This window comes from Patella vulgata, chromosome 1, assembly GCF_932274485.2.
Source record: "Patella vulgata chromosome 1, xgPatVulg1.2, whole genome shotgun sequence".
Lineage (NCBI taxonomy): Eukaryota > Metazoa > Mollusca > Gastropoda > Patellidae > Patella > Patella vulgata.
The window spans coordinates 32,722,187-32,794,275 of record NC_065879.2 but is presented as its reverse complement, the minus strand read 5'-3'; the positions used below and the strand labels follow the sequence as shown (position 1 = coordinate 32,794,275).

At 35.5% G+C, this 72,089-nt stretch overlaps 2 protein-coding genes and 1 long non-coding RNA gene across 4 annotated transcripts; 1 reads left to right on the top strand and 2 right to left on the bottom strand.

Moving 5' to 3' along the window:
* The first annotated feature begins 18,384 nt into the window (after nt 1-18,384).
* LOC130014011 (uncharacterized) lies at nt 18,385-22,242 on the top strand. Its single transcript, XR_008788992.1, has 5 exons — nt 18,385-18,543; nt 18,857-18,923; nt 20,881-21,031; nt 21,398-21,492; nt 21,906-22,242. It is a non-coding gene; the product is annotated as an uncharacterized LOC130014011 (long non-coding RNA).
* Nucleotides 22,243-26,949: 4,707 nt separating this feature from the next.
* LOC126815660 (protein DDB_G0287365) lies at nt 26,950-53,973 on the bottom strand. Of its 2 annotated transcripts, XM_050541466.1 has the most exons (23): nt 53,874-53,971; nt 51,552-51,905; nt 49,412-49,631; nt 48,413-48,597; nt 47,505-47,667; nt 46,598-46,774; nt 45,334-45,558; nt 45,069-45,173; nt 44,487-44,659; nt 44,032-44,104; nt 42,768-42,898; nt 42,070-42,200; nt 41,774-41,843; nt 41,057-41,194; nt 39,412-39,541; nt 38,683-38,746; nt 38,315-38,350; nt 35,853-35,987; nt 33,603-33,780; nt 29,504-29,701; nt 28,913-28,954; nt 28,186-28,288; nt 26,950-27,871 (listed from the first exon to the last, which is right to left on the bottom strand). In XM_050541466.1, the coding sequence occupies exons 2-23, from the start codon at nt 51,693-51,695 to the stop codon at nt 27,759-27,761; spliced, it is 2,934 nt and encodes a 977-aa protein (XP_050397423.1). In that variant the 5' UTR covers nt 51,696-51,905; nt 53,874-53,971; the 3' UTR covers nt 26,950-27,758. The 2 variants fall into 2 exon arrangements, with proteins under 2 accessions (XP_050397423.1, XP_050397432.1); XM_050541475.1 differs by lacking the exons at nt 26,950-27,871; nt 28,186-28,288; nt 28,913-28,954; ... (1 more) ...; nt 33,603-33,780; nt 35,853-35,987 and adding an exon at nt 36,926-36,959 and having other exon boundaries at nt 53,874-53,973.
* Nucleotides 53,974-54,849: 876 nt separating this feature from the next.
* LOC126827269 (protein DDB_G0287365) lies at nt 54,850-71,267 on the bottom strand. Its single transcript, XM_050556551.2, has 18 exons — nt 71,200-71,267; nt 70,380-70,519; nt 69,447-69,577; nt 68,981-69,050; nt 68,155-68,289; nt 67,414-67,543; nt 65,870-65,933; nt 65,591-65,626; nt 63,686-63,826; nt 62,493-62,673; nt 61,567-61,782; nt 60,904-61,030; nt 60,420-60,590; nt 59,559-59,730; nt 58,572-58,628; nt 58,195-58,297; nt 57,170-57,277; nt 54,850-55,028 (listed from the first exon to the last, which is right to left on the bottom strand). Exons 1-13 carry the CDS (start codon nt 71,219-71,221, stop codon nt 60,502-60,504), a joined length of 1,482 nt encoding a protein of 493 aa, XP_050412508.1. The 5' UTR covers nt 71,222-71,267; the 3' UTR covers nt 54,850-55,028; nt 57,170-57,277; nt 58,195-58,297; nt 58,572-58,628; nt 59,559-59,730; nt 60,420-60,501.
* Nucleotides 71,268-72,089: the final 822 nt, after the last annotated feature.

The following is a 72,089-nucleotide window of genomic DNA, read 5'->3' as shown; positions in this document are numbered from 1 at the left end:
GTTACCATGAAAGTAGCAAATGGCTTCTACGAGGTCAATCCTAGAGGTCAAGCATATAAGATACATCTAATATCAAATTCATCTACTCTTGTACGAGAAGACATCTTGTTCACAACAGTGTTGAGTCGACCACTGACCTCTACATCCCAGAAAGAATTCCTCAGTTTCATTAAAACTGTGCTAGAAGTAAACATGACAGGTTTGATATACCTTAGATTGTCTACATTCCTTTTATTTACAGACCTACTCCGTTTCTTTTTATTGCCCAGTGGAGAGGTCACCATCCAGATTCAGTATTACTGATAGAAGACATGCATCTTCTGTAGAAACAAGGCCAAAACCAATCAAATTGGCACATTATCTTGAGATATAATTATTTTTTCCGATACGCGGTGGACTAGTTTAGTGATTTAGAATGGAAAATATACAGGGTGACACAAAAAAAAAACCGTTCATCAATAAAAATCGAATAACTTCCAAAATTTTATTTAGATTAACACAAAAATTCAGCTACATTAGGTTAAGTCTATGTAGCAGACATCTCCAATGTTTCAAGTCTGTACCACAAAAACTCTGTGTTTAATTGGCGCTCAAAAAATGTGCTCTAAATGAGCTCCCCGGTGCTGCAAGCACATTTGGATCCGGCGGGCAAAGTTCTCGATGACCCTCCCACATTCTTCCCTTGGGATCGCTTTTATTGCTGCTGTGATTGCTGCCTTCAGATCAGGGATAGTCTGGGGGTTGTTGCCATACACCCTGTCCTTAAGGTATCCCCACAGATAAAAATCTGGGGCGTTCAAGTCCGGTGAATGCGGCGACCACTCCGGGTCACACCTGCAGCTGACCAGTCGGTCAGGGAAACGCTGCTGTAGCCATGCCAATGATTCGTTTGAGGTGTGGGGGATGGCACCATCCTGCTGGAACCACTGGAGGTCCCTGACGACCCCTCTTCGTTATTCAAGTTTAGGTGATGAACGCTTTTTTTGTGTCACCCGGTATCAGAAGTACTGGGTAAATTGCCAATAACTCATTCATTCTTGTAATAGATGTAAGCCAACCATTATTTTAACCAGTTCCAGGACTCTCTCGTTTTGAGAGGTTCCCTTAGTACCCGCACAATGTTGTACATGCACCCTCCTACACAATGCCACAGATATGTTCCTTAAATATAGTTAAGGTTCTTGTTTACTGTTTCAATAATTATCTTATGGGAATGTATATTAAATTTGTTATATGCCGTGTTCTGGTAGGGGGGTTGGATGGCTGAATGGTTAGCGTGCGCGCGCTGTATCATAAAGTCTGTCATTGAGTGGACTGGCGCGGTTTCGAATCCCCGGTTGTACGTGACAAGGAGTAGGGTCGCCTGTCCAACCTCGTGGGTTTTCTCCGGGTCCTCCGGTTTCCTCCCACTGCTAAAGAACCCTATGCGCAAGCGAATTATTGAAATAAAACAAAACCGTGTGTTAGTCCCGAAATGACCTAGTTTGTGTCGAGTGGACGTTAAACCCCATTTCTCTCTCTCTCTCTCTCCGTGTTCTGGTATCATTTGTTATGCCTGTGTTGCGTAGTGCAGTTCTCTTGTATTGTCTTTAACATATATTATAAATTATAACGTTATATTTTACAGATGTAAATATATCAGTAGGTGTTCTACAGCAAGAAGAATTGATAACAGAGACACAGTAAGTATAATATACTAATATATTCGTGGTATATATCGAGTATGATCTAGAACGAATCCTTAACATAGGATAAGGCCATCATTTTTATGTTATTATGTTCGTATGTTGTCAGCTCCCTTGTCTTAAAATTGCAACAGCTTTTTGTACACCATCGTTTCCATCTTGAGGTATTTTTTTTTTTGTTCTATTTTTCAAAGTAATTCTAATATTTTTGATCCTACATCTCACATACACGTTAATTTACACTTTACCAGGACCTCGGTTTGGAAGGCCAAGTTTTACATCAAAATTAACGGTGAATATATGATGCCAATAGCCGTTGGTGGATTAACAACTAATGAATTATACACAACTATCCGAGAAAGCAACACGACTGCTGATTTTAATATAGCCGAGATATCTGTTGACAAGACGTACTACAGCTACCATGATCGCTTTGTTATATTCTTTAAACGAAATGTTACTGTATTTTATTGGCCTGTTATACAGCAAGAACTCTACAATACGTGGATTAACACAACAGGTAGGATGTTATATATGTTAGATTTAATGCAAACAAAAATAACGATTTGTGCAGTTCTCAAATTGTCTCACTCAGAAGTATTACTGTATTTTATTGGCCGATCATACACCAAGAACTCTACAATACGTGGGTTAACGCAACAGGTAGGGTGTTATATATGTTAGATGTAACTAATGTAAGCAAAACACAATTTGTGAAGTTCTGAAATTATGTTCTTTGAATTCGGTTATACTCGGTGTTACTGGACAACTTATTTTGTCTGTGGATGTTGATTGGGAAGAACATGCTTTGTGTTGAACAAATTATCGTAGCTGATCAAAAGATGAGGTTTTGATGGGCATAATCTTGCATGCATGACGGATATAGTCATGACTACCGATGACAGTTTTCCATTTGTCAACATATTATATTGATGTTAAACTTATGATTATGTAAAAGCTGTGGTTTTGGTTGATTCTAAATCGTTGATTAGGATTTTTCATTCCCATTTTTCAGAATATTCAATGTGTGGTTGTTTAGAGGTTGTAGTTAGAGGAATTGAGGAAGTCGTTGATACATTTGGGTAAACTGTCTTCATATTCTTCTTTTATAATAATTCTTATAAAATGCAGATCGTATTTTGTTTCATTTCAATATATTGGATGCAATTGGAAGATAACGGAACGAAATTTAAAGTTGTATATTAATCAGATTGTTTACATGTTTCAACCGATAAAATGAATTAATGTGTTTTAAAACTTGACTTATCCGAAGACATATATTAGGTAGCATTCTACTATTAGTACAGATATCTGTAGAGATGCTTAAATGTTTAAAAGTTCTCAAAAGTATTTTAGAAGCAGTATTTCTTTAGAATTGTATTTTCAATTTCTTAATCTCTGACAACAATTATTAATATTGAAATATGCAATCCTAATAATTGTGGTATGGTGTTCTCATATTTTCCAGTATCACCCATTTTAAACTCATTTACTTCCTGAAGCGGAACGAGACCATTGTTAATTCTCAGACTTCTGTTGACGTTAACCACGCCCTTCTGTTGGAAAATTTAAAAGAAAAAGTTGATCTTGATCAAAGGTCGTTTGAATTGGTTACAATTAATGAGACCGAAACAACACGTGTTGAATCCATGTTGACTGTGTATCTGGATCGCGCCATTAGGATAGATCACACCACCAACGTCACTCATGTCATCTTAACAAATTTGAATATCTCAAATAACGGTACGTAACAGTTAGATATTTATTTTCATATGTTTGTTGCCCTGTCGGTCCGTCCGTCCACCCTTGTTTGTCCACTCTGAAAAATATTTTTCACTCTTAAGGATAATGGTTCTTATGCGCAGACGACGGTTGGGAATCGCTATTTTTGTTCTGGGGTTATGGTCCTTTAATTAGTGTCCGCTCTCTAGAGGCCATAATATTTTACTAATCTTTTTTCAAAACATAGCATAATGATTCTTATTAGTAGACGACAATTGCGATTGGATTTGAGCACAATCATTATGTTTGTTCTGGAGTTTTGTGCCGACCCTTCTCCTTATTAGTTTTAAATAATGTATTTGTAATTTTAGACTGCTGTGCTCATATAGAAATATTCAGACAAATGGAATTCATTACCATTCACGGGTAAGCAGTATTTGAATTTTATACTTTGTTTACGGCAAACCATTTAAGTGGAATGATTTCTATTAAATCTATCAATATTCATCCAGTTGAATTGTTCGTCCCTTTATCTTTTATAGACAAAGTGTCTGGAGAGTGGACCTTAAAGTATGGCGCGAGGTTTCTGGTAGGATGCTGGATGGACGAGAATTAGAATCTTTAAACAGTTCATTATTACAAGAAGATTTGAAGGCTACATCAACAGAAATTTTCTATCAGCTGTTAACATATTCTACTAATATGATCCTGGACTACAGACAATCCTATAGTCTTTATCTTCAAACTCCGGTTAGGCAATCGGATCTGGTACATTTTGAAACCGCAGTCTATAATTATGCAACGAGCTCGGGTAGGTCTATTTATTATGTAGTATACAGGGCTCGGATACTGGATGCAGCGGCAGTTATGTCATGAAACAAACAATAAACAAGATATAATTTGAAACATTTAATATAAATTAAACAACAATGGATTCTGTAAATGTGACGTGTGCCCGAAATTCTAAATATAAAACATGAAATTTATACACCAAAGTCTCAAACAACGGAATGAATTAACCCATTGTGGTGAATCGATTGATCGATCATGTACAGCACGTTAACCTACAATTAAAAACACGAATCAAGTGAAACTGACGCAATGCCTATGTCTCCAGTGTCTGACAGGAGAACGCAATGCCTCAACTACTAGAACACCATTAAAAACAAAATCACCTAATTCTTCTTCACAAATCAAGTGACCAAATTCTGATATGGTTATGTACGTGGATCGTTTCAGCCCTCCCCACATCGAAACGACAAGTAGATATATATTATACTATTTTCCCCAAAGCCAGATCAGAACTATTATCTAAGAAATGCACTCAAACAATCTAGCCCAAATATGAAAGAAAATGAAAATCAGCACAATCTAGTGGGTATGAGGTGGTTATCGACTCTGACAACTAGCCTGTGTCTTACATAATGCTAAGGTTACCTTATCTATGGAGGTGCTAACTGAAACTCCCCCGATGAATGTTGTTGTTCTGAGTGTTTAACGTCCGCTTCCACCGATAGTTATATCGCAGACAAGTCTTATTTTTCAATTTTATCATCTTAGCGCACGCGCAGGGGTCTTTTCTGTGGGAGGAAACCGGAGTATCCGGAGAAAGCCCACGAGATTGAGAAGGCACCCGTATATCCAAGCCACATACGCTCACACCAGGGATCGTAAACACACTGTAAATAGCATAGTCTGAATCGTGTCGGTGCTTTGTTTAATTAATTGACTTTTTGTTTTCCTTATTCAGTATCCAGCAGTATTAATGTAACAGTTAACATTCCCATGGTTACAAGAGTTGTTGATATGCAGGGGTTAGTATATACCTGTAAAACTAATATTTTAAGTTATGTCTTCAAAAGTAAGCAAGAAAAACTTTGCATTTTTCCCACTGATCTATGTTTCTACTATCGAGAGTTTTCATTCATGGCTTACTTCTGTCTATCGTTTCTACTATTGAGAGTTTTCTTAAATCGAAATGAAATACCCAATTTTATTTTATGATCAGTAGTGGAATACCGCGTTTTATCAGTGAAATAAAAGTGTTATTCCATTGGCTAGTTGTTTTTACCTAAAATGATTGTAAAATCATAAAATAAATAGAACATTTGTCGTTTTGTCGTGAAAAACATATTTTATTTCATCTCTAAGCAAGAAAACGTTTATATTTTCACTCATGCTACGCATTCGTGAAAATATAGGTTTTCTTGCTTCTCAATGAAATAAAATATGTTATTCACTCTAAAACGACAAATATCCTCTATTTACAACTCTCCTTTTAAAGAGAGATACGCCATCTGAACTGAATTATTTTTGATATCTCACTTTGGTTATTTTAAGGTTTACCTACCAAAAACTTTCAGTATTTATTACTTTTAATGGTAATCCACTTTATCCTGGACATGGCGGTGTTATTGATATTAAACAAGTACAGGTAGAAATTGATAGGTTAAAGTTCAAAGGTGCCAAAGGTGAATACAAGTTGATTGACAGATCAAGTGTAATAGAAGAAGACAGAAGGAATACCTATAGTGTTGGGCATTATTTACATCAACCAATCCGACATAGAGACTTTGATTTATTTCAAGTAGCTTTGAATTATGTTTGGTCAAGGATTTTTACAGGTAGACATTTTATAATGCTATAACTGATCATTGCAGTTAATGCGTATTTTTAATTGTACAGACTGACATATCTGCCAAAGTAGATACAAAGCGGGAGCCCAGGGGGAGGGGGGGGGGTCAACCTAGCTGAAAAGTGTACCAATTTTCTCCTATATGGTATCAATGCATGCATATCTAGTATCATCAGAATGTACGTTAGGGTGTGATATTCCACACCCAAAATGCCATGCCCCCCAACTAGGCTAAATTAGCTCAAAAGTGTACCACATGAAAATCGTACAGGTATTTCAAAAACACTCTTGACAGACACCTATAATGGAGGGGTACCCCTGACAGAGCTATGTAATTGCCAGACATTTGTAGTGGTGGAGTATCTCTGACAAAGAGTTATCTAATTTCCACCAGATACCCGGCAGACTTACATTCTGATGATACCAGATATGCATGCATTGACACCATATAGGAGAAATTTGGTACACTTTTCAGCTAGGTTGCCCCCCCCCCCCGGGCTCTTGGTCTAATAATATTGTAATACAAGGATGTGCGGTTTTGTTGAGGGTTTTTTTATGCTGCCATTTATTTAAAGCGATTTGTTTCTTGTAGGGTTCATTTTGATTAAAGTCAATCAGGCTTTTCTTGGAATTCATTAATGTCAATACCCCCCCCCCCCCCTCTGTACCAAAATATTTAGGCGTTAACACTGTATACATGTAGACAACATATGTATTTTGTTGAAAGATCGTTAGTAAATAACACTAGTTTTTTTTCAGAGCTGATGAATGAAATCAACATTATTGTAAAGATAGCCAAGCAAGACGAATATACAGATATTTATGGGTGTGTATCACATACAAATATTATATATACCTTCTACACACGTGATATATACATACATGTAACATATATCGATATACGTAGATCTATATACCTTCATTCCATATTCATATGATATAACCCACTTGATTTACTCTATACCATACCCATCCTCGGTATCCCCAGTGGCATCCCCAAAGGTATCGTTCCGTTCACCTCCACTAACCCCTGTGTCCATTACAACCAGTCTTGGCGTCATTGTTTATATCACCACAATAGAGCAGCTTTTACGTTCGATTATAAGAAACTTTCCAAGAAATTTAATGTCAGAGAAGTGGCATGCACGACACAAAAAGATGTCGTACAGTATTTGACAAAGAGTAACCACACCCTGGCTCGTGTGCAAATCATTATTTATAATTCGAGCTTTGTTTTGCATCTGGATTTCAGAAGCAAAACATATCTAGTTTTCCTGCCTTTTTGGGATATTATGACCTCTAATTAGGGTATTAAAATCTGGAACCGCAAGTCAAAGGGAAGATATCTTTTATTTTTCCATAAATTCTTTTTACAGGGCATCAGTGTATAAATTCGTATACTATGTTTCTAACAACAATAAGATAATTCCATCAGATCAGTTACCGCAATTGGCGGAAGAAGATTTAGATTTTGTCTTGACGTTGGTGAATAATAATAATATGCACGTACAACCGAAATATAAAATGGTATCAGCTATAAATGTTGTTGAGTACTCATCTTTGTTTACATTCTACATGAAGAAGCCCGTGCTATTACCCGATATTAAAGCTGTACAGGATAAACTGGCAATACAATGGAATACTAATCTTCGTAAGTATACATTTGGTTTTTTTTAAAAAGTTAACCTCAAATATGTATTAAAGGAGATAAAATCATATGCCATACAGTGTGCAATTTTGAATTGCAGCTGTCAAGGGTTCCTTTAGCAAAACATATAAGTATGCCAGATATAGATTTTGAAATTAATTGGAATTAATAAATACAACGTGTATGAAAATGATTTTACTAGTTGATGATGTCAGACTGTCAGTTAATAAACACACAACATATCGGTCATTTTGAGACTGACACGTGGTATTTCTTTTTGTTACTTTGGTCACGTAGGCAGTACTAGTGATGGAATTAACAGAAGACAGATACATTCCTCGTATTTCTATTTTCTGATGAATGGATTATAATATGTTGCCTATATTGTTAATTTATATTTTTTTTGTAGAAATTAATACCAGTTATGTAGTGGTAACGTCACAAGAAGAGGTCGTTGATATCAGTTTTAGCAGGTAAGACATAATGCCTACATTACAAAATATTTACCCAAATCAAATCATCTGCATTTGAATAAAGTGTAGCAAATCAAAATATGACAAATATCGCAAAACAAAGTCTCTTAAGCATCATAACCAGTGCAAGCAACACGTGTCTGTAAAGTTCCTGTGTCATAGCAAATGTGCACAATGTTCTTTGCCAGATAAATTGATACATTTTTGATTGTGTGTTAACTTGAGCATTATTGCATATTTATTGTCATATTTCCTATATTCGTGTAAATCCAAGGCGACAACTCGTATAATATGCCTAGAAATGCTGTATGGGATTGGGAAAGTATCATAACTAAAACGTTATGTTCTACCTAGAGAACAAAGTCACCATAGTTTCTGAGACCCATTCTTAGCTGTTGATAAATACTGGCGCATGTCGTACACTAAACCCTAGAACATCTGACGCTTGGGAAAGTCCACATAACTGGTAATTGATGTTCTACAATTTATTTTACAGTCGTACTTCAGTATGGCAGGTGAGCTACATATTATATACTGAAGATCAAAAGATACAAATTGATTCAAATTATCAAGAAGAACTGAACTCCACAGAATACCACCAAGCACTGGCCATAGAGGGAGAATATTATAATGATTTGTATGTTAATCGTCCTTTAGTATTGACAGATATAGTTAGATTTAAAGATATCTTCAGCATTCATTTTACACAGCGAGTTCTAGAAACACAATACACAGAGTTCCAGGAATCGTTGGAATCCAGTTGGACCATGTATAGAAACGGTAAGTAAATTAATTTGTATATCTTGGTACTGTGTCGTGATTGTTGAATGATGTATACTTTAATGTATTTCTGTCGTTATCAGATGGATTAGTATAATATATAAACTGTTATCTCTCATTATTATATTTATTGTCGTTGGGTTTTTTTTTTAAATTTAATCTTATGTTTTCAGAATCTGTAAATGTGACAATCAGTGGACAGCAAGAAGTTATTACACAATCCGGGTAAATCATATTTAATCAAAATAATATAAAATCAGATACTTAGGGAATATGAAATTGCTACCGTGAAAGTATTTACTTTGGTATTTGTGAATTAGAGTTAAATATCTTAAGATTAAAAGAACATTATATTTATGAAGCGAAATGAAATAAGATGAGGTTTAACGTCCTACTCTTCTGCTCCGACTGGGCTAATGAAGATGGGCATACGCCATACAGTGTGCTCTGAGGAAAAACTTGCCCAGACAGCGGCACTATGTCCTACTATGTCTGACAAGGGGAAACCACATGGGAATATCCCGATGAACATTATATTTATGACGATTTGTCTTTTATCTGAAATTTCCATGCAATTATTACAGATAATTATTATTACAAATAATTATTATTACAAATAATTATTATTACAAATAATTATTAAGACCGACAATTATTATTATACCTACAATTATTTACTTGGTTACGTATTTATTCGTTAGCGTTATATATCTTGGAACTAAAATATACTATTCAAAAAAAGTAGGGGATATTTGATTTTGGGGGCATAATACTAAAATATGCAAATGACTACGAAAAAAGTCACTATAGAACCTAACAGAAGAAACATTTCCAGTTACATGTGACGCCCAAACGCACCAATAGCTACCGCATGGAATGCAGGTGATGCTTGGGATCATCATGGGGGTCCAACCCAAGATTTGCACGACTCTGACTTTGAATGTTACAGTCATTGTGGCATTGAATTCCAGAGTGGAAACATCAGTTTAATTGTTTTAGTGACCAGAAAACAAATTTTGATATGCGTCGGCTTACCCAAAATGAAAGGTTACGTGCCCTTGGCATGCTACAGATCGGCACAACACAGGCGGTTGTGGCGCGGACGATGAATGTTTCTCAGTCTGTCATAAGCAGGCTATGGTCCAGATACCGTGATACACAATCTGTACAGGACAGACCACGCTCAGGTCGACCAAGGGCGACAACTCAAGCCCAGGATCGATTTATCCGTACCTTGGCCTTGAGAAATCGTGTCATCACAGCAAATCAGATCAGCGCTCGTCTTCAAACAGACACTGGTGTGAGAGTGAGTGGCCAGACGATTCGGAATCGACTGCATAGGGGTCACCTTCGCGCCCGACGTCCTCGCGTGATCCCTTGTTTGAGAGATCATCACATTCAGGCAAGACGTCGTTGGTGTAGGGATCGTCAACACTGGGATAATCGACGCCGGAGCAATGTGATGTTTTCAGATGAGTCAAGGTCCACTGTTGATTTTTTGGACAGACTTAGGAGGGTATGGCGTCGTCGAAACGAGCGCTTCCAAGACGTTAACGTCATCAGACATGATCGATTTTGTGGTGGTTCTGTTATGGTGTGGGGAGGCATCACTGTTGCTGGAAGAACGGCTTTACATGTTGTTGCAGGGCGTGTTACAGGCCAGTACTACCGGGACAACATCTTGGCAGTCCATGTTGTGCCGTTCGCACGACGTCATGGCCGCCGTTTCATCTTCCAGGATGACAACGCAAGATGTCACAGGGCCAGGATCGTTACAGGTTACCTCCAACAACAGAACATCACCACATTACCTTGGCCAGCACTGAGTCCCGACCTCTCCCCCATCGAGCATGTCTGGGACATGCTTGGACAGAGGTTACGTCAACGTCAACAACGTCCTGCCAATGTCCAAGAACTTGCTGCTGCGTTGCAACAGGAATGGGACAATCTGGACCAAAATGACCTTAGACGTCTCATTAGGAGTATGCCACGTCGGATCAATGCTTGTTTGGCAAACAGAGGAGGATTTACCCGTTACTGACTTGGTTGTGATGCTGTGGTAACTTTGCTGTTTGACCCCGGGTATCATTTTACCCTTATAATGGTCAGTCTGTGCCTTACTTAGTCTAACGATCATTTGGAGTAAATCGATGAATGTGAACTTCATTTCATTTTGTCATTTGTTTCTTCGTCAGTTTCATTAGGTGACTTTAATAACACTTAAAAATCAAATATCCCCTACTTTTTTTGAATAGTATATCATAATATTTATGCGATGTAATTCTCGAAATGTGAAATGTTTATAAATTTCTTATTACAGAAAGTCAGCATGGAAAATATTTTATTACGTTACGAAAAGCGGATTACGATTGACATCACTATTCTTTGATAATTTGTCGTATAAACAACTTAGCGAGAGTGTGAATGTAACGACATCTATTGGTAAACAATATGAAGTAATGGAGGTTGAATCATCATTTAAACTGGAAGAAGCGTTCCAGGTGTATGTATCTCAAGCTGTTTATCGTGTAGATAGAATCAGATTTAAGGAAGCAGTTAAAGAAGAACTTCAAGTTATTATGCCAGGTACGTTGAAGATTCCGATGAAATATTTGGTTTAAGTAGGACATTTATTAGTTATCGCCCTTGAATTTATCTGCGATGCTTGTTGCCAGTTGATATATTAAAGCATTTAGGTGCGATTTTTGTGTAACATTCACGTAGTATTACTCTAGCGTTATCGTGTTACCATGGCATTTTTCTAATAGTGAATTTCTTTTTAATGGAAAGATATGTTGGGTTTTTTTCTGTGATTTTCTGAAATATGTTGATATAAATATTATTTGAATATAGATGTAGACTTGAATACAACGGAAGTAGAATGGAGGAGTCAGGCCAGCTTCCTTGATGTCAAAAATGCAACGTTAGTTTACTTTTTCATATTCTTCAATTTAAATGTGGGTGTCAATTTCTGTAATACGTAATTTGGGACAGAGTTTATCTTTTTTTTAATTTCTTAAACTGAGAGTTGAAAAAGAACTTAAACGGAATATTTATCATGTCTAGGATTTTTCATGATAGAAATATCACATTTAAAACCCATGTACACTAGCTTAACTATTTATGATTGAGCTTTCCTTCCATACAATGGTTGCAGAGCAAAGTTGAACGGTTTAAAATCAGAGCTGTCCTATGTCACGATTAGTTGGAGCAATTCTTCATAGTTATGGACTATATTCAAAATGTTGACATTTTATGCGTTGGTACTTTTTTTCAGACAAAAGATTTGGAGACAATTATTTGTAGTAAGAAGAAATGGTGTTATTGTCAGTGCCGAGAAACAACGGAAACTCACGAACCTCACCGTGAATGTTACGTCACACGATGGTCAAGTGTACACTGTGATAGGAACTGAGTTATTACCAGGTTTCATAAAAGAAGAAAACCTTTTCTCTGTATCGGTGGTAGGAAGAATAGGTGTTACCATGACAACGTTAACCACCATTATTCAAAGTTCTTGGACTACTTCCGGTACGTTTGATGAGATTTGTCCCATTCGAATCCCTTTGCAGCTGATGGTCCCCGGAGACTACCGGGATTTCATCACATTGTGTAGTTACAAATATGTAATGTAAACTACCATGATCAGTTTCAGAATAACTAAGGTCATGTGCTATTTATTAAAACAATGGCCAGTGAGATAAAACGAATTGCAGTAACATTTTTACCATAATGGATTATACTCCGAAATGTCTGATTCTTTCTCTGACCTGAGAAATGGTAAATGGTATCTGTTATTACTGAGAGACAGGGAACTGGAATGCTTAAAAATAGGTGACCCGTTTGCATCTTATTATAGGCCATAGTATCAAATCTGTGATAATCTTTTAATGATATTTATTTCATTCACAGATTCTAATTGGACGATTTCATTAAGACAGCCAGAAGAATATATAGGAAGCAACGGGTATATATTTTTAAATGTTTATGGTTTAGTAACCGTGTAACAAAATTGGTTCTAGAATTACATAACAACATGATATATAGAAAATGTATTAAAAGGTTCTGTCGGTTCTTAGAACATAAGTTCTTTCATATGGAGCCATGGTGGGTTGGTGAGTATGAATCTCATGCACTAACTAGGTTGCGGTTTATATCCCTGTGTTATCCGAGAAAGTTCCTCAGGGTTTTCTAGTCGGGTTGCCTCTTGTCAGTGAGTCCAAGATAGAAACCTGACAATGAAAAGTGTCTAGTCGTTCGGGTGGGACAAAATCCCGAGTTATCGTGTATACCAATAGTAGCACGTTAAAGATATCTCTATTGTCGGGGCAAAATGTTGCGCTTAACACTCTACATGGCTTAAGCCCGTCTTCGTTAGCCCAAATGTTGCAGAAAAATATGACCTTAAACACTATTTCATTCTTTCAGTCGTTCATATTCAATTCCAATGTAAATGTTTCAGATATTCATTGAAAGTGAATGAAAGGTTTTTTTTATTTATCAATTTACAACTGTATTTGTCATATTTATTTTTCAGCGCTGTTATTACCAGGATTCTATATTTTGTCACCAAAGATTCCATCGTTGCTTATCCAGATGCAACACGTGCTCCAGATTCAGCTGTGATAGCAAAGACCATGTCGGAAACACTGAAAACTGAATATTCCGCATACTCTGGAGATAAATTGGTGAAATATGAATCATGTTTTAGTCTTAGTATAAAGAAAGAAGCCAGCATGAAATTAAACTATTCACAAATAAAGAGTGTCATACATGAAGCTTGGTGGTATAATACAGGAGGTAACCAAATTTAATCAATTTAAATGGGAAAAAACAGTTGAGTCCATAAATAGTTTAAGAAATGTTTGTCTGTTGTTAAATTCGATTCGGTTTATTGAATAAAATATTGATTAAACTAAGAAAAACATTTTTTTTTGGTTTGACCCGTAAACAGATCCAACCACAAAAGCACTTATTATAACTGGGCTGTCTTGTATATAAATTGTTTTCGATGGTTTTTGTGCACTCCGACACAAAAATATGCTGTTGTGAAATCCATAATTATGCTGAATGGTTCGAATTGAAACAAAAGTATATTAGATATATTGTACTGTTGTATGCGCTACAGAAAACTATATGAATCAACCATTTGGGGTGGACTGTACAATAATTAACTAGCCGCTATTGTTTTTTTCTCTTCAGAAAAACCAGAAGTATCAATCGAGAAAGTTGAGAACTTTGTTGGTGATTATGGGTAAGAAAAGTTACAATCCTTAAAGTATATTTTTTTTTATAATTAAAACTCATTTAAATCTGATTAAAATCAGATAAATTTCAGTTCCTTTTCATTTTAGATTCTGTATTTTGCAATTCGGTTTTCGCGGTTTCTTTCATTTACATTCCATTTTTTTGGGGGGGAGACTCAATTTCTATAATATCTGACACATTCTGTCGTTTTCTTATTTGTTTACTGTAAAACCTTGATGTTACAGTCTAGAAAAGTCTTGGGCGGTATAATGCAGTCAACGCCGGCCGCACGCCCTAACAGCAGCCGCTCTGGATATATGGCGGATCTTATAAAGTGTAGAAAATTAGAACCATAAGACGAAACGAAACAAAAGACATTTTGTTTTATAACAAAATCTAGCGAAATTGTATTTTATTCATCTTCATTACAGAGTTGAAATTGACCAATACCTTTATACAGTCACCTTAAATAACTTTTTAACAGAACCTACATTTGATGTTAAACCAGCCGATAATATCATCAATCAGTTTATAACTAATTCATCTTATAGATGGTCTCTATATACCGGTGTCAATACATATAGATTAAGTGTTGTCTATAGTATAAATTTAGCCTATTCTACGAATATGGAGTTTACAAGTCAAACTAGAACACAAGTTGAAACGACCCTACAGAAGGTTTGGTCCACAAGAAACGAAGGTAAAGATTTGTTTATCTATAGACTGTTTAGATTTTCGTGACATTTTTACATTGCATACCAAAGTACAACTCATTTGTATTAACTTTTTGATGTACTATTTTTTTTAAGTTGTATGTATGTATACCATGCTTTGGTTATAATTTATGGAGCAAGAGTTTGAACCGAGATATTGGGAAAGCTTCTAGGAAAGCGTGAAAGAAAATTTATGTTGTGAATAGCAGAAAAGATTGTGTGGAGTTTTAATAATATTTTAATAATAATATTTTATCTAGAATTATGGTCATTTATTAAATTTTATTATTATTTTATTTTAGTTAAATGTGAACAATGTAGTGTATCTATTATCGACAGGCAAACCAGAATAGCTTATTCTAATTCGTAAGTAATTCTTTGTTACCGATGATGTGTTACAACCCAATAGTACAATATGGCCCGGGAACCATACATGACGTAATCGCCGCCATTTTGAAATTGTGACATCATGTCAAAAATAGATGCTCAATTATCCAAGTTTCATGCGGAGTGTTGGGCTTTTTTCTAAGAGCGTCGCCGCCAAGAAGACAAACAACAAGATGAATATTGTTAAATATATTTGTAGCGATATTATCACTTGGTTAGAGATCATATCAATCAATTGTACCAGTATGCACTTTGTAAAAAAAATTGCTTTAAATATATTTGATATTGATATTATAACGTGGCCCTAATATAGCCGTTTTGATAGTATGATACCGTCACAAAATGAAAGACAACTCTGATCAAATTGTATTGAAATGAAAAAAATATATATATTGATCACCTTTTGACAGTTAAGCAATATTACTTAGTGTATATTTTGTATTCTTTCTAACAGATCTGAGACTAGAGTTGTTCAGTTACATTATGCCGTGAAGTCTGCAGGTAAATACGTACAATCTTACATGGAATCACCACCAACGACAACATCAATAGAGATGGCTTTAAATCAATCTGGTTTAAGTGTATGGAACCAGGAATCGTTTGTTACCCGGTCTATATACTTTGAAGGATATTCAAGGACTGAAAGTAGTGAAACTCTGGTACAAGGTTTAGAAGTTGCCTGGTCACAAGGTAAAATTATAAAATATCGTAGATTAACATGATACTAATACAATCTGATTAAAATATAGATCTATATTTCGTTTCGTTTTTTATACTTTCGATGGCCTACACTACATGAAGATCTGACAAGTTATAGAGATAGGTCACGTCAGGAGTCAAAAGACCGACTTATGACCTATGACGTCAGACATTTGATTAACCAATCAGCATTGATGTTACTAGTGGATTACCAACAGTTCCGTGAAAAACACGCCTAAAGCTCGCCATAACAGACCGTTTCATTGACTTATCCCTGACACCATTCAGAACACGAGTTAAATAACAACTCTTCCAGATCCAAGTGTAGTAAAGACAAGTAAAACGGAATTTTGAACTATAAAAACGAAACGAAATTATATCTGTGTTTTAATCAGATTGGTACTAATATGGACAAATATTTGTTTCGGGTGATATATATATAATATCTTCCAGTACAAAAAAAGGTAGAAACTGCATCGCCTGTCGAAAATAATAATCTATAACCGACAAATTCAGGAAAATACTCCCAGTTGGCTATATTTAGTGACTTATCCCCATGATATTCTGTAACCTTTACTCTCTAGATACGTTGTCTATAACTCTGGTTGTTGCCGTTCCGGAATACTTCGTGGAGAATGTTTAGTTACCTATCTCTACCATTTACAGTCTGGATACGTCGTCCATAACTGTGATTGTTGTAGTTTGTGGGAATTCGTTTGATTCATTGTGAATTGACACTAACAGACGCTGGCATATCTGATCAGCTGGAGACGTAAGCTATAACGTCACTTGATTATACCGTTATTTTTATTATTTAACAGATAATGAAACAGATTTAAAAGTTACTGTTACTGATGTACAAAAATTTGTGGATGAACAATGGTAAGTATATTGTACTGTATTTAAAGTGACATGCTGTAGAGCGGGTGTTGCATGCCCAATTTGAATTACCCGTTACATGCATATGTGCATTACTATTTAAAACATATGTGTTGTATTTTAACATCAGATTCTACTAGAAAAGTAACAAACAAATTGTTAATGGGTGAATTTCCAACATTAATAGATGGTGGCTTAATGGCTAGATAGCAAATGAAGGACAAATGACCAACAATATAGTCGTGTTTCGACAAAACATAAACATCCCATATAAATAATAAAAATAATGGGTATCAACAACCTCTGTTTCCATACAATTGACACATGGACACGTAACACATATAATTATTAATATCTGCTTAAAGGAATCAGATATCGAGAGTAGAGTATACAGTATCTGTAAATGGTTCAGATGCAACACAAACGGAACCTGATTCAACAGAAATAAGTCAAGCTTTTAAGAAAACTAACGGTAAAGAAAGAAAAGTGTGCACGTGCAAGCCGCTAAAACATCATAAAGTATATGTTAAAGGTTCAGCTACAGAAGTCAAGTTTAATCAAGTTGAATCTTCTATCAAGGCGGCCTGGATGAATAAAAACAATAGTAAGTGTTGTCTTTAATCCTGGACATATTTTTTTAAAGGGATGTTTTCATTTTACGAAATTCACCACAAATGCAAATGTTTTCCAAGAGGTTATAGATAATTATACTTGAGTTCTAAATGAATATCTTTATTCTACAAGTTTATCATCAAATTATGCACAAAATTATACAGCTTAAAACATCGGTTGAGACGTGTTCGGTTATATTATCTCATTATCTCGAGCGCTCGACTTAGTATCTCGAGCGCACGACTTAACTATCTCGAGGGCTCGACTTAGTATCTCAAGCGCTCGACTTAGTATCTCGAGCGCTCGAGATATACTTTTTTCTTTGCGTGTCCTAAATCAGCCACCGTAAGTTGAAGTGTTTGTGGTTTTTTTTATATTATCATCATTAGATATATTAGATGCATATTATTCTGTAAATTTTAGATTCTGCCGCCTTAGATAAATTACTGAATGTTAACGTGAAACAAACACCATCTCGTAAACGTAGAGCAGCAGATAATACAACAACCCCAACTAAATATATAGGAAAAGACGGGTAGGTATTTCTAATCTATACAGTTCCTATAAAAGATAATATAAAGTTTCTCTATTAACTGTGGCAAGAATTTCCAAAATACGTTTTTAAGCAATAATACATTTTGCTAAAATATGGAATGGATTAAAATGGGTATTCTTAAAACAAATACAAATCCTGTGAAGGGTTTAGTAAAATCATTTAAATGTTAATTAAATGAAGTACAGACCGTGGTACCATGGTTCTAGGGAACAATGAAGTGTGATTTGTCAAGGTATCGCACAAGAAAATATATCAAAATAGTTTGTATTACTTATTGTAGTGAAGAAATCACTCCAGTAGAATACACCCTTTCCTTAGACGGACAAGAACCGGATCCCATCTTTCTTGATAGTCCTAGTCCAGCTGATCTGGATTCCTCTGGACTGAATGGTTGTAATTGTGTAGCAAGAAAAGCCGGAAGTTTGAAACTAGCTGGTAATATAGAGGATAGCTCTAAGAATGACGTACAGAAAGCTGTATATGAAGCTGTTGTAAGAGCTAACCCAGGTTAGTGGAAATGTCATTAGCCTTATGTATAATATACCCACCGGAAAATCCATGATAGAAGATCTCCGCGTTATTGGGAAATGATCATAGCCACAAATGTGTTGATAACGAATATCTCTTTGTTTATTATAAAATAACTAAGATAATTGATAAATGATTATACAGTCTCCCATTGTAGTCTCCAAAATCCATCATATTATATCATATGACTTATGTTTCAAATTCTTATTATATATAATTGTAGAATATAGTCCAAAACCATTAAAATTTCTAAACATTTTTAATAATGATTTTTTTTTTTTCAATTTTCTAGATATTTCCCCAAATGATTTATCAGTAGAAATATTGAGTTTACAAAGCGGCATAAAAGATGCAAACAAGTAAGTTGGTTACTTTTCATGCAATGTATTATATATTCATGTGAATGCATTAGATATGATATGCTTACTCTTGGAAGACGTTAGATATTAGTTATGCTGTGTTTTATTGAGGAATGGGTTATTAAATGTTACGAATGATTTATCAGTCGTTAGTTATGTTTATCTTAGAATAAGTTATACTATCCTTTATTTAGAAATGGATTGGTTGTTTTGCTATGTTTTATCTAGAGATGTTGTTATACACTGTTTTATGTTAATCTAGAATTTATATACCAAATTCTATTTATGCTTTGTCTAATCTAGACATTAGTTAATAGATGAAAGCTATAGTATGTTCTATACTATTCCAAAAAAGTAGGGGATATTTGATTTTGGGGGCATAATACTAAAATATGCAAATGACTACGAAAAAAGTCACTATAGAACCTAACAGAAGAAACATTTCCAGTTACATGTGACGCCCAAACGCACCAATAGCTACCGCATGGAATGCAGGTGATGCTTGGGATCATCATGGGGGTCCAACCCAAGATTTGCACGACTCTGACTTTGAATGTTACAGTCATTGTGGCATTGAATTCCAGAGTGGAAACATCAGTTTAATTGTTTTAGTGACCAGAAAACAAATTTTGATATGCGTCGGCTTACCCAAAATGAAAGGTTACGTGCCCTTGGCATGCTACAGATCGGCACAACACAGGCGGTTGTGGCGCGGACGATGAATGTTTCTCAGTCTGTCATAAGCAGGCTATGGTCCAGATACCGTGATACACAATCTGTACAGGACAGACCACGCTCAGGTCGACCAAGGGCGACAACTCAAGCCCAGGATCGATTTATCCGTACCTTGGCCTTGAGAAATCGTGTCATCACAGCAAATCAGATCAGCGCTCGTCTTCAAACAGACACTGGTGTGAGAGTGAGTGGCCAGACGATTCGGAATCGACTGCATAGGGGTCACCTTCGCGCCCGACGTCCTCGCGTGATCCCTTGTTTGAGAGATCATCACATTCAGGCAAGACGTCGTTGGTGTAGGGATCGTCAACACTGGGATAATCGACGCTGGAGCAATGTGATGTTTTCAGATGAGTCAAGGTTCACTGTTGATTTTTTGGACAGACGTAGGAGGGTGTGGCGTCGTCGAAACGAGCGCTTCCAAGACGTTAACGTCATCAGACATGATCGATTTGGGGGTGGTTCTGTTATGGTGTGGGGAGGCATCACTGTTGCTGGAAGAACGGCTTTACATGTTGTTGCAGGGCGTGTTACAGGCCAGTACTACCGGGACAACATCTTGGCAGTCCATGTTATGCCGTTCGCACGACGTCATGGCCGCCGTTTCATCTTCCAGGATGACAACGCAAGATGTCACAGGGCCAGGATCGTTACAGGTTACCTCCAACAACAGAACATCACCACATTACCTTGGCCAGCACTGAGTCCCGACCTCTCCCCCATCGAGCATGTCTGGGACATGCTTGGACAGAGGTTACGTCAACGTCAACAACGTCCTGCCAATGTCCAAGAGCTTGCTGCTGCGTTGCAACAGGAATGGGACAGTCTGGACCAAAATGACCTTAGACGTCTCATTAGGAGTATGCCACGTCGGATCAATGCTTGTTTGGCAAACAGAGGAGGATTTACCCGTTACTGACTTGGTTGTGATGCTGTGGTAACTTTGCTGTTTGACCCCGGGTATCATTTTACCCTTATAATGGTCAGTCTGTGCCTTACTTAGTCTAACGATCATTTGGAATAAATCGATGAATGTGAACTTCATTTCATTTTGTCATTTGTTTCTTCGTCAGTTTCATTAGGTGACTTTAATAACACTTAAAAATCAAATATCCCCTACTTTTTCTGAATAGTATATATAGAAATGAATCATCCGAGCTGTTAGTTATGCAATGTTTTATCTGGGAATGAGTTACTAGTTAGTATGGTATGTTTTATCCAGGAATGAGTTATCAGATGTTAGTTATGCTATAACAAGACAAGATGGTGGTGACATAGAAGATGTTAATTATCCTACATCAGCCCAACTAGATGAAGCATTAAAGAACAATGGTCTAGCTCTATATGATAAACAAAAGAAACTAAATGAGGATGTAAGTTGAAACATGATTTTGACTGTGTGATAAATTAGGTGGTAACTTTGGATCCGTTCTGTTCCATTTTTTAAAAATATGTGTTTCCCAGAATGAAACACATTGAGGTGAAACTCGATAGTCGTATCACTTATTAGCATTATTATTTTCTAAAAGTCAAATTGAAAATCCTACTGCTGGAATATAAGTACATTTATAAATCCGTTATCCGACAAATAGCATCCCGGGCATCGAATATATATTAGAAAAAAAATTTAGGTTATGTTTTGGCTCCATCGGACATCATAACCATAGGCCCACCTTTAAAGAGAACGGTAGATATATTACTAGTAATAGCATGGTACAGATTTCTACTTTTATTTTCAGAATGATGATTGGAAGATTTATGTTGCTATAGCTGCTGGTATTTTAGCTGCTATAATAATAATCTGTATTGTGGTGTATGTTGTTATACATAAAAGGTTAGTCAAATATCTCTTTTAGTGTCGGGGTTATTAATTCTGTTTTGCTAAGGCAATAGACAAGGTTCCGAATCTTATTTCTTTATGGTCAACGGGATTTTTAAAATCCGGTTTTAAGTTGTCAAAGTTGGTACAGGCGGGGTTGACATCCGGATTAGACGAATTAGTAGTAGCCTAATCTTAAAAGATTCCATGGCAGTTGGAATTGGCTCTTTTGGGATCATTAAATGTTAGTAAGCTACACCATGTCAATTGAAGGGTTTGTGGAGAAGTCCAAAATTTCAAACTTTAACTACTTAAAGTGTGGTTCATGTCATAACTATTGTCCAGTCATATCATTTAACATAATATTAGTAGACCTATCCGTCTATTGTTGATTATTGTATAATGATTGTTTGTTTATATTTAACCAGGAAACAAAAGAAAATGAGTTTAAAGAAACAGGAAGAAGACGTAGCCAATGATATTTATGATCCAGAGAATTTCAGTAATGCAGCTGCTTTTACAAATAAAGCGTACGAAACCCAGGAAGCCAAAATAGATTTCAAAGAATAAGTGTAATGTCATGAACATCAATCAAAATCATCATAGAAGATATTTCATTGTGTTTTATAATAACTGAAAGTTGAACTTTGCAATACATAACACAGTTCTTTGTGAAAACGCGTGATTTAATCTTCCCACTAGGAATGCGTAGCCTTGCCTTTTCTGCTTCAATCACTTAATGTGCAGTAATTGTTGACGTCAGACGGACTTGTTTTTATATTAAGATATTTATTAAAGATGCATTATGTAAGAATTAGATATAGGGCTGGACGTTCTTGCTATAATAGTTCGAAAATAGACAATGAAATATGAATATATTGAAAATATCATTCAAGTTACTTTATTCTGAAAGAAGTTGTGAGGTTTGGGAAGATTGTGCATTATCGTAGCAACAGTATTGAGTCTTAGTCTCGATTATCCAATTTATCGTTAAATTTTTAAATCTCGCTGGTCTTCTAACCCATTTGAACTAAGCCATCCGATCGATGAGCTAGAGAGTTGATTATAGGCCTGTGATGTGAATAAATGTCTGATTAATAGGTTATATAGCATTTGAAGTCAAAATAAAGAACTGTAATAGGTGGATTTAGCGCTTACATAATGCATCTTTAAAGGATCGCGAGCAGACAGAATTTTTTATGATTGTATATGTCAAAGTGTGAAACCTTTTCAGATCTTACAATAAACTCTGTTGTCGATTAATCACTGTTTAAATTAATATAAGAGCAAATCATTCGTGTTTTGTAACACAAATTTGGTTAGAATTCACCTGATGTAGCGCCTTTCTACCTGTGGCCCTTTTTATAAACTAGTTATTATGTTAATATAATTATGTTTTTATATTAAAATGTTATAATATAAACATATATGTCATTTTGTAAGATAGTATATTGTATTGGGATTGTAATATCAGGGCTTAATTTCATTGGTGAAATTATAAAATCTGACGAAGATTGGTGAACCGGAGATGGATCACTCGGTGAATTTCTCGGTTTGATGACTCAGTTGCCATTCTATAGACCACCAATTGAAGACATTCTTGGACTTTATATATGTCTTGTAATCATGTTTGCACACATTTCTTAGCAGGGAAAATCGTGGGCATTTACCTCTGTGATACGAATTATGGGCATTTACTTCTGTGATACGAATTATGCGCATTTACCTCTGTTATGCGAGCGAATCATTCGCATTTACCTCTGTGGTTTGAGTTATGTGCATTTACCTGCAATGTAGCGCGAATCATCCACATTTACCTCTGTAGTGCGAATTATGTACATTTATCAGGTCTTCGGAAATTTACAGGTATGGTACCCATTACTGATATTTTCAGTCCCTTTAACATTCAAACCTAAAGGGACATTATGGAAGAATTGATAAAGAGCTGGAAGTTCTCACTATAATAGTTAAAAAAATAGATAATGTAAAGGAATATGCTAAAAATTACAGTCAAATTGCTCCACTCTGAACCGAGATATAACCGATTGAATTTTAGGCCTAGCCTCGATCCTCATTACAAAAGTCGGTACCATAAAAAAACGTTTTGATTTAATCATCAATGAGCGTTGAGCAGCAGATCGGATTCACATCCAGTGAAAATCCGACACATAAGAAGACATCGAGGCTTGATTATGGTCTTTTAACGTTATTAAATGTTTAATTAACAATTTCGATAACATTTCAGGCCTAAAGAAAGACCTGCAACGCAGATGTGGCTAATGCATGATGTCAACTGTTTTAAATGATTTTTGTTCCTCTTACGTGATAAGACTCTATATTTGAGGCCTACTGTCCTGTACATTTATAGAAAACGTCAGTATGTTTAAAAAGAAAATAATTGTAGAACACGGGTAGATTCTTTTTCATTTTATACTACATGCTGTCCTGTAAGAATTAATTTACAGAAGATGTAATTCAAATTTTATCTCATATATGAAGATATTGATTTCAAATATGATGTTGGTATATTCTTTACTGCTGATTGTTATAAGGATATTTTGTACACTTTTATTAATAAATCTACAATATTTGCAGGAAATTGTCAGCCGTTTGTTTGTTTTAGCCATCGATTATCTTTTGAATATGGGAGTCACGGTGACTAAGTGAGTAAGACGCTGGCTCGCTTGTCTGGAGGTCGGGTGTTCGATCCCAGCATTGGCCGAGAAAGTTCATCCAGATTTTCCGGCGTGGTTTCCCCTTGTCAGTGATGCAGGACGGAGAGTCTGACAAGGACAGCTGTCTAGTCGTTCGGGTGGTACGAAAAACCGAGGTCCCGTGTACACATTGACGTGCTGGTAAAAGATTCCTTGACAGTTGGAATTCGATATAAGAGAAGGCCGTAGTGTCGCTGTCCGGGCAAAATTTCCCTCACAGCACACTGTATGGCGTATCCCTGTGTTTATTACCCCAGTTAGGACGTTAAAACCCATTTCATTTCATTTCTTTTGAATATTGACCTTTTTTTAAAATAGCTGTACCAGGTTAAATAGCCTATTATTCACGCCTAGAAGTAAATTCATCTAAAATTATTTAGCTGTTAGGAAATGATCGCCAATATTGCTTAACGGGACGAATTTATCTCAATGCTTATGTTAATGCGTTACCGGATTTTAGAATTCAATATAAGGTCATTTTTTTAACTTTTAAATGTTTAAATCATATGGCACCGTTGTATTTATCGTCGCTTTTAGATATATATTCCCCTACTCGTACATTGAGGTCCTCAAGTGACCATTATTCACTTGTCTGTAAAACAGCTAGACTGAAAACTTACGGTGAACGATCGTTTACAGTGCAGGCCCCTAAACTGTGGAATAAGCTCCCACTTACTCTCAGAAGTTCTACCTCTTTATCGAGTTTTAAATCGCAATTGAAAACACTTTTATTCAAACAAGCTTTTGATTTATAGATTTATTTTTACTGTTTTAATTTTATACAATTATTATAGATTTTTAAACGTATGTTTTATTTTTTATATTTTTTTATGTAATATATATTGTACAGCGCATCTGAACACATTTTGTGAAAGCGTGCGCTATATAAATGAAGATAATAATAATAATAATAATAATAAACGCGATAACGTGAAGTGTTTTTGCGTGGGAAGGCAAAAACGTCATGGTATGTTTTAAACTGCACGCAGCGATCCATCTACGCCATACTTCGTGGTTATGATCACTGTCCTAGTTGGCCTTCAATTAAAACGCTCACATGATAATTTTGGAGCGGGACTTATCGAGTGGACTACTGCTTTGTGTACACAACAGAGTAAAAATAACCCGATCAAGCACGTGTTTTATGTAAAACATGTCATTGGCCAAATGTCAACTTCTGCCACTCCAGTAAAAGCGATATATAATATGTGCTAGTGGGTAATATTGCAATACATTCTTTGCTATTGTAAACTGTCTTTAGAGTTTCAATCTGTTTATCTTTCAAAACAAGGTTAGATACTCCTAAATTTGTCTTCGCAAACAAAACGGCCTTTGTGATAATTTTATCTTTCACTGGCGCCGCCATATTGAATAATTAGAGGACTAATAGTGATTCGGCTTTGATTAGTTTTACATCTTTCATACACACAGCGGCTAAATAAATATATTTAATTTCATTCAATATGACAATAGAAGAGAAATAGATACTTCTAAAAATTACTAAAACCATACTCAGTGTTTTCGACTTAAATCGTAGGAATGTAGGAATGTAGGAATTAAAATGTCGGTTAATTAGCTCAGGGCCTGTTCTCAGGCGGAGCTAGCTGTAGACAGGCAGCCTAAGTTTGGGATGGGTATGTTTAGGTTATATTGCTATGCGTGAGCAGGCAAAAACTTCATCATGGTATGTTGTGATGTTTGGTGTGGAAAGGCAAACAATTAACTGAATTTCGATACGGTTACTCATTACTCATTTCGAGGACAGGCGTTCCCAACGAGTTTTTAAGGTTTTAATAACAGGAGCAATTAACCGAAATACAACTGATTCGCGTCTCTTTATTTTGATATGGGTTCAAACAATCTCAACAAATGTGAAAGCCATGCTCATCGTTTTGGTGCGTTAAAAGGGCAATAACTCCACATAAAAATGCACGGCTTGACAAATTTGAATAATAAATCACAAAAACTCAGAGTCTTTACAGGTGTAGCGACAACGTACTCCCACAAACGAAATTTGCTCATTATGTACTTAATTATATCAACATGTGCATAATATCATATAAAAATTATAATATTGATTGAAATTGATCAATATTGATTGAAATTGATCAATATTGATTGAAATTGATCAATATTGAATTCTAATTCGTGTTTTTGATTTCGAATATTATAGAAAATATTGAGTTAGAGACTTAACTCCTTTAAATTTGTAATAAACAGCAAAAATAAAATTAAATTTGTTTTGAAATGTATGGTGGCTGGTAAGTATTCTTAGTGAAGGATGAGATAGTGAGGGCTGGCTTGATGTCGACAAGGGACAGCACTCTATTATTCATGGCCGCTTCAACATTGATAAATAAAGTCGACAACCCGACACCACGACCAGCCGACGTCACGACATTTTAACGTCCACTCGACACAAACTAGGTCATTTCGGGACTAACATATGGTTTAATTTTATTTCAATAATTCGCTTGCGCGTAGGGGTCTTTAGCAGTGGGAGGAAACCGGGGGACTCGGAGAAAACCCACGAGGTTGGACAGGCGACCCTACTCCTTGTCACGTACAACCGGGGATTCGCAACCACGCCAGTTGACTCAATGACAGGTTTTCTGATACAGCGCGAACGTGCTAACCATTCCGCCATCCAACCCCCCGGTGTCGGGTTATAATGCTGTGGTGTCTTACTATAGTTTTCTTGTCATTAGCATTCTATAACGTCCATGAATATTGGCTAAATAACAACAAAACACAGGTATGTATATATAAATATTTATTTCATAATTTATACATTTCACAAATAAGTCTATGGAACAGCTTTATAATTATTGTAAACATATGAATATCTCTTGACAAGGACCAGGAAAAGGAAGACGATTAACGGGGAAAGAAAGACGTGTTGATGCATTGGTAACTTAATACAGCACAGCAAAACATACATAATGTTCTAATTAATCGCTGAATATAAACAAAATATTTTTTACATATTATATAATAATGTATCTACCATATTTTTTCTCAAATCAGATCATTTGATACACAAAATATAACATGTACTATTGATTGATTTTAAATATAGTACCTTTTCTTTACGCATACAAGTCATAATTAATTCTAGATTGTTCTAATTAATCACTGAATAAATACAAAATATGTTTTACATATTTTATATGTATCTACCATATCTTTTTTTAAAAGAGACCATGTGATATACAAAATATTACATGTACTATTGAGTGATCTAGACTAGAGCATATTCTTTAATTGTGTTTTTTCTACTTATTTAATTATGTGTTTCGTGTAAGTAAAATCCTATTTTACATAACATACATTTTGTTATTACGTTTCTTCAAAAAGAAAAATATTTTCTATAATAGACATAAAATGAAAGATTTTGATTTGAATATCGCACCAATATATTACAGTAATTTTATATACTATTACCAACAGTCGCTTTACCCAATAAATACATTGTTAAACTGAAAACAACTTGAGACATTTAAAGATATAAATAATTGTTCATGAGTACTTCCTGGAATAATGGTTATCCTTGTTAATTCATTGTATTTATTGCGCATACAAAACACAATTTCTAGATTGACTTGTCGCGCCAAAACAATTATAGCCTCCATTTTGTGGAACTGGACTGTTACAAGCTCGGTATCTCCATTCGAAAGCACCTATAAGAAATATGATTAATAAACAAGAATCAATGGAATAAAAGAAAGATTGCAGAGAGAGAGAGAGAGAGAGAGAGATTAACGTACAATCAGTGAGGTTAGGCAGGCGAGAGAGAAAATAGAGAGAGAGAGTACGTGCACTCAACACAATCCATGAGGCCAGACATGATATGCCTCTTTTCGTTTAAGCTAGACCTTAAAACCGGGATGCAAATTACCTAATGACAAACTTTAGAAACTGAGGAAACGCATGCTCTAACACACTTTTCAGTCACGGATGACTAGATTAAAGACAAATACGTGAACGCATTTACCTTCGTTAGTATCAACACAATCTGACCAAACTGACCATTCTCCAAATTCACCATCAACTCTCAAATTTTCATCATGAACTCTTGAATAACCAGCACCCCAACTCTAAAACGATGCAATTATTTTTAATTTCAATATTAAAAATAAATGACCGTGTGAGCTAAATAGTGTTTTCGACGTGTTCTGTACTCCGTGCTGTTTGAGATCATTAAGAAGAACATACGAATAGATAGATCACCGAATCCATGAAGACCAAGAAAATATATGACTATTTTAAGTTAGTCTATGTTAAAGGGACAATAACACTCTTGCTGGCTTGAAAGCTCCAGAAAAGAAATAATATCTCTATCTAAGTACTAGATGTTTAAGTGTCCTACCTGTTGTGTAAATTATCCATTACATCCTATTTTACTTGTCCAGAGGGTTCGAAAATATTTTTAAATCGAAGTTCCATTTGAAAAGGTTTACGTTAGACGTTTCAAGCCATTATGTTGAATTTTTCAAAATTTTTAAATAAGGTGTGTTAAGATGAAATTTGTATCATCAATTAATTGAAATATTCTAAAATAGTACAATTTGTTGACCAGAATAAAGATTGGGACATATTATTCAGTTACAACAAGAGTGGTATTGAGCCTTTAAGTAGATGTTTATTTTCTAAACGTTATCTACATAGTAAATGAAAATTCTCAGAAAAGGAAACAAAAAGCAAAAAGTAGAAAACATTACCCCCGGAAGAAAAGCAGACGTTGCGAGAGCGTTCGGGGCAGGCTGAAAGAAAACCGACAACACCAAATGATTAATGAAATATTTAGAAAATTGTATTAGATGTTAAACAGCTGGCGTACAGGGGGAGAAGGGGATTCGAGGGGGTGGCGACATTTCGGGATGGAAGGTTTAATCCAATCAAAGAGTAAAATGAAATTAAAAATATTGCTGTTAACCTATTTGAAATAAAGGGTTATTTTTTGTGTTTTGACTCATCTAAAATGTCCCCTTTCTCACATTTCTGTGTAGTAGGCCCTATACTTGAGTCTTGGGGTGTACAATGAAGGTGTTGGTCCCAGGATCACTAAACCCCTGCATGCCACTGCGTACTTCCCGCCATAATTTTATAGCTAGATAATACGTTAACTGAAATTATAACTTACTTTGCTATGAGGAAGTGAGTAAGCGTCTCTTCACAGCTTATTTCTTTATGTTTATATCAATGCGGTCGGATAATTTTATTTACCTCTGATACATATTTGGATAATCTGGTTTATGAAAAATATCTTATGCAGCAATGCAAACAGAAACTTCAATTAGTGAAATACAAACCATATCGCCATTTTGGCAGACTGCAACATTCCAGCCTGCCCGAAAGTGACAACCATCGTTGATATCTGGGGAACCAACACGGACTACTTTTGATCCTGCAATACCAGTTACGCTGCCATCAATATCTGCAAACGCTATATTTGAACCTTCGACATCGTCTGGTGAATGATCATCGAAAATACGACTGCTTTCGGGATCCTGTAACATAAAATACGAATATTATAATTTCAACAGTGTATGTGCGATTATTTCAACAGTGGTCTTAATAAAGAACAAACAATCACGGCGGAAGACATCCTCTCTGTCGTAAATCTCCCCCATAATAATAAATACAACAGTTTCATTTACACGACAAAATTCTTAGAACCATATTTTGTATTGTAATTCTTGGTAAAGACAATTTGGTTCTTTGCATAAACCTGTGGGGAGTACTTATCATAGAATATTTTTAACAAATACGTGGGTCTGGTTGAGCTTTTTATTCATTGAGAATCGAGAAAAATGTAATCTAGTTTTTGCACAAATCTGATTAAAATGCAGATCTATACTTCGTTTCGTGTTTTTTTAAATACTTTCGATGACCTCTACTATAAGAAGATCTGACAAGTTGTAGTGGGGGGTCGCGTCAGGGGTCAAACGAGCCGCCTTTGACCCTATGACGTCAGACATTTGATTAACCAATCAGTGTTGTTGTTTCTAGCTGCAACATACCGTTTCATTGGCTAATCCCTCATATCAACCAGAACACTGGTATAACAACACTTCCAATTCCTAGTGCAGTAAAGACAAGTAAAACGAAATTTTGAACTATAAAAAACGGAACGAAATAGGATCTGTGTTTTAATCAGATTGGTTTGGGCACCAAAAGCTGACGTAGATCTATTTAGACTATACTGAATTCTATTTGACATGGGTAATAAGAAAGACGTGTATAGTGGTGATAACAGATGAATGTTCTTTTCATCTTAACACTTTTCGGGATTATTTGTGTCGAGTTGCTAAGTTTGACTCAGATGACTGTGATCTTAAAGATACCTCGATGGTTAGAGTAAGAGTAGAGGGTGGGGTGGGGTACTGAGATACACGGTATACTGCAAGTTTTATATTAGTTTATATTTATCTAATAAAGCGTGTCTTATAGTCGCTGGGACGGAATGAAAATAAAATATTAGCTGTGTGCATATAATTTTAAAGTGGTGGTGTGTGTCATACTTGGTGCAAGTATGCTAACGCTTTCCATTAACACCTTATATAACTTAACTATTTGGTATTAGTATTATGAGAATTATTACTTACTATATCTCGTTTCCCCTTATTATTAATTGTTTGTCAAAGTGTCTCTTTAATTGAAAATTGTTCAGATTTAACTCATAAATAAAGATGGTTGGTTTGTTTGTATACGTCGGTAAAGTAGGAACTTGAGCTAATATTAAGTATATAATCAAACTGCAACATTTCAAAGAACATGGGAGGGTGTCTACTCAAAATGTAAACAGTAACAATTTTGTAGCTGGTCACCATGACAACATATTAAATTTTTTATCTGTTCTCCCTTCACTGAACTTATATTGAGCTACTCAAATTGCGCAACTCTTCATTAACAGTAAGTGCGTGCAGAAGACCCGCACTTCACGAAAAACAAAACCGATAAGACAAACCTGCGGACAAGACAAGCTACAATAATCATTGGATTTATATGCGGTGTTGTGAGTTCCAACAACAGAACTAACTATCTTTGTATTCTACTCGGAAACATATTAATTTGGATTTATATACGGTGTTGTGAGTTCCAACAACAGAACTTACTATCTTTGTATTCTACTCTGAAATATATTAATTTGAATTTATACACGGTGTTGTGAATCCAACAACAGATCTTACTATCTTTGTATTCTACTCGAAAATATATTAATTTGGATAAATATGGCTACGATGTTCCTAATATATGTCTTAATGGTTTGTTGTGGGTGTAATGGCGACTTGTTACGTGATGAGGTGAGGTCAGTGACGATTGATGTGGTAGATTGTAATTCGGGTATACCAATGAATAATTTGCCAAATTTGCAATTTAAAATCGACTTTCTTTATGATGACGAAACTCAAATTACCATCAACAAGGTTCTGTGCACACAGAATCAATGTGACGAGGAACCATGTTCCAAGACTGAATTTCTTTGTCATTTTGAGAATATAAAGCTTAATGTAACATCGCATGTGCAATTCCATAGAGACTACCTTATTTTTTATGCACTGACAACCACTTCAGTTATTTTGTTACTTATCTCCGTCTGCTGTTGTGTTTGTTGTATGTTTTGGAGGAGGCGGAAATCGAGATTACCCCGGTCGCAGGTCGGGCAACAATCTGTGCCAGCGCAGCACCAGCCCAAGAAACTTAATAATACTACTGCTCGTCCACTACCAATTATTCCTAATCAAAAAGATAATGAATATCCAACTGTCGACAGCACTAAAGGGCAAACTAAATACTCCAAAGCCAATGAAGAGAAATGGTAAAGGTTAAATGCTAAAACCATTGTAGATTTCGTCATAGGTCACGAGATGTAAATCGGGTTAGGGCACGTGATGTTGACAAGATTGTTGGTTAGGGTTAGGATTAGCCCCAACCATAACTCGTGTCATAACTCGTACCCTAACCATATTTAGATCTCATGACGAAATCTGCAATTAGCCTTAGCCTTTCGACCTAATCGGCTAAAGAGTGGGAGTCGTGGGTGGCACCAATCACTGAAATATATATAGGCCAAAACAGGAGCTATCATTAATCACATGAAGTATTTCATCCGCCATATTTCTACTCTTAAAATGTCATATGTAAGTGCACATACAACGTCATGTATATACATCCATACACGGTCTAAATCTACATTGTTTTCAAATGTAACCTACTGGTGGACTTTATGTACAGGTTAGTGGTTCAAACTACCAATATGTAGAAAAGTGAAACACAATTATGATTCATATGGGCATAATTGGTATTAATTTATTAATAGTTCAAACAACTTAAAAAGTATAATATTGGTATCTAAAAGATTCAAATCGAAACAGAGAAAAATCAAGTTAAACCAAAATATCGATGGAAGCTCTGCTACTCAAGAGCCCTCACAAGCATATGTGGCGGCCTGGGTAAAAGTTTCAGTGACCCCCTCCCACCCCCACCCCCCACCTTGCACTCTGTAACTGCTTTGTTCAGTGCCTGTGCTCAGTTGATTTTTTATCATTAAAGAAATCGTAAAATACATTCTTTATACTTTACACACGTTATCTAAATAACTATTTCTTAAATCAACTTATATGTGCCTTCAACTCTCCATTTGATCAAAAATACCTATAATAGATCTTGGAAAAATCATAATTCTACCCTGTAATTTGCTATTTCAAAGACCCCCCCCCCCACCACCCCGCTGCTTTGAATATTTCTGTATGCATTTAGGTAATTTGCCGGCCCCACGAAGTGTCACTCCCGGGCATATGCCCCCTCAGTCCCCACCCCATGTGAGGGCCCTGCTACTTCTGAGAACCAATTTCCTTATTTGGGATATAGTTTTAAGATAACACTCTGTGTGTCTGTCGAGCTTTCGTTCCTACGGTTTATCATCTTCCCCTTGTTAGCTTTTTAATAATATTATATACAATATATTTTTGTTTGATTCCGTTTCTACAGTCCGATAACTTTTAACAAATAAACAGTTTTTCAAATAGCTTTTTTTGTACGTTTAAATTACTGTCATTTTGAATCCGAAGAATCCAAAAAACAGACCTGCAAATTCGTGTACTTGTATCTGGTTCCGGATGTGAAAATCGTTAGGAAACAGAATAGATTCTAAATCTGGTAAGATTTGTTTAAACTGGGATTTGCAGCAAATCAAGCGCAGTATTATTAACGATCTTACGTCATAATGTCTATTATAGCATATATTTTAGAAACCTTTGTGAAATTGTAAATTTACAACACAATATATTTTCCGTATTTAAAAATATTTTAACTATTAGATTTTCAAATAAATAAACGTACAAGTTGTAATCCAAATAAATTGACTGTGAGTAATTTGGAATTAGTTACTTTATAATAGATACTTACGTCATCAGAGAATTTGGCATTCTGTACAGAACTCAGAGACGGTTGTGTCATGGTACTCTCGGTCCTAAAACCTATGGCACCAGCAGATCGATATTCATCAGTTTCAAATCCAGAAAACCACACATTGTTCACATAAACAGAACTATCAAAGAAGTTGAGACCCTTGATTGGGTAGCTTCTGCAATATAAAATTAAATATTAAAAGCATCTATCCAACATATTATTTCTTTCCAGAGTTTACATAATTTCATTCATAGTATCTAACATGGATCTTTTTTATACAGTGATCTTTATTTCATACGTTTAAAAAATACTCTTTAATTTGTTTGTTTTCATTAATTCCTCGATTGATTATTGCTAATTGTAATATTTGTTATGATTCATTTAAGTGTGAAAAATACTAGAGGTAGGCCTACATATAATATTCATATTGTTTTATCCCATTTATTTAATAAGGTTTCGTTTAATTCATTATCTATCTGTTGTTTACCTTTCAAGTATAGTTAAGATAATTAATAATTGTCGGATTAACATTTTCTATTTTAGATTTATAGAGGTGATATTTTGTTAAACATATTAAATGATTTACAAATAAGAATTCACGATATGATTTAAAATCTGCTTCTTTTAGAAATCCAAAATGAATGTTTATATTTTGTAATTGTACTGAAGTGTTATTTCATGATGATCATTCCATATTATTTGTGCGTAATTGCAGTATATGTGTTCTGGGGTTTCTGTCTTTGAATACCAGAAATCGCAAAAAGTAGATTCAATTTGATTTTAAACAAAATTTTGTTTGTATATATAATTTTATGGAAATATTTTAATTGGAAGTTCTGTAACTTAATATTACTAATCGTTTTATAGACCAAATGGAAGATAAACAAGCTTTCACTTTAATCTAAAATAAAATTGTTCTCTTTTTCTCATTTAATTATTAATAATGGTTTGCTATATTTAGATTCTACTCGTATTGAATAAATGTCTCTGCTTTAATCTAATCCAGAGGTTTTATTATATATATTTATATTATCATATTAATATTGTCAGACACACTTTGTGTTCTTACTATGGGCGTTGATTGTATCCAAGAAATCTTTAACTGTTAAACAATTTCTGCGTGAATGCCTTAAAGGCTTACAACAAAAAAAAGCCTGAATCTATTAAATTTCAATTTAAAACTAATAATATGCGTGGGTGAAATACCCAAATCAACTAAAAAAACGCGTGAATTTTTGATCCGTTACAATTTTATTTAAATGAGTTTTATTGCTTTTTATATTCTAATCTTACTATTCAATTGTTATTAGTAACGTTGCTTATATAATATTATTATGTACATGTATTCTGTATACGGTTGGTTTTTTTTTGTATTAAATAGTTTCAAGGAAAATTGCTTCATGTATTATTACTCAAGATTCTGATTTCTACAACAGTCCATGATGCTATATAAAAAATAATTTTTAACCGATTAAAAAATAGTTTTGCATTGTATTTTACTTTTTGATTTGATTAGCTGCATTCGGCTGCCTTTTTCTCGGTAAATTTTACATGGGATTATCTAAAAGATAGTTTTATGAAAGAATTCCGCATCTGTAGAAACTCGAACTCACCTCACTCCATCCCATGAATCTAAACATTGAAACCAATATTATAAATATCTGGTTATCCCCATTTAAGGTGCATTAATCTTAACACGTGGGCGTATTAAAACGGGACACCTCTTTAGTCGTTCGAGTGGGACGAAAAATCGAGGTCCCGTGTATACATTGGCATGCACGTAAAAGATCCCTTGGCAGTTGGAATTTGATATAAGAGTAGGCTTTAGTGCCGCTGCCCGGGCAAAATTTCCCTCAGAGCACCAGTCGGAGCAGAACAGTAGAACGTTAAACCCCACTACATTTCATTTCAAATATTAATGGGGGGTTGGATGGTCGAATGGTTAGCACGTGCGTGCTGTATCATAAGGCCTGCCATTGAGTCAACTGGCGTGGTTTCGAATCCCCGGTTGTAGGTGATAAGGAGTAGGGTCGCCTTTCCGGCCGTGTGGGTTTTCTCCGGGTCCTCCGGTTTCCTCCTGCTAAAGACCCCTACGCACAAGCGAATTATTGAAATAAAATTAAACCAATATTATGTTAATCCCGAAATGACCTACTTTGGGTCGAGTGGACGTTAAACCCCATTTCTCTCTCTTTCTCTCTCTCTCTCTCTCTCTCTCTCTCTTTCAAATATTAAAAATTTACTTACACATCACTAGCGATTGCAAATGAACGTGGCATGGAAATAACTTCATCATCATCAAATAATTTAGTTGGCTCTCCTATATTTCTAGATTGGCCTATTATAACAGAATCACTTAAATGTTGAACTTGGTCAGTGGATCTGAAATAAATGATAGCGTAAAAAAGCTTTATAGGTTGTCCATCAGTCCAATAGTCGCTGTATGTACGGATATGTAGCACTGTTAATTTCTGTGAATCCAAAGCTACATTCTTTTCAGATCCGAAATCTATTTTGTTAGTAGGCCTACCTACAGATTCCTGAATATGTAAATATACCCCAGGTGTTGATTCATCCAAAACAAAATGTCGCGTTTTGACGACCAAACACCTGGCATGTCGAGTTTTGGTGACCAAACACCTGGCATGTCGAGTTTTGGTGACCAAACACATGTTTTGTAATAATATGTTTGTATCTTAAATGAGATTTTAGATGTAAATTCTTGGCATGCATGAATTATAATTGTAATACTATTATTATAATTATTATTGAAATCTGTATTTTTGTTTATTTAGTCAACAATCAACAGTTTTCGCTATATATTGGCTATACAATTATTGTCGAGCCTATATAGAAATTCCTACAGTTGTTACTATAATAATCAAAGTTGATGATGAGTTAGTTGTATTTTACGTCCGCTTCCACCGAGGTGATATCGCACTATGCCTTTTTATGGTAACCGCATCGACCACAAAACGTATTGAAATCTACTTATATCGCTGCCATCCTGTGTCATCGAGATTTGAATATGGTCTTGGTAATTTAATTAATGTCTAATTAATAATTTATATAAAATATCAGGCCGAAAGAAAGACCTGCAATAGGCAGAATTAGCTTTTGCATAATGCCTGTTTAATATAGAAGGGATTCGCCCATATTCCCGACAATCATCCGCGCTAGTGTTCGGATATCCGAACAAGAATACTATTCGAATATTTTCAATTTTTAATAGAAATATATTTAAAGTGGTTTATATTCAATTTATTATAATTTCTTATTAATTATGAAATACGTGAAATTTCTGTTGACATGTGAACAATGCACAAGATTATATTTTAGCAATTGTCAGTGGATCTTTTACGTAAACCAACAATTTGTACACAAAACCCAAGACTCGGCCTTCCGTGACATCGCAACAAGTAGACGCTCCGTCAGATGCTCTTTTAGTTTATCCGAGGTATGTGAACCTGGACATGATTTTACTTCCAGAGTCTTAGCCATCATCTCCCAATCTGGTGATACAAAATGAGCGGTTAAATTAATGCAAGACTCATTTTGTTCATCTGATGTTCATACATCTGTGGTCACAGAGGCTAACGTCTGACTTGGGTCATTCCTGATTTGACGTTAGTCGGAACGAACGACATCATAGATTTCGTCCATTCTTTTTTTTTTTAGTGTTTTACTTGACGGCAAATTGTGTGATGGATTCAGGGCTTCTACCAATTCCCGAAAATGGACATTGTCAATAAGAGAGAGGGGCTGATAATGCTTGGCTACAAACTTGATCAATTTCTTAGTGATGTTTTTTGCTGCGCTGAATCTTGTCATACTTCTTGCTGTTGGCTGCATCTTGCCTGATCCCACGTCCCGTGCTGATGAAGTATCTGGAGCTACGTAGCCATGTTTCAACTCCATGAGGTTCCAAAGATTAGCCTTGATGTGATATTAGTCAAGACCATGGAGGTGTATATATTGCCAATATACACACCTCTATGTTCAAGACAGCCAACGCCATCGCGGAACTAACTGGCTAACCAAAGTAGGTAACAAGCTACTTACCGAATAACTGTCTCTGAAGACGGTAGATCTCTGTAGGGGTAGAACCCTTACAAGCTGCGATTAGGTAATTTAAATAAGCTTTGAGTGTAAATGTTGCAAGGAAAGTCGCATTTAATAATATTTGAGAGTAAATAGAATAAATAATAGATATTCGAAAATATTCGAATATGGTAATTGCTATTCGAATATTCGAATATTATATTCGCCGAGCGAATATTCGTGCCGAACACTAATCCGCGCCCTTACGAATATTTTGGGCAATTCTTAGCACAAAATTATCTGTACAATTATTTTTCAAATATCGTACAAGTTTTTCCAGATTACAGTTGTATTGAAGCAGTCCCTATACATTGCCCCATACACAACACCTATCAGTAAATGAACAAATAAGCTTTACTTTGATTTTAGAACCGACGCTTCTTCTATTGGTGGACAGTTAGGTTACATCCGTTGTTACCGTTTAAATACAAATCAAATGGGGAGCTCTGTTGATCTGCACATATCACGAGATAATATTCTAGAGCATGTGATATCATTTTTGGTTGGGTTTTTTTTGGAAATATATGATAAATGCTGCTTTATAGATTACTGCTTTTTCCATTCTTTGTAATAGATTATAAATTTAACATGTAATCCCATATACGAACCTTGCAAATGTTATACCAATAGCACTGTCAGCAAATCTGTAAAGAAAAGGTTTCTTATAGTTAGATTGTATGTATCTTTGTGCGGTTAGGGAAATAAGATCATTTAAATAATTAAAAATTTCACTAAATGACAATTACACCTATCGCTTTGTGTGTTCGGGCTTGGCGGCTACGCTATGGCTGTCCCGGGAGTGAATTTCGAGGTATAAGAGTAGCAGCTAGAGCCGGTCAGTAACATTGGCTGATCGCCTTGCACTTATGGGGTTATACGGCTTCGGGTGGAGGGTGGGGGGGGGGGGCTATACCTGTGCAAGCCGGGAAAACAGCTAGCAACCAATAATAATGATAATACAGATAAGAATACGTACGATCCGTGAATAACATTAAAGCCTCCTCCTCGTATCCATGCATTGTGATATCTGTTTTTATAAACTGTGAGGAAAAAAAATAATTTTAATTTAATAATATGACAGTGATGGGCGTCGTGAACAAGGCAGTCTATAAAGAATCTGTAATTCCATGTTTATTATATTTATAAGGGTTTTGAGCTGGTGGTGATAGGGGGGGAGGGGGGTTTGGCAATAGGGGAGGAGATATTTGATAAACTTGCACATATACTAAATTTTCTAGTGTGCAAACCTAGTGCAAAACTAATTTATGAATGTATTTCCTGGTTAACTTATAGTACAACATGGGATGACTCGACATACCGTAGATACATCTATTTATAAACTCTTTACAACATACACGTTTAGATTTCTAGAAATGCAGTTAAATGGTAGATTCCTAGAAATGCAAGTAAATGGTACTTGGAACATAATATACCTTTACAACTCTTTTTTAAGCATTTATAAAAGGTTTGTATTTATTTGTGGGGAGGGGTGGGTTTTTTCCTATAATGCAATTAAATAGCCGATTCCTAGAAAAGGTACTTGCAACATAATACAACTTTTTCTTAAACATTTATAAAGGGTTTTTATTTATTTGTGACGAGAGAGGATTTCCCCTAGTTTGCAAAATTACCAAAAAAAAAAGGATGTTGAACGATTTCATTTGACATTGTATAGGTGTGTCTTTTTTCTTTTTAATATACTTACGTGTTGGTCTGATGATGTCAACACTTACTGGGGGAGAATCAGGGTCAAGTGGATCTTCTCGCGGTGCATAATCATTATCTCCACCGATCGTGTCATCAGGGAAAACCTTTTCATCTATGTATAGACCAGCCTAGAGCATGTAAATAATTACATAAGTATACAATATTTACACGTATTTACATACTGATTGACATAGAAAAAATAACCGACAAGAAAGGGAATTAATACACAGTTCTGTCCATAGCATTATAGCAAATTAGATTTATTGGACATTTTAAGACAAATCTGTTTAGACATCGCTGCGAAATGAAATGAAATGGGGTTTAACGTCCAACTGTTCTGATCCGGCTGGGCTAAATGAAGACGCGAGCATACACCATACAGTGTGCTATGAGGGAAATTTTGCCCGGACAGCGGCGCTAAGGCCTACTCTTATATTGAATTCCAACTGCCAAGGGATCTTTTACGTGCACTCCAATGTGTACACGGGACCTCAGTTTGTCGTCCCATCCGAACGACTAGACAGCTGTCCTGCACCACTGACAAGGGGACCACGCCGGAAAATCTCGATGAACTTTCTCTGCTAAAACCGGGAGCGAACCCGTGACCCCTAGGCTAGCGAACCACCGTGGCTTCCGACATCGCTGAGACTAAATGAATGAATGAATTTGGGTTTAACGTCCTATTTCCTTCAAAAGCCAGGCTAATGACGACGGGCATACGTTATGTCGTGTGCTATGTGGGAAATTTTGCAACTGATTTCTAACTGTCAGGCCTAAATTTTTATCCCATCCGAAGGATAAGACGATTTTCCTTGACAGGCCTCATTGCTGGGACATATACACATTTTAAATTTCAACTGATGAATCAGAACAGATGTGTAGACTTTAACGAACAATCATGATCTTTACTCAAGTGTTTGGATTTTCCTTACTTACATATGATAATTATTTTCTGGGAGAGAATTATAATCCCTATTGATATACAGTGTATGTAAGGAGAAAATAACTATATTTACACTTTATTATAAGTACACAATACGTGAAACTATTTTCGGCAAGTGTGTGCGGGTTATAAGGTCAAAACAATATTGATCGTCAGCTCTTAAACATGCGTTATGCAAGAGCTAAATCTGCCTATTGAAGGTCTTTCTTTAGGCCTGAAACGTTTTCTAAAGCATTAATTAGACATTAAGTAACTGATCCACACCTTAATCAACTCTTGATGGCATCAGATTTCTCCGATATTAAATAGATTAGAATGGTTCAGCGATACTTTGATTTAATCAAATAAGGAGGACCAAGACTTAGCTTCGATCAACCAGTACGGTGGTTGAACTTATTGCACACGTCTGTCAAACCTTCAAAGGCTAATATCTTCGCTTGCAATAGAGTAATTTGAATGGCTAGGTCTTTATCTAAATCTTATATAACGTATCTTTAAGAGAACTATAACGAAGATATTTAACTAGGGGCGCATGAGAGAAACTAATACGGGAAGTGGCACCAGACAATACACTCCTTATCGAATTCACTATATTTGGAATTGGGAATAAAAGAATGCAGGTGCGAGATGATAAGAGAATATAAGTACGAGGGACATGAACCAAGTTTACTATACTTAAGTCTGAATGCATTATACTTACAAACGGGTTAGAATGTGCTACGTTGTTATTCCATTCTAAATAAGGTGTATGTTTAGCTTCGTCATATTCCATGAAGCCTGGTAACCCCACAGTTAACCCAACTGGTGCATCGGGAAATATATACCATATACCTACATTCTAAAATACCAAAATAACATAAACATTAAGGTCTAAATATTTATTATACACTTAATATTCAACAATGTAATAGCATAATGTCATATATTTGCATAACAAAATGTTTGCTATAACCTGGAGTGCTCAAATTATAAGCTTTTGGACAAACATCTTAAAGCGGGAATTTCATATTTTCTAAGAAAGTCAAAACTTTCTGTCTTTTGCTCAATAGGTTATCAATTCACTATTATACGACCATGGGCATTATTTCCCACCCTTAAAAATCATTGACACAGGAAATAATAACACAATTACCTCCCTTGTTTTCCTATTGCCTCCATGCATTAGCTACCTTCAAACGTTGGAATTTGAACTTGAAAATGATATTTTTGCCAATTTCTCAGCTGGCAATAGTGAATTATAGGATTAATATGATTATTCTATAACAAGGTAGGACGGTTTCTGGATACCATCTATTTTAAGGCTTTATTTTAATAAATTTTAAAAATATAACTTAAAAATATGAAATTGTAGCTTTAAATTTGTCTGTTTATCATTACCGATCTTATTTTTCGTAAGGGACGAAATATTAAATATTACCTCAGACCCCGCTGCAACGTTGTTTCTGAAGTAAGTCAATGGATTAGTAATCCAGTAGGTAGCTGGTTCACTGAAAACATAATTTTCTAAAATATTAATTTTAAAAATTAGGAAACGAGATTATTTTCTGAGGGATGTTGTTAGATGTTCCATATATATCAGTATCTATTTCTACGTTTATTATGCACCTTATAGCCACGATTGTCCTGGCAATATCTGAGGGGGATTTAAATACATGGTTCTATTATTTTAAAATGAAATTCCACATCTAATAACCTTTCAATAGATTATCTCACCTATCAGATGGTATTAATAATCCTTTTCTCGTTGATAAACCAATATTACCATCAAATACTGTCCTTTTCTCGCCACCATCTTCCAGAAAATAACAATGGCCCAAACAGTCATAGCCAACGTTACCTTTTAACTAAAATGCGATATTACAGTGATACGTGATTGTAAGGAGGGGGTGGGGCTGACATTCGAACGACTAGCAAAGGTGAATGAACACATTTTTAATGTCGTATTTAGTAACGGGCGAACGCTAAATCAAAATAAAAGTACGCTCAACGTTTTTGTTTGCTACATGAAATTGAAAGACAAATCAATTTATTTATTACATATAACGTGGAAACAAATAACTTCATGATGGCCATGGAATGTTATATTTACTTAAACACCCTTCATGATGTGATGGCCATGGAATACTATATTTACTTGAGCAACCTCCATGGTGTGTATCGAATGCTATATTTACTTGAAAATCTTTCATGATATGTATGGAATGCTAGTTTACCCTTCATGATGTGTATGAATTGCTGGGTTTACCATTTATGGTGTACATGAAATGGTAGTTTTACCATCTATGATGTGCACGAAATACTAGGTTTGCCATTCATAATGTGTATAAAATGCTAGTTAACCATTCATGATGTCTATGAAATGCCAGTTTACATGATAATCGTTCATGATGTGTTAGACTAGAAGTACTTACTGTTATACCATGGGTTCCATGTATTGTGTAACATCTAGCGTATGATTTGTGAACGGAATTATAATTAGCATACGGTGGATTCTCTTTGTGTCCATATTCATACGCCATGTGAAAATGTATTGGATAATGACCTGAAATTTAACAAACTGAGGTAACTGTTGTGTCCAGCCGAATATTTTATCAGTGAAGGATAGATTACCAACAATCATCTGAATTCGAGTAATTCAACATTCAAATTGATATGGGGTCTCGATCTAAAGACATTTTTTAAAGATATTATATATATATTTTACTTTAGTTGATATCGGATTATTGTAGATTAATTAAATACGCGGAGATCATATTGATATTCCAATTTATGTTGGAGACTGTCACAATCACGATTTGTTTCAAGTTTAATCAAAATCATTCAATATGCTAAAAGTACAGTAATTGCATTTCAAATGATCGACCAATCAAATTGCAGTAAATTTTAAAAAATATGTGCGGATGGCACTAATATTAAGGTAGACATTGTTATTTTTGCATTAGAAGTCATTGCGTTTCTAAGTTTTCTAACTAAATATGCAGTGAAGGATTGTATTCGAATCTGATCAGTTGATTGCATTATAGTTTATGTTTGATCAAAATCAGTTCATAAGATGTAAACTTACTGTGGGGTACAAACAATCAACCAATCAGATGGCAATAAGTCAATTAAATATGCAATTTTATCATGACCCATGCACTAGAAATATAGTTGTTTTAAAGGGTATGATGGAAAGACGGAAGAATGGGAGGCCCCCTCGTCTGGAAAGCAGGGAACCATACAAAATAGTTGAATTTCACCTAAAATATACAAAATATGCCTAATTTCCCGAAGAAATGAAATCTAATTACACAGCGTACAATCTTAATCAACTACTACGTCACCTTCACTTGGTAAAAATGTGTCTGTAATTGTCTAATTCAGTTATTTGCGTGAGCCACGGTGGCTAAGTGGGCAAGACACTGGATTGCTCGTTAGCCTGGAGGTCGCGTGTACGATCCCTGCATTGGCCGAGAAAGATCATCGGGATTTTCTGACGCGGTTTCCCCTTGTCAGTGGTGCAGGAAGGAGGTCCCATATATACATATGGCGTGCACGTAATAGATCCCTTGGCAGTTGGAATTCGATATAAGAGTAGGCCATAGTGCCGCTGCCCGGGCAAAATATCCCTGTTTTCTTTTTGATCATTCATACTTAATATGGTATGCATCGTTCAACTTGAGAACATGTCGTTACCTTTTCCAGTCTGTTGCCCCATATGATACAACTCAACGCCTTCGATATGGCCATTCTCAAATCCTCTTACAAACTGAAATGTACAACAACATCTTTTAAATAACAAGGTATTGCTGTAATACTACATCCAACATGAATGAAGACAGTATTCTAAAATATAATGGTTTGCAAAACGTTTCAACCGATTCCACTCAAACAAAGGTGATTTAAGTTCTCGTTTAACCAGTAGCCATGGCGTTAGTCTAGATTATTTTGTGCTACCTGTATACTTTTGTTACCACCGTCTTAAAAATATAAATAATACGTTTCATCTTATATTTGTGTATAATTCAAATAATTTTACTTGTTGGACAGAATTCACTATGCCAGTTTAAGAATGCGCCAAAACTCCATTGTCCCCGATATTCATTCCCCGGAGAGATAATTTAATTACAGCGTATTAATATTACTTTTACCTTGATGTGTCCACCAAATGTATCATAATTAAATTTATCACAGTTGCCGTTACTAGGTGGACAATGATACTGCATCTGACCTTCTATCAGTATATTTCTGGTAAGAAGAGAAACTTCTCCCCTCTCGTCAACTCCATCAATAACCTCACCAAAATGCATAAATTTGGAATCCACTGTAGAAGAAAGTGTGCTCAAATGAGTTAATTCATCACATTCAAACGAATTGTATGGTCTTTTATCAAACTGGTCAGCTTATTCATATTGTTTGTTTGTTTTAAATTTAGCTAAGCTGTTCCTAAGGTCAAATATGGTCTTTGAATGGATTCGTCAATTTTATTCATATTGTTTGTGTGTTCAAAGTTAACTAAGCAGTTCCAAATGTCAACTATCACTGTTGAATGGATTTATCGGATTCATGTACATGTACTTTAGAAAATACAAGTAATCCAAATACATACGTTAGAAAATACAAGTAATTCAATATTTACGTTGCACAATACGAGTAATTCAACACTAGGTAACGTTACAATAAACCAGTAATTCAATATCTATTTTACATAATATGAGAAATTTAATACTTACTCTCAACTCTTATTTGATTAGAAGAACAATCTGGACAATGAACAAGTACAGCTTCTTCGGTTTGTTCCCAACTATAATCAGTTGATGATAACACAACCTTATCACCTGGTAAAACATAGAAAGTAAGAAAACTAATTACAATCTACTATATTAAAAATCATAGTAAATTGCTGTTAGTTATTTTAATAAATGATTCTCCTTTTTTGTCATTTTTATGAGTTAAATATATTATAATTAATATGTTACGCCATTTAATAAGACTTACCAACGTTCCATGATGATACGTCATCGAGAAGATGGAGAACCGGATACGCGCCATCTGTTGTCGCTATTCTTAAATCAACCCAACTTTTATAATCTAGTTGATTATTAATATAACTCTCTGATAAAATCTTTATACCTAGGTCCCAGAAAGTCAGATCAGATCGAGCGTATTGTGTGTATGTTCCATGGTTGGGTGATATATTTTCATTGAACTTTTCAGAATTACCTACAAAACAAGACAATATTTAGAGGTTTTTAAGGGGGTTTAAGATAATTTAAATTAGATACGCCTTTTTAAATATTAATTTTGTAGAATTGAATTATTTGACAGTCAGTAATACTCTGGAAGGTGTAATAAAGAATTAGCACAATATAAAGGACGGGGGGGGGGAGGGGTCAAGTGCACTGAACATAAACTAGGTCATTTCGGAACTATCATTATATGGTAAATCTTATTTCAATATTTTTCTTTGTTTTAATATTATGAATGTATATTATATAGGGAGAGGGGATTTACATAGGCTAAGCCTGTTCCCCAATCCCATTCAGACATCCTGAATAAAACTATTGTTTATATAAAAAAAATAATGCGTATACAGGCACCGAGGGTCGCACGGGTGAATGTACCAGTCGGAGGTGCCTAGACAGTTTTAAAAGTTGATTGCACTTGCTATCATCGTTCTAGTGTTATCTTTATATTAAGAGAACTAGGTGAACTGTCTCCTTTAAAGATGCATATCCACGACAGTATTTATAGGGAAGTTATTTCCCAAGAAGCATTCTTGTTAGAATAATATCTGATTCCATGAAAAACATCTATGGGGCTTGCACAAGACAAAAATGTAATTGTATCATAAATTGGGACTTGATGATTGAATAGCTAGCGTTTATGTGAACAGTGGGAGATTTAAACATACAGCAGAATCTGCAATTCAACGGCGAGAAAGGGAGTTGACAGAGGATAGTCCAAGAATACACTTCCCTTCGATATTTATGGTATAATGACATCTAGTAACGACAATTAATGCAATCAATCTGGAGATGGACCCTCCGTCAATCAAGTCACATGACAAATCAATTTTTAACAGATAAATTAGTTTCAATATGTTTTTTAGTCCAAATATATCATCAAATCCTACAGTTTATACATGATAAGGCATCTTTAATATTAAATGAAGTTGGGAGATAAACATACGGATAATATATTATACTAAGTACACCATTGCTGGCGTATTGGCGCTCCATACATCTATATTACACCTTACCTTTCTGTGCGACTAACGTATATGCATCGTTATTGGAGATTCCTCGAATTGAAGAAGCACCATTTACTGCTCCATACATGATCATTTCTATAGCTTCAGCTAATGGGGTTAGATCTACTGATGTATCAACGGCATTTTTATTCACAGCTAGAGATATAATTCTACCAGGGTCCACATCTATTACGTAAATAAAATTGTTTTAGAAAGAAAGTCCACGACTTTATACACAAAAATTAAAGACAGCGATGATTGAAGTGGGATATGGATAGTATACACTGTGCTAATACACACTCATCTATTATATAAATACCATTGTGTATAATATCAATTTTATAGTTTTTTGGATTAAATTACCCGAATTAATCCAAGGACTAGTTTATGTATGATTTAAAAAATTGACAACATTAGGCTAGCTAATGGAAACAAGGAAACGGTCCAGTTACATTTGCATAGGATCTTGTTTTTCACAGCGGTTACGCCAACATGGAAAGGGGGCCTAACAGAAGGACGATAGAAATATTATTTTAAGGTTAATAAATAACTAATACCCAAACAAGTATTTATTACTGTTATTAAGCAGATTAGAACAACTATACAAAGCTTTTTATAATCTCTTGGAAGAGGGTACAAAATGTCAAACACGTCATATTTGAAGTCACACATGTATCACAAAATAATCTAGACAAACGTCAATGAACGCTGCGTTAAAAGTACCTGATAATCTAGAATCAAGTTTTTCAAAAACTTCAGAATGAAATATGTGTCAAAATATTGCCTGGGAAGGGAATATAGATTTAATTTGATCTACTGTCTTTGTTTCTTGCTGTTCTAATTTGGCACTGTATATAAAATAAATATAAATAAATCTAAATCATAATTTAGAAACATGGATTAATAATTATCTTACTATTTAACATATCGACAAGTTCTGATAGATCAGCTGTTGACCAATATGGATCATTACCACCAAGATAATAGTATTTTCCGAACACTGGATAACCTGTAGTTTCATCAATGACGTAAACAAGTAATCCGGGTTTCCAGTTGTCTTCATCAGCAACTTCAGAATCCTGATTCGAAGAGAGGATTGTTTAGATATTGCGAGAAGTACATTTCTATTCGGCACAAAATTACCAATCCTTTCAACTGACAAACTGTGAAAAGTTGATCTGTTAAAACTGATTAAGTATCGATCGAGGTATCAACATTTGGAAAGTTATTTGGAGAGCCGACCGGGTAAACTACTTTCCAGAAGCAACCAATAAATTTGGTTTTAAAAGTAATTTTCTTAAAGCCCAACACATTCGTTTCAACCACACTGTTCCGAAAAATAAATTTGCACAGAAGAATTTTAACGATTAATATATGGACTAAGATCAAACTGCTTTAAACAATCAGTGTTTTAACATTATTGCCCTTTATTTCCCCATATAAAACTTCTCTCAAAAATTCGCTTGCTGTCGAAGATTAAACAACATTATTACATTTATCTGTGAATTTCCTTATGGCCCTTTATTCCCTCTTGTAAACTCCGCTCAAAAATTATCTTGCTTTCGAAGATAAAAACAAAAATTATTTATTATTAAATTTTTGAACGTATATTTTGCTGTCGAAGATTAAACAACATTATTACATTTATCTGTGAATTTCCTTATGGCCCTTTATTCCCTCTTGTAAAATCCGCTCAAAAATTATCTTGCTTTCGAAGATAAAAACAAAAATTATTTATTATTAAATTTTTGAACGTATATTTTTTTAGAAGATCAGTATAGTCATTTATGTTATTGTAAAGTAAAACAACGTTTTCTTACAAACCTCGTGTGCATAAATTAGACCATTCCGTGGGGAGAGCTTTTCGACAGTTTTCGTAAGTTTAGTCCAAGATGTCTTTTCTCGTCCATGTAATTCCAATGTTCCACCTGGGGCGATTCCGATAAATTTCTCATTAAAAACAAACGGGCCTTCTTCAAGAATAACTGGATCATAATCAAATCGATTGCCTGAAATTCAAACTCTTAATATTGTTGTATGTGTTTCTTTATGGAAGTCAGTAGATTTGAAACACGTTAAGGATTGGTTTAGTTTGGTTTCGAGTGTTTCTTGTCGGGATATTACATTAAATAAACAAGGTGTCACCCTTTGTTATATTTTACAAGGATGAGCTGTTCTAAGCTAAATGCAATCCAGTCACTATCTCAAAATCTAGTTTTGTTTTAATTTATTCGTTGAACCTGAAAAGGGTAAACCGATAAGACAAAATACTCATTAGGGCAGGGCGGGATGACAGTCTCGGTCTAGTGCATCGAAAAACGGTTGTTCTTCTGTGGATACAAGAGAAGGATGCAAGACGCCTCGGACAGTTTTATCTTTTCATGAAAACACTTTTTACGTTCGGAGAGTTTGTATGACGTGTACTATCTGTTCTGGTGGTGTTTTTTTCTTTCTGTTATCTGTTATGTTGTATTTCTCGAGAGGCTTGCTGGGAAACGGAGAGGGAGGGGGGGGGGGCTTATTAGTAACAAAATGAAAATTTTAAAATTGGCTTTCGAGCGCCAGTTGTATGAAGCGACTCGATAAACGTCACTGAACATATCCCATGTAGGTAGGAGAATACTAATTGTGTGACTGTAATAACCAGACGCCAAAAACTGACATTCAATTCAGATCCTTCGCGTATTTCGCCGAACTTAAATTATTAGAAATATCAGTAAAAACAGAAAAGATTGAATGTAAATCAGTTTATATACATTTATATTACATTATTATGTCCATTTCTAGGTGCCAAAGATTAGCAATTTAGCTCCTTTAACTTACCTGTTAATACTATCCGTGCCTTTCTCTCATATTTACAGTCTTCTGAACCTATGTCCATTTGACCATGTATTAAAATATACTCTACATAGACTGTATAGTCCCCCTCAGTACTCCATATTAATCTTCCACCGGGTTGTATAATAATAGCGTGAAGTTTAGGAGGACTTTCATCCAATAAAACTGGAGTAGTTATATATAGTTTACCATTATAGTCTGGTTTCTGAAATAACGGCCATAATATGGTGATATTAATTTAACAGGTAATACCCGAACATTCTAAAGAGCAAAACAAAGATAAATACCATGCAAGTTGATACGGTACATTTTTCCTGGACATGATATTCGCAGTCTATAGTGAAATAAAATAATTAAATATGAAATTGAAAACCTTTGACTAAAGCGTTGGCCGCCATCAGAACGTTCCTTGGTTATTTCAGGCCTGCACAATGGGCAGTGGTGAAGGGCGGGTGCCTGGCAAAGCATTCCGTCTCTAGAGTCGTTCGGATTAGTCACAAACCGAGGTCCCGTGTTCACATTGACAACCGGTAAAAGAAACGGTTATCAACAGTTGAATTCAATAAGGGTAGGCGGCAAAATTTCTCTCATAGCCTTTATTTCCTATAAATTTTACCGGTTAACGCAGGAAATTAGGATGTTGCGCACAGATATTTCACCCCTTTGTTTTTCCACGTTTGAATTCTTTACTAAACTCTAGTTCACGATGACCAAAGAGAGCTGAAGTCTGGTTGATCATGCTGCGCTTTAGACGAAATTGTTAGTCTGTAACAATTTGTGACATTTTAAAACATGAATATTAGCGGAAACAGGTCCGCCATAGCAATATTAATTTCTCCAAATTTAATTATGAACATGAACTGTTTGTTTGATATCACCTGTCGTTTATCTTACAAATATTTGTATGTATAGTAGGTTTTCATAAAACAATAAATAGATATTTGCTTTAGATCAATCAAAATGTGAGCTTATAAATCCAAGTCCAGATGTTGTATATTTATTTTTCTGTTTGGTCATTAGGAATACCCCAGGTATCGAAAGTCAGAATTTTAAAACTTTATGGCATTAACTTTATGGCATTAACAAAATTCATCCGATTATGAAAATCAAATATTTTTGTAAGTTGAATTTATTGTGACGGACTTTGCTTCCAAATGCTGATTGGTCCGTCACTATCAACAAAATGTTATATAATTTGGGGGAATAAAAAACGTTTGTATATTTATCTGTACGTTATTAGGTTTATTACTTACTTTCTGGTATATATAAATAAAACATTAATGTGAAAACGGTTCACTTTCACCAAAGATATGTATATATGTATAAGTTTGAAGTTGGATATTAAGGGTGGAATTTTACTCATCATAAAACAAATAGTAACCTTGACAAATTTAATCTTAATCTTTCCTCATAAAATATAATTTTACTCTTACTTTCTTTTTATATAAAACTTATTACAGGGTATCAAAACTTAAAGCTAGACCTTGGAATCATACGGCTTACAAATATTTACTGCCTTAGTACCTTGGCCTAAATTTTTTTTTCTCGGCCAGTAATTCGAGTAGATGAGACTGATTTCTGTTATTAATAAGGTGATGCTAAGGATGTTATTTTCTGAATTTGACTGTTCTTTAAGAGCAATGGTAATACATAATATTTTATATCGTCACCTTTAATATATTTGGGAGCCGCCGCGGTTGCTCAATGAGTAAAACTTTGGATCGCTAGCCTGGAGGTCTCGGGATATTTCGGCGTGGTTTCCCCTTGTCAGGACCTGACACGGACAGCTGTCTAGTTGTTGAGATAGTACAAAAACCCGAGGTCCCGTGTACACATTCGCGTGCAGGTAAAAGTATATAGGCTGTAGCGCCGCTGTTCGGGCAGTATTCCCCCCCCCCCCCTAGCAGCACACTGCATGGCGTATGCCCGTCATAATAAGCCTAGTCGGTGCAGAAAAGTAATTAAAAAATCCACCCTATCTATACTCTATCTATCGGTAAAATATAAATTACGAAATATAAAACGAAAGAAAGCAATTAAAAAATAAAAACATCGGAATCTAATCAGATTAACAGAATTTCGAGAACCGTCCGAAAACAATAACAGATAATTTATTCATACTTACGGTATTTTCCGGCCACGTCCCAGCATCTGACCATCTCATTAATCCCTCAGTTTGATCTGGACACATGGCATTAACATTCCATAAATTGACCAATAAACTGGCCACTAATAACACTAAGAACATGTTGAATTTATTTGAACACATTGTAATATCAGCCAAAACACAGAATCTCTTCACTCAACTTGTATTGTTCACGTTCGAGGAGTTAAATATTACATAAGTTTTTGAAAAGTTTATCACTTGTTACCGTTTGTTTAATATTGGCATAACATGGCGATTTGTAAAGGTTAAACTGTCTTAAAAAGTACTTTGCAGACTAGTTGAAGATCAAAAGAGGCAGTCACTTCTCATCAACTACAATATATACGATTAAGGCACAAAATATCACACTGTGTTAGAGAAAAACAAGAAAAGTTGAATATTAATGAAACACGGTGACTCTCTTCCTCTTTATTACTCTACATTTTAAAGGAGCACTCTCTAATGTTTTACTTAACTTATGAATGCAATGAAATTGGGTTTAACTTTAATGTTCTACTATTCTGCGCCGAATGGGCTAATGAAGACGGACATTCGCCATACACATTGCTCTGTGGGAAATTTTGCCTGGATAGTGGCACTATACTATACCCATATCTTGTGGGTTTATGCATATCTTCATCAAATCAAGTAGTTAAATTCACATTAGAGAAATGTGCGCAAACACGATTATACACTGTGATAATGAATGAACTTTCCCCCCAAAAAGTTTAGGATTGAACGATTAGCGCCCCATTGCAAAATGCGGACGTAAAGTTATGTACGCGAAGATTTAATTTGCGAGATCTTCACAGCCTCAGGTTCCCTTTGAATTAAGTCAAAATAAAGCGGGTTCATCTCAGTAGTTCTTTCAAAAAGTCTTTTTGGTCAAGTTGTCTGCAAATGCTCAGGAAAATTGTAGAAGAGTATTACTATAACGTCTAAAGATGCCAAATGGCGTTTCAAATTACTGACTGTTGAAATTTTCATAACTTTTTGATGCATATTAACTAGCAGGTGGTTTGCCTTTCGCGATGATTTGTAAAGCACACAGTGAATGTATAAATGATCTTGAGAAATATTAATTGAGACATATGGGTAGAAGGTCCCAAAGAAAATCTATTGGGCTGATCTGTATACTTCGCCCGGTAAAAAAGAAACTCTTAACCGTGAATGGAAGTATTCGGATCATAATGGTTTACCCGTTAAAACGAGAAACATCTGAATTTAGTAAAATTAGAACTTGCATTTACCACCCAAACGATGGGGGCTGCGTCCTTTAATCTTTGAGAAGTTTAAATCAAATATATAATATTTGACTTGACGCGTGGAGGTAAAGGTGACAAAATAGGCTAAAATCTTGAAATATGTTAAGTAGGAAGATATATAGACTGTGATTCTACTAATACTAAATCTAACTAAATAACGTGGCATGTATATTAATACATAAATCATTACATATCTCATGATTGTCTTATATCGTAATGATATTTCACTAGCAGTATCCAAAACTCAAGAAATTTATAAATATCTATTGCTTGATTTGGCAATTTATTTTAATTTGGGGGTTTAGTATAGAAATTGGGTCGCAATATTTCTTTTTTGGCCTGGCCGTAATTTGAATCTAGTATTTAAAAATTCGAACAATTACAATGGCTAAACAGTAGATTCAAGATTAAGGAGGGATAAGAGCGTGGGGCAAGTGATAATCATTCAGTTACATTCATGCAAAGTATATCTCTTTTTGAAAGTTCAAATCTTTTCTTGGGATCTTAAAATGTATAACCGTAAACATAATAAACATAAACAAGAGAAAATAAGTAATTTTAATATCTATTTGTTTGTTTATTAGGCAGCCGCGGTGGTTCAAGACGCTGGCTCGCTGAATAGATCTCGGGTTCACTCCCGGTGTTGGTCTAGAAGGTTCCTTGTGATTTTCCAGCGTGTTTTCCCCCTTGTCAGTGGTGTAGGAGTCTGACAAAGAAAGTGTCTAGTCGTTCGAATGGTATAAAAAAAACACCCTTGGCAGTTAGAATTTGGAATATGGGTAGGCCCTAGAGTCGCTATCCGGGCTAAATTCCCCTCATAGCCCATTGTATTCTCGTCTTCATTAGCCTAGTCAGTTAAACAGTTAAACCCAATTCCATTTCCGACTCTCTGGTTTAATGTTTGTAAGTTCTAAGTTAATCTATAAGTTATAATTTGACATTATTAGAACGAAATTAAAGTCAAACTCAAATTTTCTGGGATTTCAATCTACCTACACTATAAATCAAAATGTGTTACGTCTATGAAGACACTTACCCTTGTATCGATAATGATATCAAATAGTGCTAGTAATCAATCCAACTCAACACTCAACACTCGATTATGAAATATAATTTAAAGGGGGAAAAGTTTTATAAAGCCGGGAACGGAAAGTGGATTAAATTTATTTACTTGCCAATGTTACGTTTCGTTTTTCACTTTGTATACAAGGTTGTTTTGTATCCAAACTATTAAGCATAATACCCAATTAGAAACAACCTCCACGTGCCACTGAAAAGGCGACAAATCCGAGTTGCACTTTAAGACCAAACTGCAAGTGTTAGTCAACACCCGAGCTAGCAGATTAAATCATTGTAGTTTGTTTTCATTCTCTTAACATTGAACTGTGTAAATATGTTAAAACTTCGTGAAAATCTCTAAACTCACGTTTTACACAGTAAATGATGTAACGATATTTAATACAGCAAGAAGAAAAAAAATTAAAAAAATAAAAGTCGAGTTACATGCTTTGGGAAAATATAAGGATATTATGAAATACGGAGAGAGAGAGAGAGAGAGAGAGAGAGAGAGAGAGAGAGAGAGAGAGTGGGGGGGGCACTGGCTCACTAACCCGGAGCGTTGCTGTTTCGATCCCAGTGTTATTCCTTAGATTCCATTGTCGATGACGCGCGCAGGACGGTGGGACTGACAACATAGTCTAATCGCTTGGATGGGACGAAAACCCGACTTTCCGTGTAAAGGTTGGTGGGCACGTCAAAGAACCCATGACAGTTAGGATTCGAAAGAAGAGTAGGCCATACCGCCGCTGCTTGGACAAAGTTTCGCCATAGCACACTGAATGACACATGCCCTTTTTAATTATCCTTATTGGTGCAGAAAAGTAGGACGTTAAACCATGGTGCGTGCGGATATTTCAATATATTTCTTATCAGGGATTTCATAAAGAGATTTAACAATTAATTTCGAAGACAATTTATTCCAAAACATAGAATCATTTTATTTATTCCTTGAGATATAATTAACATCCTCTACATGGTCTCACTTCTTCAGTGGGTCCTTCACAAAATTCACCGTTATGTTCTGGAGCTGGCGCATCACACTTCCTCCTTCGTACCTGGTAACCTTGACATAGCGACGCCGGGAGGCACGCACCCCAATCACTAGGCCAAGCAGACCATGCGCCATTTATAGCTTAAAGAAAATGAAAGATATCATAAATGTCTTATGTAAAACATTCAAAGACCATTGGCTGCCAGGCAGGATACGCCCACATTTTGCAAGAGATAGATAGAGAACAAGCTAAAAACAAACGGGTTTTTTTGTACCATCAGGGGCAATAATCCAGAAAGTTATGGTCGGAAATGCACATATATCGAAAGGGACTGAGATCTTTGGGATATAAAGATATGATTTAAGTTTCATCAGAATCGGACAAAAAATGTGATCCCTAGAGGGTTGACAACCTTCATATTGCATACTTTTACACAATTTGCGAAAAAAGAGCGGGCATTTTGTTGGGCAGTTTCATTTCGATTTTCCCGAAATTCGAATTCAACCATCATTATGGTGGAATGGTGAAATATTTAAAATCGGAAAAAAAATTGTGATCTCTAGAGAATCCGCAAGTTAAAAATGCCATTTTTCAAACAATAAGGGGCCATAATCCAGGAAGTTAAGTTCGGGTATCCGCGATTATCAAAAGGATCCATGATCTTAGTGTGTAATGGTGATATATTTACAATTTTTTTCTAAATCCGATAAAAATTGTGACCTCTACAAGGACCACAATCTAAAAACGCGATTTTTCGTACAATCAAGGGCCATAATTCAGGAAGTTACTTTCAGATATGCCGAATATCGAAAGGAACCAAGATCTTTGGGTTATTAACTTACATTTCAAGTTTCATAAAAAGCAAAAGATAATTGTGACCTCTAGAGGGTCCACAACATTGATATACCATATTTTTACACTATTTGAGTACGAGGGGCGGCCATTTTGTCTGTCAGCTTTGGTCCGATATTTACGAAATTCGAACTCAACTATCCTTAGGGTGTAATGGTGATATATTCAAACGGTTTTTTTTAAATCGGATAAAAATTATGACCTCTATAGGGTCCATAAGCTAAAAACGCGATTTTTGGTACAATCCAATCAGGGGCCATAATTCAGGAAGTTACGGTCAGATATACGCAAATATCGCAAGGAACCGAGATCTTTGGGTTATAAACTTATATGTCAAGTTTCAACAAAATCGGATAAAAATTGTGACCTCTATAGGGTCCACAACCTTGATATACCATATTTGTACGCTATTTGAGAACGAAGGGCGGCCATTTTGTCTGTCAGTTTTGGGCCGATTTTCACGAAATTCGAACTCAGCCATCCTTAGGGTGTAACGGTGATATAATAATACGGTTTTTCAAATCGGATAAAAATTATGACCTCTATAGGGTCCACAAGCTAAAAACGCGATTTTTCGTACAATCAGGGACCATAATTCAGGAAGTTACGCGAATATAGAAAGCAATCGAGATCTTTGGGTTATAAACTTACATTTCAAGTTTCATCAAAATAGGATTAAAACTGTGACCTCTATAGGGTCTACAACCTTGATATACCATATTTTTAGGCTATTTGAGAACGAACGGCGGCCATTTAGTCTGTCAGTTCTGGGCCGATTTTCACGTCCTTAGGGTGTAACGGTGATATAGTAATACGGATTTTTAAATCGGATAAAAATTATGACCTCTATAGGGTCCACAAACTAAAAACGCGATTTTTCGTACAATCAGGGGCCATAATTCAGGAAGTTACGATCCGATATCCGCGAATATCGACAGGAACCGAGATCTTAGAGAGATAAAGCTATATTTCAAGTTTCGTTGAAATCGGATAAAAATTGTGACCTGTAGAGTGTCCACAAACAAATTGTGGACGGACGGACAAACAGGGGCGACGACAATATACGTCCACATGAAAATGTGAGCGTATAAAAATGAGTGGGAACAAAATTCTACTACGCCCGGCGTGTGATCTGTACTGCTGCTGCTACTGCTGTGGTTGTGTCCACGTCTGCTGCAGCTGCCACTACTACTACTGTGTCTAAGCATTTGATGTGTTTTCCTCTCTCGTAAGAAAATCCAATCACTATTCCCCTTGGGTGAGTCAGAGTGACTTGGGGTGTCGAATAATGTGTGTATTTACAGTTCTTTAAAATAATGCGTTAGTATACATCGGTGGATAAAAGGCAGTGGGGGAGGGGGCGGGCATACTATACTAGATCGACGCCCCTGTATTAACCTAATACATATGTTGTTCATATTAATCTTACCACAGGGTGCACTGTTACAATCTCTAGTTTCAACTTTATTGCCGATACAAGAAGCGCCACCACCCTGAGGTACAGGGCTATCACAGAAGCGCCTTCGCGTCTGAATTCCTGAAATTTATAAACATTAAACTTCGATGTCATGATACATGGTAGGAACAATAAGGAAAGGTTATGGGGTTTGATGTCTCATCACAATACTTCGGTCACATATACATTTCTAGGGAGGAAGTTCAAATTGTCATCAGGGACGGATCCGGGAATTTTTGCAGGAGGGGGTTAGCCAGGTTTCTGTTAATGTTATTTGACTGTTGACAATACATGATGCCATCATCATCGCAAATTACGTAGTCATACATACACAGTGAGCTTTTTAAAGAGAGAAATCCAACACTCCGTTTGACGTCAATTCTTATTATGAATTAATACGATCACATTGTGATTCAAAGCATTAATTGTGATATCACATGTATATATCATTAACTCGAGCTTTGAATGGTCATCGTATCCCACCATCGATGATAAAGGATAAAGCACAATACAATGACACTTTTCACATACCCCCCCCCCCCCCACACACACACACACCTCTGGATCCGCCCCTCGGTCATGGCTACTTAATAATGAATAACCAGGCTAATGAAGACGGGCATACGTCATGTTGTGTGCTATAAGGGATCTTTTACATATACACGTCAACATGTAGACGAGATCTCAGCTTCAAACGAACAGACGCGACTCCGTGTCCTTAATAATAGTAATCGCAAAGTAAAAATTGATAGACTAACAACAGATATACTGCAAAATATCACATCTTTTTGCCAGTGCCAATAATAATAGTATAAGATTAACCAGCATAACCCCGTGAAGATGTAAGGCCCCGGGAGAATTCGGACCCCGCGCGAATTGGACCCCTTAGCAAAGCCGGGTATCGTGCTAGTCATTAATTAAATCATATACTGGCAAATTGATATACTGGAATAAACGTATTCCCAACAATGTACCATAATACATGTCCTAAAATATACCTTGACACGAACTAGAACATCTAGTCCAGGGATCCCAAAATCCCAACTGACCGTCTATAAGTGGTCTATCTGTAAAAGGTAGAGTAGCTCCTGCTCCATAGGTCTACAATTAAATATGTAGTTTAAATGACTAATTTAAGTCTGAGTTTCCTGATTTACATCTTGAATAATACGATTATAATTTTAAAAATACAACTAGAGCCTGAATGATCGGAAGGACTGCAAACTGTTTGAAACACTGTCAATTTTGTCAATATTACATTTCCCATTTCTGCTAGAAAGCTCGGCATTTCCAGCATCCGTCCACCGCCTAATTCGCAATTGAATTAATCAGTAACAAATCAGCGATCGATTAATTGTGTATACAATAAACTTACTCCAGGAGAAGGAGTGGGTGCTGGTAAAACCGGATTCTGAAGTGATCTGCTTGGTTTCTGAAATCGAGATATTGTACAATATTTGACTTAATAGTCCGTGACCTTTATATATGAACACATTGAACTTATAAAATAAAAAATAAAATTCCCTTTTGAATTGTGTATTACTGTGTGTATCATACTCCTCGCAGTGTTTCGTTTGATTAGATCTAATCCCACTCAAACACTGTCGTACTCAGCGCAAATGTCTCTCCCAAATTATGATTGGTTAATAGCCCGATCAACAACCAGTACAAAACGACATAACAAAATCAATCGGGATTAACCAGAACTCTAAATATGTTACCGTAAAGTTTCTGGTGACAAACGCATCTACATTACGTCAGAACGCAAGAAATATATTACGCTCAATTAACTGGTACATAACAGAATACTGCAGAGGAACTAATTGTGTGATAAACGAGGCTATCCAAAATAGCTACAATGTAAACATTTATAGTCGCCGTGCACATGAAATATCTTTATCATCTCTTGGACCACAGAGCAGATCAAAGTGAAGGGCTGTGATATTACGTATTGTGTTTCAACAAACTGGATAGAAATACGACATGTACTTTTTTGATAAAATAAATAATTTATGGATCTTCTTCACAAAAATGGATAAATATTATCGAATATTAAAAGGTAGGCAGTAATAATAGGTATACGTTTATAGAAATTTATATCGGAGATCTGAGACAAAGAATTTTCGTTCCAATAGCCAAAAAATTCCCTATATTTTAGTTAGGATAGATTTGATTGGACGATGAGAATGGGCACGCTTCGTCAGTTTTCAGTCTTAATATAGCAATGGCTAGAGAGGGACATTGATTCCGGAATATGTGTGTGTAGATGTTTTAAAAATATTGTTTATTGTTAAAAATAAAGACACTATTCTAACGTAAGAATCGTTGGTTCATTTAAAATCAAGAATCACTCCCAGCTTACCGGTGCCGTTCTATTATAAGAACCCGTGTCATAAGCTCTACTGGTACAATCTCTGTCTAAAATATCACCCGACAAAACCATTATTCTGACGTTGGGACATCCTTGTGCAACACATTCTTTTGTCTCATTTGCATCTCTTGTGTCATTGCTTAAGAACTTAAAGAACAGCAATCTATTAAAACAAAGCAGAAAAACAATTCAGCAGTATATCAAAAGTACAACAAAATATTTTAGCTATTTTAACTTCTAAAACAATTGATAGTAGCAGAAGGGTCAAAATCATAGGATTTAAGAATACTGAATTCAAGTCCGTAAATCTGGAATGGCCGTCCTAGAGAATTTTTGTAAATTCAAAATAACATCCATCCACACATTCATTCAAGGTTCTTTTAACTCATTGTGCTTGATAACGATAAGGGGATACTTGTCGAAAAGTCGTGTTAATATATTAAAACAAGAGATTGTTTCCCATACAAATTGTGTTCTGATAATATTTAACCTTTTTTTGGAATCTGTTAGGCGATTGTGTGTAAAACAATTGCATTAGGGGTCCAGCATCTTCATCTGAACAGTGAAAATGAACCACACACAAACATCATGCTAGTTAGATCTTGTAAAATCCCAGCAGTTGCGCGCGATTTCGGTACACCTACCGCAAGTGCTCTATTGTACAAATTTTACTTGAATAAATATTATTAAGCACCAACAAAGTAACATAGTGTTTACAAGCGATCACAGGGAACTAGCGTCGATGTCAAAAATATCATTAAGAATCATTAACTTGTTCGGGATGTTACCTTTCGTCTGATCGACCTAAAATTCAATACACATTTTAACAATTTGAAAAGAAATTCAACATACCCAGTTGTCAGATCCCAGTAATATTTATTTCCGATGTCATCAGCCTCTAGTTCCTGTAAACCGTTTACAGCGACCCAGTCGTTCATATCCTGTAGCTGTTGTGGACTTGTGGAAGACAGATCAATTTTAGCATTTCGTGGTAAACAAACACCAAACCGTAACCACATACCCCTGAAAAATATTTGTATTTACACGATCTGTAAGTGGCAGTAAACCAGGTTTTAAGTTGTAAAACGTTTTTACAAAAACCAGTATTTATTCCGTGCAAATCATACTCTCCAAGCTAAGAACATAGTTGCTGTTAATTAGAATCTATGGTCCCAATACCCTGAAATAGTGAGCAAAATAAATGATAATGCACAACTGGAGCAATACATGATGTAATATTATGCTTTTACGCCTTACTGTTCAATTCCATCACCGCGTATAGTGAAAGTCTGAGGCACGTAGTTTTCCCAGTGCAGAGTGTAACTATAACCACCACCTAGAACTGTTGTAAACTGTGCTGGGTTCTCGTTCAGCTGTGTCTCTTGTACATCAGGTATGTCATCTCTTACAGCAAACACAGTTGGTATCGTATCACCATGTTGGTTTTCGAAGGTCAATGTCAACTGAAATATTGCGAATATAGCGGTTATACACTTATATAACACTATACTGAATCTTGACGGAAGACAAATTATTTGTGTTTAACCACTTACAGCTATGCTCGACCATATGCCTTGTGGCAACATATAGGAATAATTTATTTTGTGCTAGCCGCTGCCCGGGCAAAATTTCCCTCATAGCACACTGTATGACGTATGCCCGTCTTCATTAGCCCAGTATAGGAGCAGAACAGAAGGACGTAAAACCCCATTTCATTTCATTTATTTTGTGCTATGTTGCAAGTCCATCATTGGACATGTACAGCATACATCTTCTCTGAATGCCTTGGAGTACAATTACAATTTAGGTTCGGAACTGGCATATGACTTTAACAAGATGGGCTATACCAGTGTTATTTCTAACTACCCGGACAGGGAAACGCAAAAATATTCATAATTCATTGAGCACTAAAATTTATGATACAAGTTTGCCTTTTTAGCTATCAAAATCAGTATTTTCAATAAGAGTGATATTGTAATATATATATATATATATATACCTTTCCATACTTGTCGGGACAGACAGCAACTTGCCAGTTAGGACGTAGGTAACATCCGCTAGTAACATAAAATGGTGCCGGTAAAACAACCTGGGTGTTATTGTAACCTGTAACGCTTCCATCTATATCTCTGAATGTAATTCCATTATACCGATCATCATAACCAAAACCAGAAGAGGTTGAGTTGCTGTCTAGAACCCGGTTACCCTCTGTATCCTAAAAAAAGCTACTTAAATGTAATTCGAACATTCGACATCCATCCACATTTAAATACACGAGTCCCAACCCCATGTGGTTATGTGTTCTACGTCTATACGTTCAAAACTGGCCCATGTACTAATTATGCATATGATTTTTTTTAATTTTTGGTGATATATATATTATTTGTGCGATCAATTTTAGACTATTGGTGTTTAGCATCTCGCCATAACATTTCAATAGCCCAGTCTAAGGAAACACAACATCGTTTTCAACTCTCTTCAGAAGTCAACTCTCTTCTCAACGTTTACATTTGGAAAATGACAGAGGATGCTTACACCTGATACAACTTTGCTGTTGAAATTTCTAGTGGTAAAATCCATTATTATTGTACAGACTTTTGTCATTCTGTGTTAATAGACGCTGAAATTCGATTGTCGTTTAGGGTGCTATAGGAGAACTTTTGCACAACTGTCGAATTGTTCTTTTGTGTACACGCCAACCTGTACACGGGGCGTCGGTTTTTCGTCTCGGACACTCCTCCTGGCCAGGTCTTCCATATTGCATTACTCACAAGGGTAATGCCAGGGAACAGTTTAGGCAGACGTCGAACACCGGACACCCTGGTTAGTGAGCCGGTTCCTTACTCACCGAGAAATCAATGTGGTCAATAGCAATATTTGAGGTGTACACCAATTTTGCTATAGGAAACATTATTCTATACTTACATCAATAAAGTCGTAAGTTATATTTTGAACAGAACTAACAGCCGATGTTATGTTCTTGTCAAATTTTTCAAAACCAATGGCACCAGCTTGATAATAAGCATTGGATTTAAAACCAGAAAACCATACATTTTCCAAATAAACTGGACCATCGTGGAAATTAAATCCAAGAATAGGCATGGAGCTAAAAACAATTACAAGATATTCAGTTTCGCCATGCAGTTTATAACGCATCCTATATAGACTGCTGATCCCGTTTACCGGCAAAGTTACATGCCACTAAAGGTAAAGACCTGTATCCGAGAAGAGTTTAGACATGCTTAAAAACTTATGTTGATAATTTTCATTTGATGGTTAGAGTAGCGATTATTGTCACAATATACCAACCCTATATCATACTTTATCTTTTTCTTCCACTGACGAAAATGGTGGCGGTCTGAACAAGGAATAGTCTATCATCGGCCAGTGTAACGGATATCATAAATATTGAGTCTGCAGCTGAATATTGTATGTTAAACATACATTATGCAAGAGCTAAATCTGCCTATTGCAAGTATTTATTGAGGCTTCAGATGTTATAGAAATTATTAATTAGACCTTTATTTACATGACAAGCTCAAAATCAACCCCGTAGACCCTCGGATGGTTTGGATACAGCTTGGATTTAAACAGTCGTCTATTTAAAATTAAATCAAGAAATGGCCGACCAAACTAACGTTTACCGTTAGCCACTTAAGTCACCATCGGAAACTGGTTTTGAAAGGCCTACCAAGCGAGGATACCATAACCATTGAGAATGTTACTTGATAATCGAGAATATGTGGGTGGAGTTATCGTTTGTCAATCAAACGGTCAGCAATTCTCATAGACGGTGCGGACACAGTGGATGCCTATTTCTAGTCCAAACTTTCAACAGTGACAACTTCGTTCAGAAAAAAAGTAATTGGGCTGAAATTTTCAATATTTTCTTTTTTTATCATCTATTTTTGAATTATTATAGCAAGAATGGCCAACTCTTTATTAAACTCTTTAATGTATCTTTAATTGATCCTAAACTATTAGATAACTTTCAGAAACATAAAATTTCTACTAAGTCATAAAATGAGTAGGGATTGTGTGCTATACAGTAACAACAGATATGACCCCAACTGTCGTTAAGTAAAATTATAATTATTATAAATTCTTTAATTACGTACGACATTGTCTCTAATGGTATTGACCGGGGCATCTGAATTGATGTATTTGTGACAGTATCATAAAATAAAGTCGGTTCTCCTATATTCTTTGATTCTCCTATTATAACAGAATTCTTCAGAAACTGCGCTTGATCATCAGATCTGGAATACAAACAAAAGCACCTTATGGCGAGTGGGGATAGGGTGTTTTCGCAGAAAAATATTAAGTTATAATTTAATAATTGCGATAATATTTGCCGGCGAGATTATAAAACACAACTTTAAAGGAGGCAAGTCTTTAACTTAATGTCATCATATGTCTTCGACATTGCAAACACGACTTATTGGTCAAATTAAATCAACACTGATGTTGTTATCTTACCGTGAAAAGTAGGGCTTCTGATATTTAAGACAAAATGAAAATGTTAAAATTGGCGCACGAATCGTGTGTCAGAATGCTATATAGCGTCAGGTGTATGAAGCCACTCGGTGAATGAAGCTAAACACATCTTATGTAGAAGAATACTACCGGTGTAGACTGGAATAACCAGACGCCAAAGACTGCCATACAATTTCTACTTTTTGCGTATTTCGCCGAACATAAATGATTAGAAATTACAGTAAAAACAGGAACGAATGAATGTAAATCAGTTAATATACATTCATATTACATTATTATATGTGTTGTGACCCATTTGTGCCCATTTCTAGGTGCCGAAGAATAGCGATTTACCTCCGTTAAGGGATAACTCCAATCGGCATAACAATAATGTGAGCGAAAGACTTATGTACATAATAACTTCAAGCGTTATCCAAATAGGGTGCGCGCTGACTGACTAACCAATAGGTCGCAAGTTCGGTCCCTATTGTTGGCCGAAAAAAATTATATCAACGACTCTCATCTAGTCATTTAATTAGAACAAAAAAAACGAGGTCCTGTTTACACATGGGCGAGCACGTAAAATAATCCTTGCCAGTTGAAACTGTACGAAGTGTATAGGAAGAAACGCGGTTGTCTGGGCAAACATTTTGTCTCATACCACAGTCCATGGCGTATATGTGTCGTCTTTATTATCCTGGTTGGTATAGAAAAAGGAACGTAAAACCCTATTTGATTTCATGTATTTATCTAATTACGTGCACCCTGATCCCGCTTTGGGGCTTTATACCAATTTCATTTCGGGTGCTATTTTAGGATCTCAGACAAACTGTACACAGCTTATCGGAACATTCAAGGGCCCTTATTCACGAAAACTTAAACTAAGATACAATCGAAATTTTAAGAAATACTGCAATTCGATTGGCTGACCAGTAAAATCAATTTGCATATATCCAATTTGCATATTGATCAGCCAATCGAATTGCAGTATTTCTTAAAATTTCGATTGTATCTTAGTTTAAAGGAGCTAAATCGCTAACATTTGGGACCTAGAAATTGACAAAAGTGGGTCGCAACGCATATAATACTGTAATATGAATGTATATAAACTGATTTACATTCAATGGTTTCCGTTTTTACTCCAATTTCAAATCAGTTATGTTCGGCGAAATAAGCCAGCAGTCTCAATCGAGTGCAAATTTCTAGCGTCTGGTTATTCCAGTCTACATACGCCGTTCGATTTGTGTGCAATGTGTCTAGTCTCGTCCCTCGAGTCTCTTTTTACAAATGGGGCTGATGCGCATTATGGTACACGATTCGTGTACCAATGGTAAAATGTTTATTTTGTCGTAAATATTGGATATCAAAAGCCCATCTTATTCCGGTAAGATCACAACATCAATGTTGATTTAATTTGACAAATAAATCGTGTTTTCAATGTTGAAGATTTTGGATGATATTGAGTTAGAGACTTAGCTACTTAGTTTTCGTGAATAAGGGCCCCGGTGTTCATGTATGGCGGGCGGATGGATACAGATTAGACTCACCTAGAAAACGCTACTGCATTGGCACTGTCAGCAAATCTATAAAAGAACAAACCGGCTTTAACGATAATAACTACATCGAATATACCCAATCGTAGACAATTGGTATGATTTTCAAAAGTGCAATATATACTTTTCTAAAAAATAAGGAATGGATATACCCGATTACTATTTTAGCACTGCATCTCTGTCAGTTGGGGGTCGTTTTTATTTTGAATTATACTTTTTGTAACTTATTTTGATTTATATATATTTTTAAGTCCATAATGAAATTTTTCTTACGATCCCTGTTCAACAGTAATCCACCCGCCTCTTATCCACATATTATGATAACGATTCTTGTACACTGAAATTAAACAAAACATTTAAAACAACACGAGAACAACTACGTCTAAAATTTGTGTCAACGCAAGAGGTATATGGCCAAGGTACAAAATTAATTTCTCCACTGACTGTAATGTTATTTATGTCTCTAACTTTCCCAAGATCTTTTACCACAGTTGTAGCAACATGCGGCAAGGTAAGACGTTCACCGTAGAACTCTTGAGATAAACAAACTGGAAGTAGCATACAAGTATACATGCAACTTGTCCGCCCTATATTTTAACGTAAACCAAGCTCGTAACATTAGAGCTAATATTAAGCAATTTTTGCCCCCCCAGAGTATAATACTATAGGGTTTATTTTAGTTATGATGTGTGACGATAACTTGGGTAATGAAGTAGCTTGCATTATTTTGCTACTATCTTAGACTAACTCACAGACAGTTATGTCAGTATCCATTGCTGGAAGTAGGGTACTATAGTCCAGTCATTTCGTGCACGGATTAGTACAATTTACTAGAATAGTGTTGACGTAAAACGGTGCCTATATGAAACACTTGCCCAAAAAATGGTAATTGTCCCGCCCTAATAGAGGACGCATTATACTTCCTCTATAGGAGAGAGCTTGTTTGATTTACCCTCAGATATCATGATGAGACCGTAGGGAAGACATTATTCGGAGCTCAAGGGGAACATAACCATATCCTCCTCGGCTATAGCGCGAACCTTATGTATAACTATCAAGAAGTATGTGGCTCTTGCCACGTTTAAGCCGTTCTTTGTTTAATTATATAAACTTAGTAACAACATAAACGGTGTTCCAGGGTCAGTTAATTGATGAAGTCGAAGAAACGCCCACAAGAAAGTGTCACAGCTACCCCATAGTGTCACAAGAGAAAATAATGGATGACTCCTAACGTCTTCAATAAGGTAAATAACCAATTAATTTTAAGAAATTTAAATTGTAAAAAATCACAATTAATATTTGTTTGTGTTTCTTGTGGACAAGTTGCCCTACTCATTATTTGTTGAAAATTCTTAATTTCATTTGAGGGGGGATGGATGGCCGAATTGTTAGCACGTGCGTGCTGTATCATAAGGCCTGTCATTGAGTCAACTGGCGTTGTTTCGAATCCCCGGTTGTACGTGACAAGGAGTAGGGTCGCCTGTCCAACCTCGTGGGTTTTCTCCGGGTCCTCCGGTTTCCTCACACTGCTAAAGACCCCTACGCGCAAGCGAATTATTGAAATAAAATTAAAACCATATGTTAGTCCGGAAATGACCTAGTTTGTGTCGAGTGGACGTTAAATCCATCTCTCTCTCTCTCTCTCTCTCTCTCTCTATTTCATTTGATTTACAATGAGCATCGAAAGCCTTTTTAATTGTCATCTTGATACATCATATAATACAAACGGAAATGGGTTTATTGAGACAGGTAAAAATAGAAGACTGGTGGGCCAAGGTTACTGATTCCTGTAATTGTAAAACGGAATATTGACTTACGTGTGGGTTTGATAATCTTGACCTCTGCTGGAGGTGAATCTTTGTCCAGTGGTCGAATTCTCGGCGAGTATTCACTTGTTCCTACTGTAGCAGTTGAAGGCAGGACTTTATTATCAGCAAAGAAACCATCCTAAAACAGAACAGCTCAAATGGCACTGTATGATATTATCACATCGGGTTTCAGTAAGCAAAATTGACAATATTTTTTATCAAAGCGACGATTGGTTATTGCTATTTATAATATTCCTGCCAAATCCAACTACAATTAAGCATATAATCCTACCTGAACACCTGAAACGGGTATAAATCGTGGTATTTAAAATCGAAGCGTTAAGCCGTTACTAAGAACGACATTTTTAAATGGGAGATGTATGGCGGTGTATGTCGGATAAAAACAACGCTTCATTAATTTAAACGCGAATATTTGGAGTTAGGCGATAGTGGTGCCACTACATTGGCCTCTGTAAGTTTAATTAGTCATAACATTATTAAATTATCTTATTTTTAAGATGTTACATGCATTAATAAAGAAACTGGGTTTGCCAATTGGAACTAACGACATCCAAGCACATCAGTATATCTCAACGTTGTTAGGGTTAGGGTGTAGCGGAAGCCTATGCCCCCAAAATCACAGATGTGGATGTTAACGATTTTAAATTTTACTGTTTCTATTATTTGAATTACACAATATCAATTCATATTTTATGAGTGCAACTGTTTAAATTTCAAACTGCTACTTACAATTTCATTAGAATGTGCTACATTATTATTCCATTCCTCATACGGGGTATGTTGTGATTCGTACATCTGCATGAATCCAAGTCCTAATGATGGACCATAAGGTTCATCAGGGAATACATACCAAATTCCATGACCCTTCGAAACAAAAAAGAGAATACCAGTCAGTTAAAGATATGTTCCATCGAGGTTAATTACAACCCGAAGACTTATTTTTAACTGAAAATATGACAGTCTTATGATCAAGAAAAATATAATTATGGACTGAAAATAATACGTAACCCGATTATAAGGAAGCAAATATTATCCTGTTTAATAAAAGTTTGCCAGAAAACTGTTCGTGCTGTTCAAGGGTCACACCTGCAACAGTTTGGTATATAGTTATACCTCGTAAGTGTGCTAAGTGCAATGTTTCCTGTAATCGTGGTATATTATATATGAAATAGAATAAAATTCCCCAATCAGAATGTTTTCATCAACAGTTATTTGGTTAACGGTCTTGGTCAGTCGTTATAAAATGAGGGTAGGACGTCTAACGTCAAATAAATATATTCTTAAAAAATCCGCTAAACAACTTCAAATGTACATGTATTTATTATAAATGTAGCGAGAAATGATTTGCTCCCGGTCTGTGTTTCTTTTGTTAGAATTATACAGCAGATATTCAACTGCGCAATTATCATCTATACTCTATAATAGACGCGAGTGTTTACATGTATGTTTAAAAATATGTAAGAGGAATCAAATGATTGGGGGTTGAGCAACCTGTTCTTGTTCGCAATAATAATGTTTAGAAGATGAACAAAAAAAATCAAATGTTCGACTTTACCTCTGAACCTGCAGCAACGTTATTTCTCAAATGATTTTTGGGATTCGTCATGAAAAATGTTGCTGGTTGACTAAAAATAAATTTAAAAGGCTTATATAGCAGACAATTATTGAGTTTATCAGTGGTTTACATTCCCGGTAGCCATTTGACAATGCGGCTTGGCTGCTTAAAGTGAATAAAGCTGGTTAATTTTCTGCGACAAACTCTTATGAAAAAACATTTTATAGGCTACTCATTGAAATATCAACGCGATCTATCACAAGAAAATTTCCCTCATAGCACACTGTATGGCGTATGCCCGTCTTCATTAGCCCAGTCGGAGCAGAACAGTGGGGCGTTAAACTAGATTTCATTTCATTTCCTTATATTACACAGTCGAGCAACGTCAGTCAATTATCTCCACAATATATGTATCATGTATGACCAGTGTGGCAGTTCCAAATTCTATAACTTAATATTATTGTACCTATCTGATGTCAGAATTTTTCCCTTTCTTGTTGTCAGACCAATATTCCCATCAAAAACATTCCTCTTTTCGCCTCCATCTTCCAGAAAGTAAGCATGGCCTAGAGCATCATAACATACATTGTCTAAAACCTGCGAGAATAAAATATGATTCTTGAAGTTGTGAATACTATTTAAACTATAAAAATGGTGTAGAGTAATACATTTATGTGTATAAATGGTGTATAGAAATATATTTATGTGTAATGTATAAAAATGGTGTATAGAAATATATTTATGTGTAGTGTAGAAATGGTGCATCGATACTAATATTTGTGAATGTCGTTTGTTTGTCTGTCTGTATGTCTGTTGCTGGTTGGCGACTACGGCTGTCCCGGTGTATAGGAGTAGCTCGGCTCGGTGTGTAACATAGACCTAGTGGCGATGGACTACCACTTCCGGTTTCTGAGTTATGCTACTTCCGGTCATGGCGATACCCGTGCTTCGCGACTAGATCTATTTGTTAAGGTCAGCTCATTTTTCGTCAAGGTAGCTGAAATATATATAAGGTTAGGGCACGTGATTAGCCTATTGGCGAGATTGTAAGTTAGGGTTAGCGGTCAGCGTGAAGGCTAGGTTTAAGAATTTAAGCATTGAGCTTATCAAATAGATCTAATTCGTGCGGGTCAGCTGCTAGTAGAAATGTATATTATGATCTATAATTATTTGTGTTGATGACATTATTTGTTCGATTATCCAGTACTATAGTTCGTAATCGGATACTTTTATTGCCATCATTTCTTCCCATGATCCTCTATTCTTGGTGCCAGTCTTTCGGCCATGCTTCCTGCCTAGCGGTCGACATATTTTGCTAAAGCCACTTTTGAAGTAATAATCTGTTTACTGACTCATTTATGTGTAGTATATAAATTGTATATAGTAATTGTTGTCTTACCGTTACACCATGAGTACCATGTATAGTAACACATCTAGAGAAGGAATGGTGAATGGAACTATATCGAAAAAAGGGTGGTTTACTGTAATTTCCAACACCATCTAAATCATGACATATGTGAAAGTGAACTGGATAATGCCCTGCAAAAGCAAAGATCGAGTGATGCTATAAAGGAATGGATTAACTTCAACGCATTTTGTATTTTTTTTTTTTTTTTTTTTTTTTGACATAAATATGGTTATTAAGAAAGAAACAAATTATAGAGCATAAGCATTCATATTTCATACTGTTTATTTTTACCATTTATTAGTTGGAATCTCAATTAAAGTAGTATTATGGTAAAATTATTTTTCTTTGAAATAGGTATTCTTTGGGAAGAAGTCATATCCTCTGTAACTTTATTTAAAAGTCAGTACATGATATCCGTTAAAGATACATTATGTAAGATTTAGATACAAAAATAGCCATTCTTGCTATGATAGTTCGAAAATAGATATGTAAAATGAATAATTTGAAAATTTCATTCAAATTACTCTATTGCGAGCGAAGATATATTTGACAAGACGTGTGCAATAATTTCAACCACTGTACTGTTCGAAGCTACGTCTCGCTCCTTCATTTTTAGCTTAAATCAAAATATAGCTGAACTGTTCTAATGTATTTAATATCGGGGAAATCCGATGCCAGCGAGAGTTGATTATGGTCTGGATTAGTTAATTAATGTCTATTCAATAATTAAGAAAACATTTCAGGCCTAAAGAAAGACCTGCAATAGGCAGATTTAGCTCTTGCATAATGTATGTTTAATATTTATATTTACCTATTTCAGTTTGCTGACCCATGTGGTAAAGCTCAACACCTTCAATATGTACATTGGCCAATCCTTGTACAAACTAACCAAAAAAAATATAATACAAAACTTTACGAATTTCTAAAAAAAAACATTTTCAGGCTCCACAGAGATATTTATTGCTGTGAACATGCGATTTTCCTTGAAGTGTGGTCGTGGGGGTGGGGGGCAATAACTATTATAGTATAGTCAAGGATGGCGAATTTGTTTTGGGAGAATGAAGATGCTCGAGCTATATACAAACTAGATGTAAAATACGTTCTCTACGGTGTGTTAATCCTGACCATATCGGCGTAACCTCCTACGGTAAATCATTAGCTTTATTAAAATTAATGTATTACAATCAAAGTAAATTCCTTAATTACATTGCAATTTTATAAAGTATCCTCGATTCACCACTATACCTTCAAATGACCGCCAAATGTATCATAGTGGAAATCGTTACAGTTACCATTACTCGGGGGACAGTTATCCTCCATTTTCCCCTCAATTAAGACATTCCTGGTTAGAAGAGCAACTTCTCCTCTTTCATCAACATTATTTATTATCTCCCCAAAATGCGTGTATCGAGAATCCACTAAAATACAATAATGGGTATATATCCATTATGGTGATTAAGACATTTGTGTTGCTGGATATTTGTTGTGACTAGATCAAAAATCTTGATTTCATACTTCATAAGGAATACAACGCTGAAGATTATAGACATAATGGGTTGAAGGCAACCCCAGAGACTAATTTTAATTTCGAAATAATTTGCTAAGAAAAGGATGTTCCTGTTTGAAATACAAACTTACTTTCGACCTGGACTTGATTTGGAGTACATGAGTCACATGATACTACTGTTGCTTCTTCTGCTT

Coding starts and splice junctions, on each gene's coding strand:
- LOC126827269 (XM_050556551.2), bottom strand. CDS start 71,221: ATGGGTCAGCAAACTGAAATAG. Junction 65,627..65,869: donor ATTACTGTTGAACAGGGATC/GTAAGAAAAATT, acceptor GTTCTTTTATAG/ATTTGCTGACAGTGCCAATG. Junction 62,674..63,685: donor ATACCATTAGAGACAATGTC/GTACGTAATTAA, acceptor AATTGTTTTTAG/CTCCATGCCTATTCTTGGAT.
- LOC126815660 (XM_050541466.1), bottom strand. CDS start 51,695: ATGTGTTCAAATAAATTCAACATGTTCTTAGTGTTATTAGTGGCCAGT. Junction 46,775..47,504: donor ACTTGTCGATATGTTAAATA/GTAAGATAATTA, acceptor TTTACGTAATAG/ATGTGGACCCTGGTAGAATT. Junction 35,988..38,314: donor ATTGGTATAACATTTGCAAG/GTTCGTATATGG, acceptor CATTTATTTCAG/ATCCACTGACCAAGTTCAAC.